The sequence below is a fragment of the Elaeis guineensis genome, chromosome 14, assembly GCF_000442705.2.
Source record: "Elaeis guineensis isolate ETL-2024a chromosome 14, EG11, whole genome shotgun sequence".
Lineage (NCBI taxonomy): Eukaryota > Viridiplantae > Streptophyta > Magnoliopsida > Arecales > Arecaceae > Elaeis > Elaeis guineensis.
Genome location: NC_026006.2, coordinates 61,660,675 through 61,722,987, shown reverse-complemented (window position 1 = coordinate 61,722,987; position 62,313 = coordinate 61,660,675). Strand labels below are relative to the sequence as shown.

At 38.9% G+C, this 62,313-nt stretch overlaps 4 protein-coding genes across 16 annotated transcripts in view; 2 read left to right on the top strand and 2 right to left on the bottom strand.

The window, feature by feature from the left end:
* Nucleotides 1–13,058: 13,058 nt before the first annotated feature.
* On the top strand, nucleotides 13,059–18,704 carry LOC105057298 (shaggy-related protein kinase alpha). The gene is made up of 13 exons (XM_010939874.3): nucleotides 13,059–13,348; nucleotides 14,820–15,010; nucleotides 15,136–15,228; nucleotides 15,522–15,581; nucleotides 15,841–16,113; nucleotides 16,534–16,608; nucleotides 16,914–16,970; nucleotides 17,054–17,194; nucleotides 17,296–17,346; nucleotides 17,509–17,604; nucleotides 17,704–17,787; nucleotides 17,878–17,980; nucleotides 18,092–18,704. The coding sequence occupies exons 2-13, from the start codon at nucleotides 14,897–14,899 to the stop codon at nucleotides 18,172–18,174; spliced, it is 1,230 nt and encodes a 409-aa protein (XP_010938176.1). The 5' UTR covers nucleotides 13,059–13,348; nucleotides 14,820–14,896; the 3' UTR covers nucleotides 18,175–18,704.
* A 6,110-nt stretch (nucleotides 18,705–24,814) lies between these two features.
* LOC105057299 (zinc finger CCCH domain-containing protein 3) lies at nucleotides 24,815–28,537 on the top strand. 3 transcript variants are annotated; one of them, XM_073248740.1, is made up of 5 exons: nucleotides 24,838–25,043; nucleotides 25,174–25,253; nucleotides 25,600–25,678; nucleotides 27,358–27,417; nucleotides 28,069–28,537. In XM_073248740.1, the coding sequence occupies exons 1-5, from the start codon at nucleotides 24,914–24,916 to the stop codon at nucleotides 28,161–28,163; spliced, it is 444 nt and encodes a 147-aa protein (XP_073104841.1). In that variant the 5' UTR covers nucleotides 24,838–24,913; the 3' UTR covers nucleotides 28,164–28,537. The 3 variants fall into 3 exon arrangements, with proteins under 3 accessions (XP_010938179.1, XP_073104841.1, XP_010938177.1); XM_010939875.3 differs by having other exon boundaries at nucleotides 24,844–25,043; nucleotides 28,054–28,537; XM_010939877.4 differs by lacking the exon at nucleotides 25,600–25,678 and having other exon boundaries at nucleotides 24,815–25,043; nucleotides 25,131–25,253; nucleotides 28,054–28,537.
* Nucleotides 28,538–31,290: 2,753 nt separating this feature from the next.
* On the bottom strand, nucleotides 31,291–38,572 carry LOC105057301 (uncharacterized). Of its 4 annotated transcripts, none has more exons than XM_029268189.2 (5): nucleotides 38,513–38,572; nucleotides 36,659–37,026; nucleotides 35,464–35,568; nucleotides 35,311–35,358; nucleotides 31,291–31,920 (listed from the first exon to the last, which is right to left on the bottom strand). In XM_029268189.2, exons 2-5 carry the CDS (start codon nucleotides 36,923–36,925, stop codon nucleotides 31,681–31,683), a joined length of 660 nt encoding a protein of 219 aa, XP_029124022.1. In that variant the 5' UTR covers nucleotides 36,926–37,026; nucleotides 38,513–38,572; the 3' UTR covers nucleotides 31,291–31,680. The 4 variants fall into 4 exon arrangements, with proteins under 4 accessions (XP_029124022.1, XP_029124023.1, XP_073104474.1 ...); XM_029268190.2 differs by lacking the exon at nucleotides 38,513–38,572 and adding an exon at nucleotides 37,853–38,501; XM_073248373.1 differs by lacking the exon at nucleotides 38,513–38,572 and adding an exon at nucleotides 38,260–38,501 and having other exon boundaries at nucleotides 36,659–37,029.
* Nucleotides 38,573–50,687: 12,115 nt separating this feature from the next.
* The window catches only part of LOC105057303 (YTH domain-containing protein ECT4), a 13,859-nt gene continuing 2,233 nt past the window's right edge, over nucleotides 50,688–62,313 (bottom strand). The window contains exons 2-9 of one of the 8 annotated variants that reach the window (XM_073248708.1): nucleotides 56,419–56,476; nucleotides 55,760–55,904; nucleotides 55,185–55,258; nucleotides 54,859–55,081; nucleotides 54,572–54,753; nucleotides 53,586–54,134; nucleotides 53,270–53,482; nucleotides 50,688–51,995 (exon numbers count right to left, since the gene is read on the bottom strand). In XM_073248708.1, the coding sequence (XP_073104809.1) occupies nucleotides 50,925–51,995; nucleotides 53,270–53,482; nucleotides 53,586–54,134; nucleotides 54,572–54,753; nucleotides 54,859–55,081; nucleotides 55,185–55,258; nucleotides 55,760–55,904; nucleotides 56,419–56,460 (2,499 nt within the window). In that variant the 5' untranslated portion in view covers nucleotides 56,461–56,476 and the 3' untranslated portion in view covers nucleotides 50,688–50,924. Of the gene's footprint in view, nucleotides 51,996–53,269; nucleotides 53,483–53,585; nucleotides 54,135–54,571; nucleotides 55,082–55,184; nucleotides 55,259–55,759; nucleotides 55,905–56,079; nucleotides 56,238–56,418; nucleotides 56,483–62,313 lie in introns of those variants that run through there. The other 7 variants (XM_019854635.3, XM_010939881.4, XM_073248707.1 and 4 more) reach the window with 7 other exon arrangements.

Sequence of the window (62,313 nt, the reverse complement as noted above, 5' to 3'; positions counted from 1 at the left end):
CGGCGATGAAGTCGGCCAAGACCTGGGCCTTCAGGGCAGGCCTTGGTCGGTACTGAATGTCGAACTCGCTAAGCTTCATCGCCCACTTAGCGAGTCGTCCGGATGTGTAGGGGTCGGCGCAGTACTGCCCTCAGGGGCTGGTTGGTGAGTACCACGATGGCGTGGGCCTGGAAGTACGGTCGAAGCCGTTGCGCGGAGACGGTCAGGGCGAAAATCATCTTTTCCGTCTCCGAGTATCTGGCTTCGGCGCCGTGGAGTACTTTGCTGGTGTAGTAGATGGGCTGGTGAGTTCGGCACTCGTTTTCCCGAACGAGCACCGAACTGATCGCCTCGGAAGATGTGGCCAAGTAGAGATACAAGATCTCCCCGACCTGCGGCTTTACGAGCAGCGGCGGGGAAGCCAGGTACCTTTTCAGGTCTTCGAAGGCCTGTCCGCACTCATCCGACCAAGAGAAACCGTTCACTTGACGCAGAATCTTGAAGAACGGGAGGCACCTTTCAGCCGACCGGGAAATGAATCGGCTAAGAGCGACGATTCTTTCGTTCAGCTGTTGGACCTCCTTCTTGGTGTTCGGATAACGCATGTCGAGGATTGCCTTTATCTTCTCAGGGTTGGCCTCGATCCCTCTCTGAGAAATGAGGAATCCGAGGAACTTCCCTGAGGTCACTCCGAAAGCACACTTGGTCGGGTTGAGCTTCATTCGGTGTCGTCGAAGGGTGCAAAAGGTCTCCTCGAGATCCTGAACATGGTCCGGGATCTGCGTGCTTTTACCAGCATGTCGTCCACGTACACCTCCATGTTACGCCCGATCTGGTCTTTAAAGACCTTATTGACGAGTCGCTGATAGGTGGCGCCGGCGTTCTTCAATCCGAAGGGCATCACCCGATAACAGTAGAGGCCCTTGGGAGTTACGAACGCGGTGTGCTCCTCGTCTTCAGGCACCATCTGGATCTGGTTGTACCCGATGAAGGCATCCATGAAGCTGAGCAGTCGAAATCCGGACGTCGCATCCACCAGCTGGTCGATCTTCGGAAGTGGGAAGCTATCCTTTGGGCAGGCTCTGTTGAGGTCGGTATAGTCGATGCAGATCCTCCACTTCCCGTTGGCTTTCTTGACCATGACACATTGGCGAGCCAATCGGATACGTGGATTCCCGAATGAAGCCTGCTTCGAGTAGCTTGTCCACTTCTTCGTCGATGGCCCTCTGCCTTTCTGGGGCGAAGGATCTTTTCTTCTGCCTCACCGGCTTCATCGTCGGGTCGATGTTGAGTCGGTGAGTTATGTTTCGGAGGGATGCCCGACATATCTGCTGCCGACCAAGCAAATATGTCGGTTGGCCGTCAGCAGCTCCGCCAGTCGGCGGTCGGGCAATTGAGACCCGACCCAAACTTTCCTGTCGGGATTTCTCCTATCGGGATCGCCTCGAGCTGCTCGGCGGCGAACCCCGTTCTTCCTCCTCCCTTTGGTCCAGTTGTCGATTGTCAGAGGATCCTTCGTCTCGTCGTTTGAGCGGAGATTTGGAAGCATCGCCGGGCGAGCTGTTGATCTCCGCGCATCTCTCCGACTCCGTTTTTGGTCGGAAACCGAACAAGGAGATGGTACGTCGAGACGATCGCCTTGAGGGCGTTCAGTCCGGGTCGTCCAGTATGGCGTTGTAGCCGAAGGAACTTGGACGACCGCGAAAGTGAGGAGACCGTGCTTTGCCGTGGTTCGGTCCGACCGTCACGGGCAGGGTATTTCTCCTCTGTCGTGACGGTGTCTCCGGCAAAGCCGATCAGGGGCACAGGGACCCTCCTAAGTCGGTCAGTTGACAGTCGCATTCGGGAGAAGGTCGAGTAAAACAAAACATTGTCGAACTTCCATTATCAACAAAAATTCGTTTTACATCATAATTGGCTATTGTCGCCGACACAACAACAGCATCGTCGTGAGGGGTTTCGATGCCCCGAACGTCGTCTTCTGTGAAGGTGATTACGTCGTCCGGGCGTGGCCTTTTCGTCGGCTCCCCTCCTGCAGACGTCCCCGGCCCAGCCGCTTGGAGATCATGTTGATGACTCCTGCCGTCGGCGGTTGGTCGCGCCTCTTCAGTCGGCTGGGGCGTCGATCGGCAACCGTTGGTCGGCGGACCCTTCCGAAATTTGCCGAGGTACCCCGGCGGATGAGATTTTCAATCTCGTCCTTCAACTGGATGCACCGCTCGGTGTCGTGGCCGTGGCTTGGTGGAACCGGCAGTACTTCCGACGGTCGAGGCCTTTTGCCTTCAGAGGCGGAGGCCGTCGCAGGTATTCTTCTCCCTCGATCTCCATCAGGATCTGCGCACGGGGAGCGGAGAGAGGAGTGTAGGAGTCGTACCTGGGACGCACCGGCCTCGGAGTCTGCCGTCGGGGCGATTTTTGGATCTGTCGGGGTGGAGAGAGCCGACTATCGGTCGGGGGCCTGCTTGGTTCGGTGGGCTCCCGACCTTTCTCTGCTTCTTCGGTCCTCTGGGCTCGGCCAAGCATCGGTCGGACGCTCCTTCATCCGCGTGCATATACTTGTATGCGCGCTCCAGTAGCTCGGCATACGTCCGGGGGAGGGTCTTGTCCAGAGAATAAGTGAATCGGGACGCCCTCAAGCCCCGCTTCATGGCTGAGACAGCCATGTCTTCGTTGAGGTCCCGGACCTCGAGCGTGGCTGCGTTGAATCGCGCCACGAAGTGTCGGAGCGTCTCGTTTTCCCCTGCTTGAGGAGAAAAGGCTGTCCGACGTTCGCGACGGCTTTCGGCTAGTGCTGAAATGGGCCACGAACGAGTGCTCGAGCTGTCCGAAGGAATGGATACTGCCCGATCGAAGATCGGAGTACCAAGCCCTGGCAGCCTTGCGGAGCGTGGCGGGGAAGCCGATGCAGAAAAGAGCGTCGGTTGTCCCTTGAATCGTCATGAGAGCTTTATAGCTCTCGAGGTGGTCGACTGGGTCTGTGGAGCCGTCGTATGGCTCCACGTGAGGCATCTTGAACCGACTGGAAATCGGTTCATCGAGGACCAATCGGGAGAGAGGTTGGGCGGTCTGGAAGTCGACGTCGTTCGAAGACTTCTGGCCGTCCGTTTGCAGTTGAGCGAGTCGGCGGTCGATTTCTTCGAACCACCGCTCGTAGTCGTCCGCTCGTCGATGCTGGGAGACCCCAGGAGTGGAGTCTCCGGAGGATTCTGAGAGGGAGGCCGACGGCGTGCGCGGCCGCTTCTCCTTCCTCGCCCGTTCCAACGGGGAGGGAGAGGGCCGCTGGGACCGTCGGTCGTCGCGCCGTGGTCGTCCCTCCTCCTCTCCGCGGGAGCGCTGTTGGGAGCGCTCGCGTGGAGGCGACAGGGATCGGCGCGGTCGTCGGCGGCTGCTCCTGGAGGGCATAGGTCGGGTCGCTGGTTGCTACTGGAGGCTTTTGATTGCGTCGGTCAGTACGGTCATCTGCCGTACGATGGTCGCAATCTGGGCCTCCGTGGTCACTGCAGGGCGCGGAGAGCTAGGCTCCGCCGTCGGTGGTGGCGGGGAGGCCTCTTCCCGACGGGAAGAGCGCCTGGCCGACCCAGTGACTCTCGATCGTTGAGCTCTTGTCTTTGTCTTACTGTCCCCCCTACCTGGCGCGCCAATCTGTTGCAGCCAATCGCCTCGTCGCCCGATCGCCGGGAAGCGTGCACCTGCAAAAGGAAGTCCGCACTGACCGGAGGCGGCTCCGGCGGGGACCCTCCGACGGTCAAGTTAGAGAGGTGACTGGACAACAGTGAAATGTAGACAGAGAGCTCTGAGAGAGAGAGAGAGAGAGAGAGAGGAGCGAGCCTGTGTTTTTGGGAGAGACGGGCGGATCGATCCCTCGCACTGTTGCATTCTCCTGTTTATATAGTGGAGCACGGTATGGCGCCGTCATTAATGGCGCGGACAAGTGAGGAACTGTCAACTCACTGTGGACTGTCAGAGTCGCCGTGAAAACGTCATGTCGCCGTGGGGGCTGTCAAATCATCAGGGTTGACAATGCCCCTGGCAGGACAATGCCCCAAAATGGCCGTGCCGCATGTTGCTGTCAGAGCTGACAAGGTCTGGCGGCTGTACGGCGGTTGGAGGAGGCCGCCGACCCTAGGTCGGCGAGTTTCATATGAGTCGGCCGTCAGACCTCTGGGTTCGGCCGGTCGGGAAAGGTACGCCCGACATATCCCCAGTCGGCGATAGATCATTGAAGGGCCGGTAGTGGCGTCCGTCAGTCGGGCGCCCCCGGCCGTCGATCGATCGGTCGGTCGGCCAGTCGGTCGGTCGGTCGGCCAGTCGGTCGGTCGGTATCCCCCAACAAATACTATAAATTTTTACACCATGGATATCAATTTTCATCTTTAAGCTATCATAACAAATTACATCAAACCAAGCTTTGTACAAGATAGAGTAATTTTAAAAAATGATAAATTAATGAAACTGAAGAAGGAAAAGTTAAAAAAAAAAAAAAAAAATTCACAGAACATGCCCTCTTTTGTTTTTCAACCATTTTTTCAGAGGTATGTAGAGGTTCATGCGCATGTAACGTGGTAGCAGTGGTCATCACCTACTTACTTTTCCCATTTGATTCCAGAGAGGGGACTAACGTGGATGCCAGCCGCAAACATTGGTGGAGGACCTCCTACGTCCCTAACAAAAGGGAAAAAAAATCCCAGCCTACTGCACCTCACTAGTCTCATGAGAAAGAGAGGATGGTGAAGATGAGCTGTATATATAATGTAATTAATCGTATTTTCATTGCTCTTCCCCAATTACAGTTCAACCCACGATAGCTTGTAGTTAAATCCTGTGACGTACATAATGTGCAAACAGTTGCCGAGCAGTTGAGATGCATGCCCATTCTATTCGATAACGGATACCAACCCCTTGCCTTGTTTAAAGTGAAAACAACACCTTAAGGACCTTCATCACGTATTGGATGATGCTGCTACCTGCGTTTTCTCAAATCTCCGCTATCTGTTTGAGGCATCGCCTCCATTTGACAAACTCTAGCAATCTTTTACCGTGGACTTTCTTTCTTGATTTCAGGCCAGAAAGCTGGTCAACTTCTTCATTTGAGCAAAATCATAATCAACTTCTCTCATATGTTTATCTCTTCAGTTCAGAACATGTCCGGCCTTTACTACTTGCTATCAGCTCCAATTTTGGTAGCAACATGCATTATTGCCGGGAGCTATGGTCTTATAGAAAATGGCAAGTTTTTTTTTTTTTTTTTGATAGAAGAAAATGGCAAGGTTCGGGCAGACAATTGTAGAATATAAAGAAATAATGCCGGAACAAAACAAGATGGGATTTCGTGGTAATTGAATGACGATTACATCTTGAAGAAGTCGTGCATTTCTTGCCATGTGTTAGAGCTATGATGTATGAGTCATCTGTAAGTCCATCCACAATATGTCGCGTGAATGCTGCATGACAAAAGATGCCATCCAATTAGTGGTGTCGTTCACCTCCCAAAAGACGTATATGATATCAAGAGAAGTAGTCCTCGTTAGTAGTCTCAATATATCCTATAGGAGGGAATGAGTGGCGTCTCCCCTCACGTGCCCTTGAATTTATCTTACCACCATAGACGAGTCTCTTTGAATGATGAGATGGTCAGCTCCCAGCATTAACCTCACATAGGCGATCCCAACCTAAGCAGTGTAACTCCACTCTCGAAATAGTGGGCTCAAATAGATGACTCCGCTTATGGCCATCAATTGGAATCTGGCCTACAGATCATATATCTAATGCTTCTTTTGCTGCCAATCACACTGCCATCGAAGTTGATTTTAAAGTAAGTTGAGGGTGGGGGCTCCCACGTGATGAAAATCCAATGAGTTGCTGTATGTACAGAGGATTCCTAGGTATTTGAGTTCTTCAAAATCATCTTTAACGAGAAGTGATGTCTAATTAATCTAGGCAAGGACAAACCTTGCCAGGCATCTCCTGGACCCAAACGCACGGCTGTTTATAGTGAACCAAATGTGGTAAATGATATAAGTCACTCGAAATAGTCTGGTAGCCTCAGACCCAACACTCGACCTGGAGAATTTTAGAAAGAATTGAATCAGTGCCTTTGACTAAGTAATCGCTGGGAAGGGGCCGGCCAACTATCAGATCTGCTCTATTCTTAGGCATAGGAATAGGACATGCTCGATTATCTTTTTTCTTGGCTTGCAACATGGATAGGTGAGCGGGAGATCCATACTTCTATCTCTCAGTATGAACCTAATGAGAAAGTGACCCTGGGCAGCCTTCCATAAAAATAAGCTCACCTTCAGCTGTATTTTAGTCCTTCAAATCTATGCAGTATTCATATGTTTGGTGGACTTCCTCTGGTACATATCATAGAGGTTAGCAGTCATTGCCCTTAAACTACAGGATGATCACTACACTCTCACATCGTGACTACTATGGATAGAAACCGTTAGGGATAATACCCTCTTCCGAGCTACTCACTAAAGAACAGGGGCACCTCTAAGGGTTCTAGTCCCTATCATTAGAATGGAATATATCACAAATTCTCCAGGATTGTCCTGACTCGATGCCAACAAAGGTCAGCCACTGGCTCAAAGAGAGGTTAGCAAGCCATGGATCCTTTAGGAGTAGTCTGCCCATCTCCCCACGTCATCTCATTTGAGCCATCGCATTAGGGCCACACATGCAAATCTCTCTCTACATAAAGGAGCTACTCCGACTCACTTGGATGTCGATGTTCGATGACCATCGATGATATTTGATCCTCAACATTGTGCTCTAAAGGATATCCAAATAAAAGAGGAATCTGACTATATATCTCACAATCAGGCCCCTCATCTCACAACCAAAAACTAGATGCCAAGCCTCCTATCCCTGATCAACTGACACAGTATATCTCAAGCCATCAAGTACACACCACCCATACTCCAGTGGAAACCCCATACGAACCTCCTAAAATGCTACCCAAGCTTCACTAGGTAGATTTTAGGTAGGATGCTGCTTGACAGTAGATAGATGAATATAGAGTCAAGAGCAGACCTCATCAAGATAGACCCTATCCATTATGGATAGTGCTCCAGCTTGCCAACTCTTCAATCAATCCTAGATCACTAGCTCCACACCAGAGCACTTTTTCCTCCTCAGATGTCTATCTAAGATGAAAATTCCCAACTAATGCCAAGTACCACTTTGTTTCATGATCTCCAGCCTGTCCTTAATCATATATCTCAATAGGCCTTCGACTTTAAAGAGGAGATTCATCTTCTCCCCAAAGGCAAGATAGTGCTCCTTTAAGATTTTTTTGAATCCGATAACATGTTAGACATATACTCGATCTATCAATAGATGGTCATTTGCAAATAGCAAATACGAGATCGAATGGATCCCCAGGGTCAGGACATAGGGGCCTAAGTTTGGCCTCTAGAAAGCAGCATATAAGGCTCGACAGAGAGCATTAGCATAGATAATAAAGAGACAGAAGGACAATCTAGACGAAGTTCGACTGTAGTCTAGAAGAAGTTTGACGAGTTCTATTGATCAAAATAGTAAAAGATAGGCCGCAATGCACGTCATAATCTAACTAATCCACCAACTATACATGAAATCCAAAGTCTATAAGAGTCTCCTTTAAGAATTATCAATTTATACGATCGTAAGCTCGCGTCATATCAAACTTAACCACTATGAGATTGCATTGAATCGGAAAGTAGCGATGATCATGCATAAACTCCCATGTAATTAAGATATTATCGGTGATGCCACAGGCGCTGACAAATGCCCCCTGCTCCGGGCCAATAAGACAAAATATCATGGACTTCATTCTCTCCACCATTAGCTCGGTACAAACCTTATACAAGGTCATGCACAAGCTAATTAGTCTGTAATGCCCAGAGTCAGATGCATCTTGTCGTTTCAGCAGCAGGGTGATGAAGATTCTCTTTTAGGCCTCAAGCATCCAATTAGTGGTGAAGAACTCCTGCACAGCCTCCACAATTTTGGATTGGATAATGGCTCAGTACCTCTCAAAGAACAAAGGAGGAAAGTCATCTGGATCCAGAGCTTTGTCCTCTATCGTGGACCAAACCACTCTCCTTATCTTGTTAGCCAACACTGTCCTGAGTAGATTATTGTTCTGCTCGATGATCAGACTAAGGGGAGGCAAGGGCTTAAAGGGGCCGCCCCCACCTAAGCTCATTATCCATCTTGATCTAAAGAAATGAACAATATTCTACCTGACATTCTCTTCTCCATCAACCAATCAGCTACTTCTATCCCTAACAGTCTCGATTTGGCTCCTGAGTCTCCTGATGATCGTAGGTTGTTGGAAGAACCTGGTGTTCCAATCACTCTCCATGATTTACTGGATCTTAAACTTCTGCCTCCATATAATCTTTTGCTATCTCAACAAAGAATGATACAAGGACATCTTCCCTCGAAGATCCGCCAAGTCACTATCACTGAATCCACCTTCCCGATCATCTATCTCCTGGAGCTAAGAGATGGCAATTAGAAAAGGAAAAAAAATTATTCATGGGAACTTAGTAGGGTGTCATATATGAAAGTTGAGGAAGGAAAGCATGAGATGATTATGTAATAGCTTTCAAACAGCTGCGAATTCTTCGATAAAACATTCGAGGCAAATTAGTAAGATTCTATTTATGAACATAACAAACAAAAACCCCATGTTTTTTGTAATTTTTATTTATTACTAGCCTATCATGGAAAGCCCAGAACCTAGTCGGTTTAGTCCAAGTCCAGTTTATCCTACTTAAAATTGTCGACGTGTAAATAATACCAGTCGAAGCCATGAATGGAGTGGGCCGAGAGGCTAGTTGATTTGGTCTAAGCAATGCATATTAATTACCGTGTTATGTTATTCCAAAAACGGTTAGAATTAAAGCCAAACTACATGAGCCTACATCAATTTTGTGTGAAGGACATGCATACCATATTTAGCTAGCTGGCCCTTTGGTAAACTAGTGTTGATCTATATTTTATGATTCCAGTAACTACAATGGAAAAATACTCATTAAAGGTTCTTCAACGTCAACGTTTTGCAAAAGGAGTTTAGTAAGATTGATAAGAAATTAAGTGGTACTCCGCTATTCAGTTGTGGCATATTGAGATGTTGGAGGACAACGGAATAATGGTATGTGATCAGTCAACTTGAGTGAGTTAAGCATGAGGTGTTATTTGGAACCTTGAACTTTGTGAGCTACACCTTCATGCGCAAGGTATTCCAACTATTTGAGTTTCGGATGTATCATACCGCCTTTCAAATTTGAAAAGTGAGATGAATATGGCTATAACTTGTAGCAGCAGCTAAATCTGTTTAGATTCAATCTGACCTTTCCCAAATGTATTCCAAAAACAAGAGAAAATATGTCAAATGATAATTTTTGCTTACAAAACTTGCAATAATCCCTTTATTCATTTTGCGAATTATTGATATGTTTTATGATTTTTATAAAATTATAGTTATGATATTCAAAAATAAAAAAATATTTAAATAGAATAAATATTTATTTTAATAATTTAATAATATTTTGTTATCATGACCATTAATTAAAATTAACAATATGAATCAATGATATTCTAAAAAATAGATAAGTACAAGTAAAAACTCTATTCTCTCAATTTTAAAATAAAATTATATTGCTTTGGCTCTTGGTTCAATGTGATCGATAAGAAATGATTATGATCTTGATTTTAATAAAATATTTTTAAAAGAATAAAAATTCATAAAATTTTATATTCTTTCTCTTTATTTTTTTCCTTGTCTCCACCGACGAAAAAATTTAGTGCATATCTTTGATTAAAAAGATTTTCAAAATTTCAAAATAGCTCACAAATTTGGCCCTGATTTTTATTTTGAAAGTGGGCAAAATTTTGGCTTGGTGTCTTCTACTCACGATCATTTTTTTTTTCCTCGAGTTTTTACATTTATACTCTTATTTTTATATAATATAATATTTGTCATGCGCTATATGGATGACTTATGTCTCTGTGGATCAATATTTCCTCTACACACATAAGTGGCATCATAAGATAATCAAGATCATGTTTTAGTTAGATTGGATGCTAATCTAGTAGAAGAAGTTCTTCTATTGCTGCCGGCATTGTATCATGTAGTATTATATATGCTAAGTTGGATTATTTTGTCTGCTTGCTCCAGCATCTTCGCCAGTGCATGCACAAAATTTAAAAACAAATTTTCCTCATTGTTTTTGTGTTGAGTAATAATAACTTGATTAATGTTGTGGTAACAGATAACCTTTTAAACAAGTTAGCTCAACCACCTGACACTTGGCAGATAGTTCAGGCTACTCAATCTGCTATGACTGCTTAGAGCAAAAAAGAGAGATGATTTGCCGATAGAGTGATTACTTTGATAATTCTTTTAATTATCAATGAGACTAAACTGATGATTGAGAAAATTTTGAAACCTTTTTTGTGACACAAGAACAAGTGATAAGGTTCAAGCTCTTGTCTAGAGACTGAAGAAAAACCAAATTCGGGTTGGATCTATTCAAAATCTGAATACAATCAAATAAACTAAATGTTTGGAATTTGGAATTAAGGTTTCTAATGATGTTCTCCATTAAGTAGTTGATTTGGATTATAATTATATCTCAAATTGAGTAATGCAATCCTTTCAAAAAATATATATAATTAACAGTCTACCATCCAATTTGATATAACTTTTTGGTTTCTATGATATTTATTAGTTTCTAAAAGTTGATAACAATTAGTTTGTGGACATGTATAGTTTGTTATTTTATGATCTTTTTAATCTAATGGGTTCATTGGGTTTTTCCAATGTTAATAGAAAAAGGCTCTCAATCCAATATTTAATGATATATTTGAAAGTATTATGGTGTATTACTTTCATTTAAAAAGCTTTAGTAATATAAAATCTTGCACTTGCAGTAGAGGGGGTAAAGCCCACAGATCAAGGAACTAAAATATGTATGCTGTTGGTGGCACATCAATTCTAATTTACTGAATCAGAAAAGTAGCATTAGTTTGAAAGTTCAATTGAGATAGACTCAACTACCATAAATCTTGCAGATCACTTCATTTCATTCAACAATGACAACTTGCAATATTTGACAAATATTTTCCATATGTTGTGTTTTAAGCTTCATACAAATAGTGAGCAGCTGATGCATGGGGTACGCGAGTTGTTGATATTCAAAATCAAAATTTAAAATATTTTTTTTTGAGATACTGTATCTTAAATGATAATCATCAATATATCTTGAGAAATTTGGCTGTCGGCGATCCCAAAAGTCATGGGCGACTAATCATTTTGAGTTTTATCAGGACTCATTTAGTTTGTGACTGAAATCATAATTATAATTGATTGAAGTAAAAATTGAAATAGCTATATTTCCAGATTTGTTTGATTCACGATCAAAATTAAAATAAAATTTGAATATTAAAAAATAGTAGAGATCGGAGTATTTTCATTTTTCGCTAGAATTAGAATAAAAATGAAACCTCCTTTAATTAAACAATAGTAGTGAAAATCAGTTTCATTTTTTTTTCAAACTCCAATCAGTTTCATTTCTATTCCAAACTCCAACTTCTCCCAACTCTGTCTTTAGGTTACACATTCCGTGCATCTATGATCCTTCTCTTCCATCCATAATTTTTTGAACAAAATACTCAGAAATGACCACCATAAAAACAGTAGGAGATGAACCACAAACATAAGCTATTGATTGATTCCCCTACCTTGAACCTTTCCACAGGAAACCTAACTTGCCGGCCCCGGAACCCTGACCCACCGACCAGTCTACCTCCGATTGCATGAAGAAAAATGTTGCAAGAAAAAAAACACCACACTTGCTTTGTTTTCGTTCATTTGGATAAGGGTCTACAAGTCTATCACTATGAGGCTGGCACCTAATGATTCCATCAGGAATCTAATAAAATATTAGCAACATGTTTAGCTAAAATTTAGGTTATTGTCCCCAAAATACCCACCAATCTCATGAACCAGATGGCCCCCACAAGCCCTCCTCGATCACGCGGTCCACGTCGGACCGACGGTCCTTTCGGCCTCCATCCTTGTGGGCCGGGTCAAACGGCACGTTAATCACAGGTTGACCGGGCCATTTTTATCCAGCAAACCCACTACCGTCCAGTCCAATTAAGCTACAGTCACGGCGGTTACTGTACCTCCAGGTCATGGGATCCAAAGCACATGGCCATAGGACAGAGGTGGCGGTCGGGGTGAGTCCACCACAAGATACTAGGCTTTGCGGAAGAGTTCCGACACATAGGGGCCCACATAATAGCCACTTATTGCCGGAAATAACCGCTTTAATTACGTGAAATACCATTCATGCCCCTGACCTCGACCGATGGCCGCAATAATTGCATGAGAAATTAGGGTACAGCAGGGGTCCACCGAGGCGACGGTCCATGATGTGTCGCAGTCTCAGCGGTGCGGCCGACTCCATCTCACATCGGTGGTCCCGATCAAAGGTCTTTGTGATCCAGAGCCCAGACACCACTCCTGAGCCGTCCGATCCTCGACAGCGACCGGTGATGACCAGAAAAGTTGTACTTCTGATGGCATAACTGCAATGAAGTACACCCATCTGGAGCAAAATCGTCACTTAACGTGCTTAAAAAATAAAACCACTGCCGCCTGGAGAACCTAAAGAGGGGACCAAAAATTCGAGCCATCTGATTTTGATCGGACGGCTAGCCATGTAGAATCAGTTGAGAGTACTTTGCTGAAGGACGGAGATATGATCACCATGGGTAAGTCACAAGGCTCATAACGGGTACGTGTCCCCGCGGGTTGGCTGCGAGAACATTCGTACAAGGGCTTTTACGTAATTCGGTGAAAACGAAGCTGCATTTAGTAGAGGCTTGTGGTGCGTCGGTGAGATTATTTGCATGTAAGTAAGTTGAAAAAGCGACGAAATATTGAATGGTTAATAATTGGGAAAAAGGCGTTTAGTTTAGCCGATTTACCAAAAAAGGAAAAAAAAAAACATTGGTAGAGGGTAGCACAGAAAATTAAAACGGAAACTAAAAATTTTAAAAAGCTTTTGGAGTTTGAACGGTCAACAGAGGGCGACCTAAAAAATCCAGGCTTCGTTCTCCATTCTTCTTTGCTAGTCTCCTGCAACTCGTCATCAGACCTCGCCATCAAATAAAAAAGAACCAAAAATTTGATCGAGAGAAAACGAGAGATATGAAGAATCCCACACGATCTTTGTCTGAATAGATAGTCGAAAGAGGATGATGCGGAGAGGAGTGTTGATTGCTTGTTATCTGCGTCGCCGTTTCGTTGTCTTGACGTGATTAGGCGGATCGGAGCGGCGATCTCGGAAGGCGTCGGCTGGATCTCGTAAGGATCTCCTTTTTGCCCGCATTTGTTTTATTTTCTGTGGTTTTTGGAAGAATTATCGGCTTCTTTGGACCGGTTTATGGTTTTTCTGAGCGGATCCGCGTTGCGTTATTCCCGGCTTCGGCCGATGTCTGATCTTTGTTGCGGTTTTTCGTTAGGGGTTTCGGATTTCTGTGATTCGATTTCCCTTGTGAAGTAATTTCTTTATCCTTGCTTTCCAGCGGATCCGCGGGGATATTCCAGTTGTCAAAGAAATTTATTTTTTGTTTTTTTTTTTTGATAAAATTCCATGCTAAACGCCTCTCTCTCTCTCTCCCTGTGTGTGTGTGTGTGTGTGTTTTCTGAGGAATAGAGGGATTTTTGGGTATTTTTCGGTCCTTTGATCTGAATGGTCTGCTATGGTTTTAGGTCTTTGTATCGTTTGAAGCTTTTTTCCCCTTTCCGGTCCTTCTCCGCATCCTGGGGAAGATTTCTTGTTCCTCGATTTTTTGTAGTTTTTCTTTCTGTCTTTATGATGTAGGGTGGTATCTAGGTTAGGTTCGTGGCAGCATGCGATCTGTACAGTATTCAAGCAATTTCAGGCGTTTTTTTCCTCATGCCGCTCTTCTGTTGTTTGTTTGGTTGATGTACACTATCTTTGTGGAGAATTGATTACTCCAGGACGAGAAGTAAAATTTATTTAAGTACTTTTGAGAAACTGATCGTGGACTGAATGAAAATTCGTTTTTGTGTCTCTGAAATTTGGAGGTGTAGTTGGACCTGGAATCGCCTTTTGGGATGACGATGTAGTGTGCTTCTGTTTGTCGTTATTCATGCATGAACCGATTGTGTCTTTTGGCTTGGATATTTACATGCGTTTACCATGACTGGATGATGTGATGGATGTGGAAAGTTGGGTCGAGTGGGGATGGATGATATCTTACACATTCCTATCTAAGTAGTATTTTTATGAACTGTAGATATTCTGGAATTCATTTTGAAGGATAATTTTTGAACATTTTTGATGCCGGTTAATTTCAAGCATATCCTATTGTCAATTTGAGAAATGCGGTTGCATGGTAAATAAGGATGCAATTTGTCAGGCTCTGCAAGTTTGACATCCGATGGCTTTTTTAGATGGCTATTTTTTTTTGCTACGTATGGTAATATGCAACTGAATTGCGAATTACTCTTGGTGTTACACATTAGCCATCAGAGTATCTTTGTCATTTCCTAGTCATGGGTGAGTATATTAATTTTAACTTACATTCTGTTTTGGTTTTTCTATAAAGCCTGATCGTGCTTTCAGCTTACTTTGTACATTAGATTGCTGTTAATGGTCCCTGCCTAATTTATTTTTCATCCTTCATTTGAATCTCTTGTGTATATTTTTATTCGTCGATTTACTTATTTTACATGAAGAGAAATGAATATGAATATCACATTGCAGCTTTTCTATGTTTGCTGATAAATACCATCATATATTTTACAGGTAAATGCATTGGTTCAGCGTGACAAAGTTGCTTGTGCGATACATTGAATTCAGATCCTTTTAGGTATTTGCAACAGATGGCTTCAGCGAGTGTGGTGACTGCATCGGGGATGAAAAATGCCGGTGGTACTAGTGTTGGTGTGGACAGGTTGCCAGATGAGATGAATGATATGAAGATAAGGGATGACAAGGTAGACCGGCATGCATTTTCACTTATATCTCTTTTCTATGACACTTGGTTGGAAATAGATATTATCTTGTGTTTAGAAATTGGTCTGTCGCATGTATTGATTTCTAATCTGCTGAACCTGCACAGGAGGTGGAAGCAACAGTTATTGATGGCAATGGGACAGAAACTGGTCATATAATTGTAACCACTATTGGTGGAAGAAATGGCCAGCCAAAACAGGTAAAAGCAGTAAGCATATTGGTTATGACATCCAACAGAGTACTGAATTTTTTGGTTTTTAAACTCTTAATCAGTTGAAATGCATTTTTGGTATGGTGGAGTAGAGCTACTGATACATCACAGAGCAATGTTTTTGCTTAAATTTGACGTCTTATATGTGGATTGGTACCATGCATAGCTATGATCTTTATGATCTTTGTTATCACTTCTTTTCCATGCTTTATTTCATTTATTGATCATCGTATTGACTGCAAATTTGGTCTTACTATAGAAGTTCTCCCTCTTAATGGCAGACTATAAGGTATATGGCTGAGCGTGTAGTAGGACATGGATCATTTGGAATTGTGTTCCAGGTTTGTTTGATCACCTTAGCACTTGACTGAAGTTATGTCATCATAGTTGTTAGAGGAATGTGCATATGCATCATTTTTGTCTATTTACTGATTAGATAAGTAGAACGTGCCTGCATAATGATGGCTTAATGTGACTATTCCACTCTGTTACTATATGCATCATTTACATTTTCTTTTTATTGATTTGACAAACTTATCTGTGTGCTAACGAGATTAATTTTACTAATTTTTTTACCTTTTGTTTTTTCCCCCTTAATAGGCAAAGTGTCTGGAGACGAGTGAAACAGTAGCAATAAAGAAGGTTCTTCAAGACAAGAGGTACAAGAACCGTGAGCTGCAAACCATGCGTCTTCTTGATCATCCAAATGTTGTTTCTCTGAAGCATTGCTTCTTTTCAACAACTGAGAAGGATGAGCTATATCTTAACTTAGTACTCGAATATGTGCCTGAGACTGTTCATCGTGTTGTCAAACACTACAACAAGATGAACCAACGTATGCCGCTAATATATGTGAAACTTTACATGTACCAGGTAAGAACGAGTCTTTGTTGTTATGTGGTCTTTGCATGTGATTTCCTTTTTAAAAACTCTGTTCATGTGCTTTTTTTCCCTATAAGTCATAGTTTATCAAGCAAAAATGATGCACAATTCTGTGGCTTTTACGCTGTTCCTGTTACATGTAATTTGGTATTAATATTGTTTGACACTTTAATACAGGCTAGACTTATTAAATAAATAATTATTTTAGGACTTGCAACAGGTATTGCAAGTATTTCAGTTGAATTACTTATTTCGTTATTTGTTCAGAGGAAAACCCATGTGCTCTTTAAAGTTAGATTTAGTCTGTTTAAAACATTGAATTGCAAGTGTTTCAGTTGATTGCTTTGGGGAAGTAATTCTGAAAATCTATGTAAGCTGGCTTTTTCTTATTCTGTTTTGATATTTTAACAGATTTGTAGAGCATTGGCTTATATTCATGGCAGCATTGGAGTATGCCACAGAGACATTAAGCCACAAAATCTTCTGGTATGCTTACTAAGCAAAATATCTATTTATTCCTCTTAGTTCATGTAAGTTCAGCATTTTCATATGAATGCCTTATTCCTATAGCTAAAAATGGAGGCTTAAAAGTGATAATTTAAATTTGATCAATCATATTGAGAGTTTCATTATCTAAGAGTGATCAGTAGTCAACTGAAAATCTAGTATATACTTGCTAGTGTCAAAATACATGTACAGATATCATGACATATTTCTATAAGTTGTTTCCTCACATTAACTCCCAATTTGCATAGAATAAGTAACTTGACCATGCATTTATTCTTCAACAGGTCAACCCACACACTCATCAGCTGAAACTCTGTGACTTTGGCAGTGCAAAAGTTCTGGTATGTGTTTTTGTACATGGAACTGAGATCAATGTTATTCTTATTGTAATTTTGGTCGATGTATTTATTTTTGGAGCTAACAGGTGAAGGGAGAACCAAATATATCTTATATCTGTTCAAGATACTACAGAGCTCCTGAGCTTATATTTGGTGCAACTGAGTACACCACAGCAATTGACATCTGGTCTGCTGGTTGTGTTCTTGCTGAACTCCTACTAGGACAGGTAGACAACCTCATCTACAATTACTTGCTAAAATGTCTTGGGTCTCTTTGTAATTTTAATTGCTAGAATTTGTCACTAAATATGACCATGTCTCTCAACAGCCTCTCTTTCCCGGTGACAGTGGAGTTGACCAGCTCGTTGAAATAATCAAGGTAATATCACTTGGGCCATGGTATTTTATTATTCACACCCACTCACATCCTCTGTGTGTGTGTGTGTGTGTGCATATGTATCTATGTATGTGGGGGTGTGCACATGCATTTATATCTTTTTGTATGTGTGTGTTTAACTCACACGACCTTTTTTTTTTGCAGGTCTTAGGCACCCCAACAAGGGAAGAAATCAAATGCATGAACCCAAATTATACAGAGTTTAAATTCCCACAAATTAAAGCTCACCCGTGGCACAAGGTATGAATTGTCTTCCCTTGTTTATTTCTTTAATTTGGAGCCATGTTCTGTCATGGCTATTTATTTCTTATAATCTAATATTTTCATGTGTCTGATCAGATCTTCCATAAAAGGATGCCGCCTGAGGCTGTGGATCTTGTGTCTAGACTTCTCCAATACTCCCCGAACCTGCGATGTACTGCTGTAAGTATTTTGAGGGAATGCCATGCATTTACCATGCACAGCAAAACTTGAATCCATATGCATACCTAATTATATTATTTTTCTTTGCAGCTGGATGCGTTGATTCATCCATTTTTTGATGAGCTTCGTGATCCAAGTACCCGCCTACCAAATGGCCGTTTTCTACCCCCTCTCTTTAATTTCAAGCCTCATGGTAAGTCTTGATAGAAATAATTGTTAGTTTTACTGTATCTTGGCTATCAGCATGAACTTGTTGGCCTGCAAGGACCTCAATGATTTATTTGTTTTCTGTGCTGATGATCAGAGTTGAAAGGTGTGCCAATGGAGATCTTATTGAAGTTGATTCCAGAGCATGCGAGAAAGCAATGTGCCTTCCTGGGATTATAAGCTTGTTGATAGGATTACCTAAAAATAGCCCATGTATGCGCTGTAGGAAGGAAATGCGTCTTGTGAGATTTGGGAGTTGGTGGCGGAGGTGGTTAGATGAGACTTTGTTGCTATCTTCTGTGTATTTCCATCACTGCCTTGTTCTGTGAAGCAGACTGAAGCTTCTGCTCCGCCCAGAACCTCTATGGTTCTCTGTTAACCCGTGGTTTCTGTCGTCCATACAATAGATTTATAACATTATATAAAGTAGAGAGAGTGCCGTTGTTTCGTTGATTTATTCAAAATATGGATCCAAATGCTGTTTCCAGATTTCTATGTGATATTGTTGTGTCATTCCTGTCAGGGAAAACATCATCGCCCCTTGGCTGCTCCTGTCTTGCATCATTAGGATCTCAAGGTTTCTCAGATTGATTTGATTTATCAGGATTATGGGTTATCATCATTGAACAGCTCCCTCTAGGGCTTTTGTTGTTCCATCAACTTTGTGCGAGGATATATTTATGAACAATACTTGAAGTATGCTTTGGCCATGTGCAGTGTTCTGCCATGTCTTGTATTGTTCGAGTCTTTGCCAATGTTGGTTAATCTCTTTATTTCTTCTGGAGTTTCAGATTTTTTTTTTTCTATATAATAAAAGCTATATTTGGATCTTAATGCTGAAATTTTGTGAACTGCAATGAGTGGAGTATAACACCAAAGTGCTGGTTAATTACCTGGTCCTGTTGTAACCCTCGAGAGAATGCGTGGTCCCCAGAATATCATCGCAGTGTTCCGCAAGGAACGTCGTGATCCAATTAGCAGCACTATTAGCAATTTTTCATCTAGTGATCTGGCACGAGCTTCTGACGTATTGCTCCCATTTGGGATCAGGCGTGAATCGTTCCATGCGTGATGTCGTTGGCTCCATTCTGGGCTAGTATTTGATGTTCTTTTCCACCGTTTGATTTGCTTTCGCACGCAATCGTTAGCTTTGCGTGAGAGGCTGAATGATAATAAACCTGTAAGTTAATTTTGCTTGCATGCATGATAAATTTCGTGGATGACCGTTGGTCCAACCTTGTTGATATGAGTAGCCCCAAATCCAGCAACAATGTGCTTTCTTCGCATGATTGAGGTCTATGTTGCTTGAAATCAACAGGTTTGACGTGCATGTGCATTACAACATACTTCTAGGCCCGAATCTTGGTCTATTTGAATCCTTATGTTGGCACAAGTCACAATCTCTGCTGTAAGAGAGAGCGAGAGAGAGAGAGAGGAATAAAGGGATTCATTCTAAGTATTCGATGATTCTTGAATTATGATTTGTTATTAGAAGGATTCGCGCTTTTTCTCAAGAGATCCCATCAATCATAATAAAAAGGATGATTCAAAGAACAAGATGGTGGATGTCGTGCCTGTTAGTTCATCTACTTGCCCAGATCTTGAAATAACCATAGTACAATCTAATAGTAGATTCGCATGAAGGTGAATCCTTCTTCCCTGCAAAAGATACAACACCCGGCCTTATAACTCTTTAGATTGAAGGCCTTTGGTTGTTTCTCTTATGGTATCCTGATTTTTTTTTTTTTTTTTTTATCATATAAATCTCAAAGTAGCTTAAAAAAAAAAAAAGAAAAAAAAAAAAAGGAAGAAAAAAAGAAGGCTCCAGCGGGAGCCTTTTTTTCATCCAAAATCATCGGAGGAGAAGTCGAATTTGAAAAGGATTCGGCCTCCCCTCCAATCTATAAATCCCCTCTCCTCTCTTTTAAAGCTGGCCACGACGAGCACCGGATCTCCTCTTTTATTTTCCTCGGTTTTTCTCGTTGAAGCCATGGACACCCTTATCATATTCGTTTCAAATCCTTACCAGGTACCTCACCGATGATGGAGGTAAGCCTCGGCCCTCTTTCCTCTCTTCCTTCCCCTCCTTTCCACGGTGTCGTGCACCCCTGCCGACCATCGGATTTGCCAGAAAATCTACAAAAAGAAGAACTCCTATTTTTCTCTATTTTGAACGAGTCTTCTCCCTCCCTTTTCTGGCCACCAGCGCTGTGATAGCCCAACCAAATCAAGCCCACAAAAGCCCAAAACGAAAAAAAAAAAAAAAAAAAAAACAGAGCAAACCGGGAAGAAGACTCCCGATAGGAGTCTTCTTCTCCGGCGAAACCCATGGAAATTAGGACTCCTAGGACCCCTCGGAGTCCTAGGGTTCTCTATAAGAAGACCCATTCCCCTTGAGACCGAAGATCGACCTCCTCCCTCTCTCTTTCTCTCCGTTTTTCTCGATCGAAGGCCGCGGACACCCTTTGATTTCTCGCCGTGATTGCCGCCGACGAGGTCTCCGGAGGCTGAGGTAAGTTTCCCTCTTTCTCCCCTCTTTCTTCTCCTTCCTCCCCGTGCATTGTGCGCGCTGCCGGCGACGAGAGTCGCCAATTTTCGGTCGGGGAAAGAGACCTCTGTTTTGGTCTCTTTCCTGTGGATTTTTCCAGCACCGGCGATCGAAATCGATCGCCGGCCCCGCCCCTCCGTGACCGGGGGAATGGCCCCCGTCGGCCGCCGACCTCCGCCGCGGTGGCCGTGGCCCGAACGGCCGGTCAAGGTCGGAGGACGCCGGTCCTCTGTTCCGGCACGGGAAGAACTAAGAAAAAGAAGAAAAAGAAAAAGAAGAAAAAGAGAAAAAGAAAAGGAAAGAAAAAGAAGAAAAAGAAGAAAAAGAAAAGAAAAAAAAAGAAAAGAAAAGAAAAGAAAAGAAAAGAAAATAATAATAATAATAATAATAATAATAAAATATATATATATATATATATTTATATATATATATATATGAACAAATAAGTAAGTAAATAAATAAATAAATAAATAAATAAATAATTTAAAATTGATGAGAGAGAGTTTCTCTCTCTTCTCTCTCTTCTTTCAGTCTGAACCCTGACTTTCTCTCTCTGAAATTGGACTTTCTCTCTCTACTTTCTCTCTCTAGAATTTTCTCTCTCTAAGATATTTCTTTCTCTTGATGGATTCCTCTCTCTCTAAAGTTATTCCTCTAGGATTAGCGTAGTGGGAGGTCTCATCTGATGATTTTGATCGAGTTTAGGAAAGAGTCGATTTTAAGTGAGGTTTTGAGTTGGGATTTGTTTAGATTTAATTTTGAATTAAAATTAATGTAAAAATATAATTTTGGATAATAGGCACGGAAGAATCTCCTAGAAGTTAGTCGATCCGTTCATTCAGTGCTCCGTGAAAGGTAAGTAATGAATCATCTTTTCAAGATATTTCATATTTATTCTGAAAATAAATAATTATTCTCTGAAATTATGCATGATTTATGGAATTATGTTTTGAAAGAAAAATGCTTTTGAAATGTTATGGTATATCGATTTATGCACATGTTTAGTGAAAGATTATGATATATATTGTGGTACTAAGTGTTTTGATATAGATCGGATTTATGCTCTCAGCCTAACTATGTTTCAGTGGGCCCCGCCAATGGAGATTATACGTTGGTACTTTGTGGACCCTGCCAGTGGGGGTTGTGCGCTGGTATTTGTGGACCCTGCCAGTGGGGGTTGTGCGCTGGTATTTCTGGACCCTGCCAGTGGGGGTTGTGCGCTGGTATTCTGTGGACCCCGCCAATGGGGGTTAAACGTTGGTCATAGTCAAGACTGTTGAGTTTCGAGTGTTTTGAATCGGATCGAATTTATGATTATAATTATATGTGAATATTAAGAAATATTGGATCTGCATTAAATCAGCATGAAATATATTTTTATGTTTATTTGCAGCATTATTCTTGAAAATTATATAATATTTGAAATATCTGGTAGAGATGCTTGTTACTTACTGGGCTGTCTAGCTCATTACTTTTCTTTCTATTTTTCAGATTCAGATAATTAATTTCGAGCGTGGGAAGAAATATTGGGGCAAAGCTTTTAGAGGCGAGATTAGCATTGTCAACACTTCATTGAACTTAGATTTATTATTTTAGTAAAAATTTTATTGGATGTAAGACAATTTGATATGATTACTTGAATTACAGTTGAATAATAATTATTTGAATTTATTCCGCTGCGATGCATTTGATATCGTGATGAGATGCCTTGCATGCTTATGGAGAGAGTTCTTCATGAGTATGCGGCGGTTGCCGCGACCCTCGATTCGCAAATCTCGGGTCGGGGGCGTGACAAGCGCCGTCGCCCATGGTGTCGCACCCATGGGTCATGACCCCCACCTCCCTAGCTTCCTTCTTTAGAGGTTTGGCCATCGATGATCGGAAAAATCAAAGAAAAGGGAGACGATCTCTTATTTTTTTGAATTTTTTTTTATTTTTTTTGTTGGCCGGTCACTTGCCATCAGCCATCCCTTGCCCCACTGCTGTCAACCATCATTGTCGGACCTTCACCTGTGCCGCCGCTACCCATCGCCGATCTTCCGGTCAAGAGCCACAAACCACCAGTTCCCTCTGTTCAGCCAAAGAAAAAAAAGAAGAAAAGAAGAAGGAAAGAAAAGAAAAGAAAAGAAAAAGAGAAATTTTTTTCTCTCTCTCTTATCTCTCTCCTCCAAGATTTTCTCTCTCTTTTCTCTTTTTTTCTCTCTCTATCTAACTCATGGATCCTACTATGAATCTGATATGATCTTTTCAGAGAAATCTGGATTCGCTTTAATATTTATGTTGTAGGTTGGATCTCAGTCCGATCCTTATCCGAAATTTATAGCATCTGATCACAGTTAACCCATATGAATTACCTTGATATGATCTCTGATGATTTCGATCATGATTGCCTCTTCTAAAGTATACGAAGATTCCCTCTCTACTTTTTCTCTCTATTTTCTTTCTCATGATCGACTTTCTCTCTCTAAGAAGGTCTATGAATCCTGTACTGAGTTTTGCCTTCATCTTCTAAGAACATATGTTGACTTTGACCTGAAATTGCTTTGATATTTGTACATATGTCAAACCCATGTCGTGCCCATCTAGTACTTTTGAAATTTATTATTGATGAACTCTGTTGATCAATCTTGATCTTGATCCAATCCACGCTCCATGATTCTTTGATTAGAGTTACTTAGATCGAATCCTCAGCTAGGAGGCTATGAATTATTTCATTGTCCGGACAGTCTATCAGATCGACCATTCGATTAAAGAACTCTTTCATTATTTAATTTTATTGAACTCATTGAACGAAAATTGATTATAATTTAATATTTTAAATAGGATTATCTGATTCATTTAAGAAAGACTTAAGATCTAGGATGATCGAGGTAAGTGGATCTTATGCTCCTTATTTATTTTTAAAATTATCATATTTTCTATATAAATAATTTGTTATTGATGAAATTATATTTTTCATAAAATAAAGATCAATATATGTGATATAAAAAAATATATTTTATTATAAACATCGATTTCATAAATATATTTTATGAAAATAGCATGATTATGAAGCATAAATTTTATGATTTTTCTATCTATGTATATGTATATTTTAAGAAAAAGATGTAAAGATTTCAAAGGCTCTCAGATAGCTTTGAACAAATCTTTTCGGAAAGATCGACATTCGGAGCTAGCATCCACATGAAACATGGTTCCACTAATGGGTATAAAGTTGGCACACGAAATAAGAACTCTGTCGATTAAGAAATATGGCCCTGTCATGGGTATAATAGTGCCTTAGCATAAATATCTGTGAGCAATATTTTGAAACATTATATGAATACATGACAAGAATGATTTATGATTCATGATTATGTAATATATATATTTATGCATGCATGATGGGTTTATAACTTATTTTATTATATGCTCTATGAAATATTTATTTTTATAATATCTATTATTTTTTAAATATTATATTATCATAAAAAATAAAACTTATGCTTGATCTGGTAAGGAAACGCAAGTTCTACTTACTAGGCTAGTATAGCTCATATTCTTTTTATTTTTTTTTTCTTGTATAGAAGAATAAGGTTAGGACCGACGAACGGAATTCAGACTTGGAAATCTGTGAAGCAAGCTTGAAAATTTTGTACTAGAAGTTTAATTTATTTTATGATCATGGACTTATAGTTATTTATTTATAAATCTTGAGACTTGAGTTGATATTTGCTTTTGGATTTATATGCTCTAAATCCGTTTCAGTTTAATTAAGAATTTGAATTGAATTTTATTATCACTTTTATTTATGATGCATCTGTTATTATATTTAAAAAGATGAATGTTGGTTTATTGTTATCATAAACTATTTTTCTTGATAGCATGATCATGTTATGTCCGAAATTTGGAGCGTGACATCTCTAACTCTATTGGAGGTGATAATCAAGTTGAGCCCGACAAAATACAAATCAAATCAGATATAGGATAGATAAAAAAAATCCATCAACCCACATCCAACCTATTTACGCAATAGATCAAAAATCCAAGAACATAAGTAATCTAATCCAATTTACAATGGGTTAAAATAAGTTAAATGATTAAGCACCGCAACTTCTACTATATTTCACTTCGTTTCTTATCAACTCTCACTATTACGAAAGGTAATATTATGGCCACAAAAGTTGGGATTCTAACATGTCGTGGGTTAAACCCAACTGCACCCATTTCAGTGTCTTGCACAAGTCATTGAAAGTTAGTCAAGCCCAAAAATATGAGCATTCAACCTCAAGTAGCCCTCCTTGCGGCCAATTGCCCTCCATACACATTGACACCCATATAAAAGGAGCGAGGAAGTGAGAGAAGGGCGGGCGAGCGAGCGAGAGAGAGAGGATGCCATTGGGGAAGTACTACTGCGACTACTGCGACAAGCAATTCCAGGACACGCCCTCCGCCCGGAAGCGCCACCTCCAGGGCATCCAGCACCAGCGTGCCCGCGCCCTCTGGTACGACTCCCTCAAAGGTACCAGAATAATATTAGCTTTTATCTCGAATACCACGCTCTCTTTCTTTCTTTCTTTCTTTCTTTCTGACGCATATCCACAAACAGTCCTCGTGCGATCTGTGGATTTAACTTCTTTTCTTTCTATCAGCGGAGCCACATGGTGGCGGGCCTCTTCTTCAACCCGATGGGAGCTTGGCGAAAGGAGTCTGCCATCATTTCGTTCGCACGGTAAAATAATACCCATGTTCTGTTCTTTTCCACTTTTCTCGCTTCTTCTCGCGAAAAAAGACGGAAAATTGAAGAAAGCCCGAATTCAATGACCGCACATCATGCAAGATGAAAACTTTAATACAAAAGTTTGCATCTTTATTGGATAATCGTTATAATTTTAGTAGAAATTCGAGAGAAATTAAAAAAATGAAAAGAAAAGAATAAATAAGACGTAACTTCGATCCCTGTCTCAATAAAAAAAGGAAAGCAGATTTGAAAGGATTTAGGGCTATACTGAGGGGATTTTCTTCAAATATCAAATTCTGGAATTATGTTACCAATATGTGTGTAATTGGTGCGGTAGGGAACCTGCAAGTATGGAGATGCATGTAAATATTTTCATCCAAAGCAAGATGTTGCAAGTCCAACTCCAGCGGTATCCGGTGAGTTGCTTATGATAGAGTTTTGATCCTTTTTATTGTTTAACCGTATGTGCTATCTGCTGATTCCTTCAAGGAATGATGACAAGTAGAGAAATTGTTTTGTATGTTCATTGGTGAGGTTAGCACTATTAACTGCTCCTATGGCTGGCTGGCTGGCTGGCTGGCAGTACATAGGTGAGTTCTTTCACATGTTGCTGTGGAAAAAAAATGACTTTAATGATGGTTTAGAAAGTGATTGTGCTTCTGATTGTAGGTAAAAAACACATGTCTAGGTTCTAGCAAAGTCATACTTGTGGCAGGAAAAGCAACCATATTGGTCATGATATTACTCTGAGAACACTTTATTTGTAGTATCGGTCATATGTTCTATCTTTTTGTACAAAGTGATTGACTTTGCGGTGCCAGTATATTATGTATATAAATGACATGATCGTTGCTTGAAGCAGCGTCTAAAGGATTTGAGTCTTGAAGTAATGATATAATCATGACTTGAGGCCATGACTGTTCACTAACCTGTTGGTTACTTGATGTGTCCGTGATTAACTGAACTTAGGTAAGCAGAATACCTACAGGTAAGACTCATGAATAATTATATGAATAGCTGCCTTCCGATGACAACTAGGAGTACAAGGATTTAATCAAATACTGAAAAATGTTTGTGCTTGTTGTAATTAAAAGAAATACAAAGTGAGGGTACCTGATATCCATGTTACATGTCGGTCTACAAGGATGTGGATCGGATGTAAGCTTGGGGAAGTTCGAAAGGTGAGAGAACAGGAAAAGGATGTTGTTAGATGGCCATTATCAAATCCAAACTGGATGGGCAAATAAATAGGTCTATAGCTATGTAAACATGAATTATGGACTTCTTATCAGAATGGTAGGTACATGCATACGTTAAGATTATACAGTATCCGTATATAAATATGGATTATCCTTCTTATATCTATATCCAAGAAAGAGTTGTATAATTATGTATCCAGATCTCTAGCTGTATCTGGTTCATATCTGAAGCAGATATGGATTAGATATAGATTGGATATATCCGACTGCACCCTCAGCAAGTTTACATCACCTGGCATCCAGGTAGTTGATGTCGCTTGGTTTATTAGTAGGTTGTCACTGGGGGGTCTGACAGCACCTACCAGTCATCTACTGAAAACAAGTGACCGAATCCGAATACTGCTTTGTCATTGGGGTTCTGGTGCTGTATTATACCGGAGGATTCATGATTTTGATGGATGCTCAAAGCCATATTCTGTTCTCTGCATTGAGTTCCCTTCTAACACTTGATATTACTAGATTTACCTATATGTTACTCAAATTCATATAACAGCTCGAGTTCCTACTGGCTAGCTCAAGTGGACATTGAATTAAAATCTATCCCTTTATCAATGGGCATCAGAAGTGCTCTTCCAAAGTTAACAATTACTTGAAATCACAACAGTATATACAGATAGATTTAGGGAAAAAAAAAATCTTGTTTTTGGCATGTCATGGTCAACATCTAAAGAAATCTGAATATTTTTAAACTTCAATGAAAAGAATGAGGGTACTCATAACTTATGCAGCATTTATTAAATTACTTTATTGAATTATCCATGTCCCACTTCTGTATATGTTCTAGCAAAGGTTTCTTCTTTAACTTTTGACAATTGATTTTTTTTTTCTTTTCGCAGGGTTGAATTTTGTTGAGACAGTACAATCACCTAATTTTTTGGGTAATCAAATTCTGTCAGGTAAATCAACAGCCACTAGGTTTTACATACATGTATAAAGAATAAAGAATACCAAAAAGAGATAGCTAGAAACAAAATGTAAATGGTGTGAGGCAAACGTAAATTAAATTAAAAATTTATGATTTTGGATTCTATCTAGGCTATCATATTTGATTAGTTTGAGTATCTGCTTTGAAGCTAAATCTTGCTATCATTTTCTACTATTTCAGAAATAGGTGCATGACATTTGCAAAGCTATACTAATTTAGATATATCACTACATGATACCTGATTACTAATATCGGTACGATGGATTGTAGTAATGACATCGTAATTCTCACAGATAGAAGATTTGACCTTTTTGTGGAACAAATGTGGTAGGATTCCTCATGCTGATATATAGATATGATTATAGCTTGTTTCCTGTTCCATATGATTCCTCCCTATCCAATTACTTGGTCGCAATGCTCTTCTCTTCCCCATGAGCCCTCTAGTTGCTATAGCTCCAATAAACATTTCCCAGCGGCTATGGGTAATATTAGCCTTGAAATCCTCTTTCTGTGTATGACTGGCTCACGTCAATACTCACAAGTACATTTTTCCCATAACTAATACACGTGCATTACTTTTTTTCTTTTCTTTTGTGGTTATGCACAGGGGGCATGGTCTTAGATCACACAGGAGTTTCATGGGGCAACATACCTCCATCATTGAGACCACCTCCAGAGGGGGGTTATCCACCTCTTCCCCTCGTGGACTGGGGATAAATCTTGCTGAAATCTCAAGAAGCTTCTGGCGCACTATATAGCGTACATGTACACGAAGAATTGAATCTGTGACAAGGGAACCCTTATACCAAAGGGCATATGCTCAAAGCATCTTAGCATTCATGAAGTTTATCAACTCGTAATTTTAAGCGATCTTATCATGACTTGCTGTAATTCCATAATGATACTATTAGCAACATGGTTATGTCAATATTTGTGCTTATTTTTGATGGCACTTACTCTTGTTCAGAACTCCAGAAAAAAAAGATATTTGAGGGATGAGGCAAGCAACAATTATTAGAAGTATGGAGGTCTTGGGGCATTTAAAAAAAATGATGATGAGAGTTGATGAAAATTTCGTTATTCATCTCGTACGATGTTTTTTTAGCAAATGATCTCCTACAATGTTAATGAAGGCTTTGTTATCTGTTCTTTTGTTTTTTTGAGTATGGTGATCCCTTTTCAGTGGGGCACGGAACAGAGCTATGTATACAGTTAAAAATTTGACCAGGAAGAAAGAGTGATTGAGGAAATAGAAAGCAAATGTCAGTAAAAACAAGCATGAAGTTTTATGCTTCCATTTCATGTCATGGGGAAAAGGGTTGATCTTAAGAAGCTTATTATTGATTTAAGAGGGTGTTTGATTGGAGAGAGTGGAGGTTTGGAATCAGAATCAGAATGGATGATTCTTATTCTAACTGTTTGGTTGGGAGGAGATTTATTTCGATTCTGATTTCAATGTGGAATGAGAATGGCTCAATCTATATAGAACTTAGGGGGTGTTTAGTTCGTAACCGAAATCGGAATGGGAATGAGAATCGGAATGACTTGGAATCGAAATCAGAACCGGAACGGTTAAATCTTTTGAAGTGTTTGTTTTGTGATCGGAATCGAAATTGGAATGAAAATTTGAATCCATAAAGGAGAGTAGGGATTGAGAGACTATTTGATTGGAGGGAGTGGGAGTCTGGAATCGGAATGGATGACTCCATTCCAACCGGTTGGTTGGGAAGAGTCTCATTCCGATTTCGATTTCAGAGTTAAATGGGAATGGCTCAATCTATATAGAACTCAATCCCTACTATCCTTTATGGATTGAAATTTTGATTTCGATTTCGGTGACGAATCAAACGCTTTGGAGGATTTGGTCATTCCGATTCCGATTTCAAGCCATTCTGATTCTCATTCTCTTTCTGATTCCGGTTGCGAACCAAACACTCCTTGAGTTCTATAGAGATTGAGCCATTTTCATTCTACTCTGGAATCGAAATTGGAATGAGACTTCTTCCAACCAAATGTTTGAAATGAGAGTCATCCATTTCGATTCCGATTTCAGATCCTCACTCCCCCCAACCAAACATCCCTTTAATCCTTATTCTCTTCTATAGATTCAAATGTTCATTTCAATTTCGATTCCGATCCCGGTCACGAACCAAATACTTCAGGAGATTTGATCATTCCGATTCTGATTCTAAATCATTTCGATTTTTATTCTGATTGTGAATCAAACATCCCCTAAAAAGAGGCCGGATTAATTGAACATCATCAAGGTACAGCATATCAAGAGTTGTGCTGGAGTCTTCACAAGATTTATGGTGAGTTTGTTAAATTGGATGCTGAGTACTTCTATATATTATAGGCCTCTCAATGATGAGTCTGAACTGTCACATGAAAGATGTAAACATGGCAAAATTTTCTACTGGAGAAAAAGTTTGATTACCAGAGGTGAAGCTCGATGGTGGAAGCACTTGTTATATGGACTTCACGAAACTAGTACTGATTTGAAAAATCATTCCAGCGTACACGACTTATCTTGTACTACATTACCTGAAATTGTCGTTTTTCTTGCTTGGATCTCAATTCATGTCTTAGCTAGGAACAAGCTTGTATTTATGGATCTTGCATATAGGAAATAGATAGACATAAATGCTTATCATTATAAGGTATCAGGATTGGTTCATGGAATGGTAGCACCACCATCCTGTTATAGTCGACAAGTATCCTTATTAACCAACTGATAAAGGGTAGCAGCAATTAATTTAGATGGTGCGTCTTACTATGAATAAAATCCCGTGGGATGGATGCTATTAAAAGTCTGAATCTGATGACACCAAGGTTGTTACTTTTTAGCATTCAAGCTAGTCTGTGAGATAATGAAGAGTGAGTAGCTAATATTCTCCTTGCAGACCAAAGTGTTTGTATGTATAATAATCATGCCTTCAATTTGGAAGATTATATGACCTCCATCAAGTCTTGATGTCTTGCAAACAGGAGCTCAGAAAACTTGATAACTATGATCAAAAGTGAATGTCATGGTTAATCAGCAATGCACATTATGATGTTTCTAAAATAAAAAAAATGCAGCAAGTCTTGAACCCTTGGAGCCATTAGGAGCTTTAGAGAATCTCATGCAAGGTCTGTCCTTGTGTCCTGAGCTTCACACTCCCCTGCAGATTTAATAGCCAATATCAAAACTAGCAATCAGTTCCTATAATACTGAGCTTCCTCATCTTAAAACAAATGATGCCAGCATTCATGAATCAAGTTCACTACACTCTCAAGTTCACATTATATCCGAAGTGATTGAAACACCAGCTGTGGCAAAATAGATGTTACCATAATCTGAAAATACTAGAAGATTTTATGTGAAATTTGCATATGGACAACAGGATAAATAAATGAATTTGATGACATTTCAGTGTAAACAAGGCGGGGAGCTGGAATATTAATTAGGGTAGGCAAGGTGGATTAGTGTTTCCAGAATTTGAGAATAGCAGGCTTGCTGTTATCAAAGCATAGGCCAGGCAGACCAGTAGTTCTATATATTACAATGTGGACCATTTCATCGATAAAACAATATGGCATGTTCAAATGCATTCACCGACAATTTTTTTCACAAAAAAGGGAATCCAGAGTGATAAGTACTACTCAATTTGTCATGCTATTATAAGAAAAAAATAGTATCCAATCCCCGCAAAGCATTAATATAAATCAAAATAGATGAAACCAGACAAGGTGGGCATGAATGATGGCAGAGAACTTCATGCCAACCATAATTACACCCACTGAAAACACTGGAAAAATATAAAATAAACTACTGGTAAATTTACATGGGAAACAGAGTAAATGAGATAAATGGCAACAATTTTCTCGAAATTTATTAGAGCAATATATAGACTTCTTTACAAGATTCATGTCTTGCAAGAAAGATCTAACCAAAATACACACAAGCATTGCTTTGCATTCCATGAAGCATACAGGAATTTCATCAGCCATCTTTCTGCACATACATGGATGGAACAGACACGAGCATATGAACTTCTCCAGTGGATTTCATCAGCCATCATTGTGCACATACCTTCACGACATACAAAGATTTGGACTACCAAACAAATAAGCTTTTTTTTTTTTTCTCCTTTTAGCCTATGATCGATATCTGACCACTTGAAATGTCAAAGGTCCGAATGGAAAAGACGTTTCCGCAGGGGGACCTTTTTTCATAGAACTGGGAGAAGTACTAGTGCAAGGAAGCTAGTACCTCCAAAAGAGAAGCAGCAAACTGCATCTGGGAATCTTCATCAATGGTCAAGAAAAGAGGAACATGTACAAAGAGAGAATTGATTCTGCGTTGCTCTGCAAACCGGAGAGAATGATAGTAGACATAATTGCACACAAACCGACCAGCATCATCTGAAGGCATTACATCATACCCCATCTTGGCTAAGCCATTGACAATTTCATTAACAGGAAGAGAAGTCTGTGGAATTATCAAGAAAAAGGAACCTTTCTTAAAGCTAGAAAAATATGTGAAACTGAAAAGGCAAGATTTTCTATGATAAAAGTTTGAAATCACAATGATAAAGATAATGAGAGCGAAAATTATCAAAATAAATGTATGTGATCATACATATTTATAAATAAGATGATATATGCTGAGGTAAAGTCCAATGAGATGGGGAAACAGAATTTGCAGACTACACATCTTCAGTAACATGACCAGCCTTATTGTTGGCAAAACACATTTTATTGGCATTATATTTTTGTATGCCCCATAAGAAAGGGGGGAAAGAAAATTCGAAAACCATAATGTGAAAGGGACCAATCTTTTCTTTAAATGAATCATTCAGTTTTTTTAAATGAATATTACTGTGAATGTGAAAATTAATGGACAAGTTGTTTAGTCGTGAAGTAAACATGTGACTTTAAGTACATCTGGACTCAAATTCAGAGATGCAGATGAAAGGCCAATATGTTCAGCTTCTAGAAGCCAAGCACCCCAGATAAAATAGAAACAACAGAATTAGGAACAACATGACCAGCCTTATGTTGGCAAAACACATTTTATCAGCATTATATATTTGTATGTGCCATAAGAAACGGGGAAAAAGAAAGAAAATTCTAAAACCATAATGTGAAAGGGACCAATCTTTTCTTTAAATGAATCATTTAGTTTTTATAAATGAATATTGCTGTGAATGTGAAAATTAATGGACAAGTTGATTAGTCGTGAAGTAAACATATGACTTAAAATACATCTGGACTCAAATTCAGAAATGCAGGTGAAAGGCCAATATGTTCAGCTTCTAGAACCTAAGCACCCCAGATAATATAGAAACAATGGAATTAGGAACTATCTCACATTATAGTTGATATTCCATCTCTTACATGATTAAAACTCATTAATTATGTAGAATCATGAGGTAGGATGGAAGCTATGCACATAGGGAAAATGTCTTCTTAACAACTGGAATTAAGTGAAACTATATTACAATGATGTGACTTTACATTACACTTGTTGATGCATGATCAATTTGCACCAATATAGTAAACCTTATAGTTATACTAACCTTAACATTGAATGCTTATGCTGCAAAGTATGAGCCTTCATAATAATCCAAGACTTTGTTAACACTCTTTTCATAAACTGACGATGCAGTTGTACACAAAACTTTATAGTCCAACCCTTTTGAATGATCTTCTGAACAATTTTCTTCTGATGAATTATGACTTTTATTCTACCAGTATCAGCTAAATGCCTAAACCCAGTGTTCCATATATGTCTGACAGTAATTGTTGATATTACATATGTTGACTCTTAGAAAAATGTCCTTAAAATCAAGAAGAAACATGGATATCTTTTAAAAAGGAAACTTAGGGAAATCATATCACAAACATGGTATTCAATCCATATATCTTCATGATGGTGCATAGACATGGACAAGGACTTGGAGTTCAAGACAGGTTGGACAATTTGGCTAATAAAAGCAAGATATCAAGATTTGGGAACAAGACCTTCCAGTGCATATTTAGCTAATCAACTAATACTGATTAAGATTATAAAATATTCTAAAATAAAGAAAGGAATAACTTCCCTAATTAATTTTCTCTTCATGGAGATAATGTTTACATCTTCTAGCTTGCTTCAGAAGTACATTGTTTTCTGTACATATCTATTTTTGACTTATTTACGTTTATAACGTTTGACATCGCGGATTTCCAAAAGTCAAATATTAACAAGTTGCAACCAGGGACACATGCTGACTTGGATAGTTCCAGATAATAAGCTTATTCATTATCACAAACTAAGTTGATGGGAGTGCTGTTAGTAAGCCCCAAGTACTCAGGCATGAAAGATGGCTAGTTTGGAGCAGTATCACCATGGTACAATATTCCGTCTTAACACACAAAAACTAAATAATATTCAGCTTCATAACTTCTCAAGAGAGAAAAGAATATCCAAATAGAGTTAAGGACATCACCAACCCGACCACACAATAACATAATACACCAGAATATGAAGTCGAAAACAGATGGAAAAAAGAGGCACAAGTGAAAATATCAAGCTTCAGGACATAATGAATGCAATGCAGAACAATGATTACATGTCACGGTACCAGTCATATCTAACCAAGAGATGGTAAGACACACTAAGTGACAAACAAATTTATATTTTGAGTAGGATCATAAGCAACTCACCCCATCCTATCGAAGTTTTAGATCTGAGTGACTAATATAAAAGCATGTGACAAAGGATCAGCTATAGACCTTGCATAACGACAGTAAGAAATAAGTAATCAAAAGGCCTAGACATATATACAGTTAAGTTAGGCTCTAGCTTCTTGAATAATGATCTTGCTATAAAAAGAATAAAAAGGTGCGAAAAAGGATATGAGTTCTTGGTATCCTATCCTCGTTATGCACAAAACCAATTTGCCAGAATTAGATGTTTTTACTTGTAAAGAAGGAACAAGTAGTCCGTATGAGACTTAAAATAATCCTATAAAGTTGACAACATGATAAAAGAGACAAGTGACACTGTGATAGGCTATTTTGTAATTTCAATGTTTTCATAAAAAAAATAAGTAATCCTTTGTTTCAGCCTTAAAGCCAATAAAAATGAATGTTGGTCATGCAACAACTTGGTGAACAATAGTTATCTCAGCAAGTGGGGCAAAGGTCCTCATAAATTCCTAGATATAGACCCATTACATCATTTGAAGCTTTTAACTACTCAATTAAACCATCCAACAGAACCATTAATTTTGTATACCCGTTGAGATAAAGACTTGCTAATATGAAGTGTGACGTGAGGATGCCAACTGGCTGAGTTCGTAAAGTCACTGGTTGTTGACACCAGTGACATGGGTACGAATCATGGGTTCGAATCCCACCCTCATCCAATTTCAGCAGGCATTCTAGTTCTCAAGAATATGGGCAACAAAGAACTGCAGGCTCTTCAGACACAAGCTCATGTTGCTACAACAAATGGGAAGGCTAAATGAATGAGTTTGTGACTCCTAATAATAATGGGCGTTCCAAGAAAATAATAAAGCTTTGCGACAAAGTATGCCTTGGCAAGCAAGATTGATAAATGTTTGCGGTAGAACTTCTGGAAAAGGAATTAAACGACCATATGTCTAACAGAACATTTTTTCATCTGTTTCCCATTAATGCCCACAAATTAATCTATCATGATAGAATATGATAGAATCTGGAAGCCTCTTCAATGGCCGTATATATGTCAAAAAAAGATCATTAGAAAATTATTTTGAACAGATATTATCTATTACCTGACAGTCCCAACTAGTCTCCACCAAAAGTTGTCAACATAAAAGAATTAATATAAGTGCCATCAAAGCAAGCATACCTGCCGTGTTCGTGAGATGCTTCCATCAGAAGTTACAATTGGAAGCCTCTGCAATACAAACAACAAAGAAAAATTGATACCAAAGAATTTAAATGTATAAAATTAACATAGAAACTAATGATAAGAAAAACAACATTGTTAAGCAGATTCAACCTGAGGTTTCCATCCTAGCTCATCTGGACAACGAAAAGTAGCCTCATTGAATGCTTGATTCTCAATGGCAAACCTTGTTGCACCACTATTGACTCCAAAATGTATCTGGTCAAACATCAAAAGATAGGGAAAACATGAATGAAAAAAATAAACTGGAATTGAAAGTAAGAAACCATGTTAAAATAATTCATAATCAAGTCTGCAAAGATAGCTGAGGATGAAGCAGAAAAACCATGACTAAGTGAAAGCGAAAGAAATAGTGTACATTATGAGATATGAATGGATACTGACTGATTAGATACAGTATGTGACTGATATCACATAAATAAAGAATAATATTGCATTATTAACTATCAAGTGACCTATTTAGAATAATATTGCAGATTCAACTAAACTCATCAATTAGAGTGGGAGTCATACATTCCAAGGGGGTGCTCCAGTTATCTCATCATCTTGATAAGAACAACTGATAGCTTCAAGGGTCAGATACCAAACTGCTAATAAAGAAACTAGCACCTTCTTTCTTACTGATATAATGGCAGTCAACATATGAAGTTTGAGAATCAGGCTAACCGAGCATTTACCGTAAAATTCAGGAATCTTATAGAAGCTATCTGGCCATGAAATCTAGATGGAATGCATTATATAGATCTTTTTGAAATAGAACTAAAATTAAGCTTTTCTGAGTTCTGACGGCTCTGAACTGTAACAATGCCATATCCAAGCTAAGTTGTCATGTTTGCCAATGTTATTTGGTTGCAAAATCACAGTTCATAAGAACAAGATAAGGAGGACTAACAGGATTTGTTCCCCATGAATAATAGCACTTGAAAGATGTTGATAGATTACTTGATACCATCCTGGTACTAGACTATAATGATGCATAATTTTCATAGCACCTTGTTTTGTCATCTAAAGTATCATTCAATATATTAATATGGATCCTTACCAAGAACACTGATGTCCAACATATTAAATGCATACTGCTGCAGAATGAGGTATTGGGAAAGTTAAAAATCCTTCTTAGGCTAATTTTAGACAAAATGTCTATTTCCTGCACAATTTCCTCTAATAGTCACTAAATCACATGAAAATTGATCCTAAAAGGAAGTGTGCGTGTGTGCGCGCGCGCGCGCGTGTGTGTGTGTGAGTGAGTGAGAGAGAGTGAGAGAGAGAGATCAGTTTAGCAACTAACCCAAATGATTTGCCCCATATTTGAAGATTCATTGTCCCGTCCAGTCACAGAAGACTCCAATAGTTCATAAAGTGGACCAAGTGCTCCCTGTCCGGCAGTCTCAAGAACCTTGCATTTCCCAAGAACAAGGCCTTTTGGCAATCCTTTCTTTTCCATGAATTTCTTCAGATTGCTGACAATTGTTTCTGTTGGATTCTCAGAAACTCCATGAAATTTCTTGAATCCAGTAACATGAACAGTTATCACTGAAGGCCCTTCCGAACCCATTTATTGTAATTCCAGGTATATTAAGCCAATGAATCCCTAATTTGTTCAATTATATATGCTCTCCTTGACCCAGCAACCAAATGTAGTTGATTGTCTACAACCTGCTTCAGATAAGAACATAATAGAAAATAAATTCAAGTTAAAAAATGAAGAAACAAATCAAGTCAGATATAGTACTGATTATGAATATTAGATGCATTCCACTGTACTTGGAAAAAAAAAAAAAAAAAAGAAATTCTTGCTACCAGTTCAGTTGACTTGGAACCAATAATACATCCTGAGATCAAGCAAACAAGTTACAAGGAGCTCAGAACAGGCCAGTTAGAACAAATCTTCATAAAGAAACCCAATACAGTGGGCGCTTTAAAGCCAAATAAGTAGAATTTAGATGGAAAAGATATCAAGAATGAGAAATTAGTCACCACCCAATCCTGTGAATGATGAGATACTCTTACAGGAATAACTGCAGCTCCTTATTGCAACTAAAGAGCAGTTGCCAAAAAAAAGAAATTCACCAAAATAGAAGTGAAGAAGTGGCATCTCAGCAAATGCTTGTGGCAATTATAAGAAAAAAAAGTAGTATTCTTGCAGAAATTTTGAGACAGGTCGTAGCATAGAGATAGAAGCCTAAAAACTTGAAACAGGAAATACAGAGCAGCTCACTGAGAGGGAAATTCTTCCAAAAAGGAAAATAAAATAACATAAAATAGCACAGCGCTCACTCAATTAAGTGAAATTAAAGGGCAAGCAAAGAAGACGATCAGCACAGAACTGGGCATCAGAGATAGTTCAATAAATTGGGCCATCGAAAGGCTCCATTTGATCACAGGATTCATAGCAGAAGACTAAAATCCATGAAATGGACTAACAACTAGTCTTCCTTTGATGGTTTAACAACCAGTTAGGTATAAGTGGGGATCGACTAACCTTGACAGTTAACTCCCTCAATTATCGAAAGCCCCAGCAACGTGATGGGAAGTTTCAAGAAAAATACTCGCACACCATTGGCATCAAAGGAAATTAAACGCGGGGAGCCAAAGAAACTAACCCGAGATTAGAAAACAATATAAAGAACCATGAAAGTTCCCGGCTTTTACTTACGATACTTGGCAGGAATCTGCTCCAGTTATAAGGATAGGCACGGGAACTGATTCATGGAAACAGAGACAATTCGATAAAACCAAAGATTTTAAACGCATCAAAGGAGATCAGACACGAATAAACCTAGGAAATCCAATCGAAGATCGAAAAACGCAAGAAACATGACAGAAAAATAAAGGTATTTAGACAATTTTTCAGCTCCAGTTAATCAACCAACCCTTCAAAGTTCTCACCTTTTACCGTTCAAAAGACGGAGAAAACGAAAAATGATTCGAAAAAAGGATTTTTTTTTTTCCAGAAAAAAATGGCCGTCGTCGGCGACGATGAGCGAGATCAGAACTCGTCCTGATAGACGAAAGGGGAGGATATAAAATGGAAGTAGATGGAAGATGGTGTTGGGTCTCTTTCAAACAGCATAGCGATTGCAGAATAGATCAGGACTGGAGATTAGATAGAGATGAAGGAAGAGGAAGAGTACAAACAAACCTGCGAATCGCATTTGTAATGCCGATTCCTTGCTTTCTCGTCTTCCTCTTTTTTTTTTTTATTCTCCTTATATATATATATATATATATTATTTATATATATATATATATATATATATATATATATATATATATATATATATATATATATATATATATATTATTTATTTATTTATATATGATGCATGGGCCTCCGATAATATAGTGAATCGCATTCCCTCAGAATTTTTTTCTTAGCTACCATTGATATATTACGTTATTGTTGATTAAAATAATTCTATATAAAAGAATTATTATGTGATGTTGGGTTAGAAATTAGTTCTACGAGACCAAGTATACCAAGATATCCAAGGATATTAAAAAATAATTAAAGTTGGTGAGCCCGTAGATTCAATATTTGACTATTTGTTGCGATGTTTCTTTAGTTTTCTCTTTATTTTTTTTGTATATAATTTTTTTATGATTTTCTTTTAGATATCATTTTAGGAACACACCAAATGTCTTATAGATATATATTTATAAGTTAAAGACACACATAGCGTGCACCATGTCGTATCCCTTGCTATATATATATATTTACCGCAGGGTGCCTACAGAATAATTGACACCCACTCTATGGTTTGCTATAGGCTTTCTACAGGGCATTCTGTTTGTTTAGCAGTAGTTTTTGGAGGCTTTTTTTTTCCCTCCTCGACTACAACCTGCCCCAAAGGAAAGGATCTGAAGTACCCCACTAAATGGAGACCTTAAAAATTGATTCAAAAATTCAGGCAAAATTTTTGAAATTTGTATTCGATATAAGTGTAATTGATCCAAATGATTAAATAACAAGAAATGGATCTATTGGAATAGAAAAAAAAAAAGTAAAAAGGTTCGTGCACATGAAAATTGTGGTCATCAAAAAACACTAATTGTTGTAACGGTGGGCTTGATTTGGACACGTTGATGGGATAATCAATGAGGGAGGGTCATAATAAAATTTATAAGTCATTTTCAAATGTAACCAAAGGCCAAAAAGAAGATTCCGTGAAGCTCTACTTTAGTATTATTGGACTTTCTTATTTCCAAATGAATGCCTCAAAAGAATAACAAATGTTTATATTGATCTAATTTGATGGCATTAAAAGTCCTGCTTAACTTGCATTCTTGAGATTTATAAAAAAGTTTAATCCACAAAAAAATTTTAGTTCAATTAGAAATATATCATATACGAGAAAAAAAATGGAGCAACCTCTTTGTCTTTTCTAGAACATTCAATAAGATCATGAAATATTTTAATTTATTTATTAATTTATTTATTTTAATAATAGATTTATCCAGATAAATATATAATATTGTTATAATATTTTTTGGATTGATTCTTGTATTAGGAAGTCTAGAATAGTATTACTTACCAATCCTATTTTTTCTACATTGTGTCAAGATCACAAATAGCAATGCAAGAAAAAAACAACTTTCCTGATATTCTTAGAAAAGCATTCCCTGCATTCGATGTGATATAATTAGAAGTCACTTTTTTTCAAGATACTCTATAGATTTTCAAAAATAATGTAGTAATTAAAATATTGCTCAATAATTAGTATAATTCATCAATATTTTTATATATTACAACCTTTGTACTGGCAATAAATTAGCCACATTTTCATGATAATAATCACTCAACTATAATTTTTCAACTACGAAATCTAAGTTATGCTGGTGCTACTCATTGCTCCTTAAGTTAAAAGAGATTGAGATGATTTACTAAATTAAGATTGGTTCACTTAGGATAAATTGCTATCGAATTAAGAAAGCCACAAAACGATGACTGCTTACATGAGATGGAAGATAATATGTAACACAAAACACCTATGAGTGAGAGGATGCTGTGTCTAGTTGGGAGATTGTTGCACTTCGTTGGCTTTTGAGTGTGCAACCTGGACTTACAGGGCCATGGATGAGTTACAGCTTTCTTAACCAAGCTGACTTTTTTTCACTTTAGGTTAGCCTAGTCTCAGTTTCATGCCTTGAAGCTAGAATGTCTGAAGCTATATAATACTTTTGTTTGCAATGCTACTTTATTTCAAATGACTATAACATTTGAAAGTGACAAATAATCATGAAAACACTCGGTTTACTTCCTTTTTAGATGTTAATTATTCCCATCGATGTACTTGTGAACTTTATTTGTGCATAAGACATCTAAGCCAGAAATATTTGCATTATGGAAATGATTTATGTCATCATTTATCTGTGTGCAGTATATTCTTGAGTAGGAAAACAAGAAATGAATTACACCAAAAAAAAAAAAAAAAAAAAACAAGACATGAAGACTACTGGAGAGGGTTAATTAATTATTAGCCTTTCTCTATGTGATCAATTTTAGCTAGACGTTTAAATTAAAAAAACAAAAAAACTAAAAACTATTGTTGTGCATGCTGATAAGCCTCGTTTCTTTCTCTTCTCACCATCCTACTTTCCTCCTTGGAAGCCCCGTGGATCCTACGTAACCCTCTTGCTAGCGTCTGCCCCCTCAAATCCTAGCCGTCCATCGGCCACGATCCTCATGCTCGACACGAGTTGGTGGTCCCACGGTGACGTATCTAGATCAGAAGGTCAAAATTTCCATGAAACGTCCGCAGATAACGTCATAATCCGTGGGCGCCCAAACCTGCAGTCCCACCGAAGTCCCCGGTTTCTCCCGGGGTTGCCAATCTGGTGATCATGACCGTCGAATCGATGGATTTTTTTTTTTTTTTAATTTTGTTGGGTAGACCCGCCCCAAGAAATAGCAATCTGCGGCAGACCGGCCGTAGTCTGCGAATCAGGGAAGGAATCTGACCCCAAAGATGTCATCGCTACCATTCACTGCGGCCGCGCCCGCGCCCGCCCGAATCTCGGCGAGATCACCAACGTGCCGCCCTCCTCGCTCCCCACTACCGCCGGCAAGCTTGTCGGCCTCTGGCTCTCTTCTTACCGACTTCCTAAGCTATTCTTCTAATCTAGCAGCTAGATAATTTTCTCATTTCCTGAATTTTTTTTTTCTAGAGCTTTCTTGCATCATTTCTTAAAATAATTATATCCTACACCATCATGCACCATATAGCCATATACACTATCAATCATGGTAACTCGTTTTTATAGCACCGCTCACTCCAATAATAATGCACTGGTGATGAATGAGGTCTATTGAAATAAGTAATTGTGATTAACAGTATATACAACCATATGGCACATATGACATGCTTTCTCAGTTTATTATTTGAGAGTTTTCTTGCTTAATAACATTCAATCCTATTTCGGCCGTGTAATACCCCCGGCTCAAATCAGCCCAAAAAGCCCAAAGCATTAAAAAAAAAAAAAAAGAATGAAGAAGACTCCCAGCGGGAGTCTTCTTCCACCCAAATCACCGGTGGAGAGGTGGAATCCGAGGCGGATTCGACCTTCCCTACATCCTATAAAATCCCCTCTCCTTCCCTCTAAGGTTGGTCACGACGAGCATCGGATTTTTCTTTTATTTTTCTCGAATTTTTCCGTTGAAGCCGCGGATGTCCTCATCGTGTTCATCTCAAATACTCGTCGGAGACCTCACCGGAGTCGGAGATAAACCCGTTTTCTCCTTCCTCTCTTCTTTCCTCTCTTTTCCACGACTTCGTGCACCCTCGCCGGCCGTCAGGATCGTCGAAAAATCCATGAATAAGATGACCCCTGTTTTTGCTCTGTTTCGGCCGGACTCTTCCCTCCCTTTTTCAGCCACCAGCGCCGCTATCCATGGTGCCGCACCCCTAGGTTTGGACCCCCCACCTCTCTGCCTATGTTTCCCGAAGGTCATGGCCGCCGGTGATCGGCCAATGATCAGAGAAATTCAAGAAAAAAGGGACGGTCCCCTGTTTTTCAATTTTTCTAATTTTTCCCACCGGCCGAACCTCATCGCCGGCCATCTCTGGCTCCACCGCCGTTGGTTGCTGCTGGCCGACCACCAGCCATGCCACCGTAGTCCGTCGGACCATGGACAAACGTCCCTCTAATTCTTCCCTTGTTTCGGCCCAAAGAAATCCACGGGAAAAGAAAAGAAGAAGGAAGAAGAAGAAGAAAAGAAAGAAAAAAAGAAAAAAAAAAGAAAAAAAAAGAAAAAAAAAGAGAAAGAGAAAAATAAAATAAAATAAAATAAGAAGAAGAAGAAAAGAGAGAATTTTTCTCTCTCTCTTTTTTCCCTCCTTTCTCTCTCTTTTCTCTCTCTACCTTCTTTCTACATTTTCTCTCTCTAGATTCTCTCTCTAAACTTTTCTCTCTCTTTACGGATTTTGTCTCTCTAGGATCTTTTCTTCCTCTCTGATTGCATCATGAACCCTAGAATAAATTTGAAGATGAAAATAAGATGATTTGAGATTGCTCCGAAATTCATGCGATAGATCTGATCCCAGCTGATCCTATTCGAAATTTGTAACAGTTGATTCATATTGAGTCACTCTGATAGGACCTCTGATGATCTCGATCATGAGTGCCTCATCGGAAGGATACGAAGATTTCTCTCTCCACTTTCTCTCTCTACTTTTTCTCTCTAGAATTTCTCTCTCTTCATGAATTTTCTCTCTCTAGAAGTCTTATGGATCACTGGAGGATCCAGATACATAGACAAATCCTAATTTTGGTTAATCCTAAGAGAGATCCTTGATCTGTGTATTAGGATCAATTATCGATAATTTCTCTATATGTGATTTTTAATTAATCAGGGATATGAAGAGATGATTGTCTGCATATGATATCGAGTGAAATATTTTGTTAAAGAAATTCATAAGTTAAAAAAAAAAAGAACATTGATTTCTGTGCTTGGATCAGTCACCGGTAAAGATAAGAATCCCTATACATGATCATTATTATATATATGCTATTTTACTGTTGGTCTTGCATTATTGGTTTTGCGTTGTCGGATTTGAGATCGATGAATTTATTATATCTGAGATACTGTTATTTGATTTTGAGCATGAGTATGTTATGTCAATATATATGTATCAGAAATTGATGGCATGATTATATGGATATGACATATCTGAATTGATTATAATGCAAGACAGAATTGATTTGATGAAATCAACACATAATGATTAAATGAAAAGAAAGAGATATATGGTATGGACTAGCCTTGTCATGTGGAACAGCCGGTCAGGAGCTTATGCTTGGGACAGCCCGCCAGGAGCTTATGCCTGGGACAGCCCCCACTGGCTTACAGGTGGATCAGCCGGCCAGGAGCTCATGCCTGGGACAGCCCGCCAGGAGCTTATGCCTGGGACAGCCTCTCACGGGCTTTGGTACGTGGGACAGCCGGCCAGGAGCTCATCCTGGGACAGTTTTGAAAGACTTTTTAAATGGATTCGATCCGGATGATGACTGAGGTATAGAATTGGATAGTCCAGAACCAGAAAGAAAAGGTTAAAAATTATGTGATTATGAAAGGAGAAATGAAAGATAAGACATGAAATAATTGTTGAATAAAATGGGTTTCACCTGCTAACATATGATGATGCATCTATTTTGACAAGATAGAAAATTTATGAATGTTTGCATTATTCTGGACATTGAACATGAGATTTTATATTTTATTGCTTATCCTTATTTTCAGACTATATTACTATATCAGTGTGAAATGGAAATTTTTACTGGGCTGTAAAGCTCACACCCCTTCATCTTTCTTTTTCTTCTCAGAGTTACAGGATGACTTATGATTGGCTATGATCTGGATTTATGGGTGAGCAGAAGGATAAATAGAGTGTCATAGTATCTTATCAGAAAATTGAAAAAATTTGAATTGTAATTATGCAAGGTTTTATGAATTATTGTTGAAATAAATTATTATGGTTGATAAGGTTGTAATGATTTATTTTGACCTTGCATATTCTTTAGGGCTTGCTCTAAAGAGTATGCGGCCATCACGTATCCGACCCGGGTGTTGGGTTCGGGGCATGACAGAATGGTATCGGAGCATAAGTTATGATCATTAGGGATTATGATATAAGTGATTAGAATATTACAGAGTGATATTAGAGCTTAGGTTATGATCATTGGAGATTACGATATAAATGAATAGGATGAGATAGAATAATATTAGAGCTTAAGTTTAAGATCACTAGAGATTATAAAGAGATATTAAAACTTTATGTAAGATCAGTAGGATGTGACAGAGTGACATCTGAGCTTAGAGCTTAGGTTATGTTCATTTGGAGACAATGATACAAGTGATTAGGATATGATAGAACAGTACTAGGGCCCAAGTCTAAGGTCACTAGGGATTGTCATATAAGTGATATCAAAACTTTGAGATTATAATCAATAGAGTATGATAGATAATATTAGAGTCTGAGGTTATAATCATTAAGGATGTGATAGAATGATATTACAATTTAGGTTATGATCATTAGAGAATATGATTTAAGCGGTATTTAAGCTTAAGATTATAATTATTTGAAATTATGACTTTAGTGATATTTAAACCTAGGTTATGATCATAAGGATATGATTGACATAAAAGAAATGAATCAATATTTGGAATTTGAATCAATAAATACTATGATGAAACTTTATGTATAAGTGGTATATGATGTCTATAATAAAATTGACAAGTTATATCTTAGATTTCAATTAGTAAGGTTGACCTAAGTATGAAAGAGTTGATCTTGAAATGAAGTGGGAGGTATTGATAAGTTATGTTGAGTATACTAGATGATTTTGGAATATAAAACTTATATGATCGAAGATAATGATACTTTTTCTAATTTCGATGATAATTGACTGAGCATTATGAATTTTGGACTTATCAAAAGAAAGTTAATTAGGGTATGGTCTAAGAAGAAATTACATCATATGAGAGAGAAATATTTTTGAACACTGAACCTATAAAAGGTCATATATGAAACTCAATCTTAGATGAAAAATATACTTAAATTTTATTATGAGAATATGAGATACACATTTTGGTGAAATCTTTGGTTACTCAAAATATCATATTCTGAATATGATTCCTTGATCTTTCAAGTTGCATTGAATTTCAAGTCAAAAGCTTACTTTTCTAAGTGGTTCAAAAGTATTTTGATATTATTGTTAAATTAAAGAAAAAAATTTATTGTGTCAGAGAATGATATACAGGTTATGATGAAATTTTTTAATAATTCATATTACTATCTTTGGATTAGATTTTTTTTTTTTTTGTGATTATTGAAGATAGTGAAGTGTATTAATTATTCAAGTCGAAGTTCGGATTTTTAAATTAAATTAAGACATCTTGCTAATGTTAAATTTTGAATGACTTATACAAGGGACAAGATTTTGTATAGATTTATTGATTAATATTAAGGATTGTAATGAAGGGAGTTCTATAAGAAATAATCAAGTTGATTCTACTTAAGGATGCTGGCTTGAGTTCTTCTAGTTTGTCAAGTTAGAATTAATTCTTTTAAAAAGGAAGATTAATTTAGAAATTATCTAAATGATTGTAAGATAAATCTAAGGTTAACTCCAATTGATTCTAGATATGTTAGATTCTTGAAGAGTGATGAAACTTATGCAATGATTTCAAACATAGAAAGTGGATCAAGATTTAATTTTTATATGCTATACCCAAAGGTAGTAAAGATAAAGAAATTTAAAATTTTGCCCTAAGTCTTATATGAAATTTGAAGGTTAGATGTATCCTGGATTGATCTAACATATGAGGATATTTTTATCTTTGATAGACTTATATAATTGATAAATTAAGATCAGAGTGTGCAGCAAAAGCGTGATGGATTAAATTGATTAGAAATATTAATCTTTAAAATCAAAAGATATTATGATGAAATATATTAGTTGCAAATAAGGAAGGATTTTATTGATAATGAAAGGATACTATAAATTTTGATCTAATCTGATCATAGCCGGATAATCTTGTCAGTAGGTTGCTTCATTGTAGATAATGCCAAGAAATTCTAGATATCTCAAGTTTATTAATAGCTTGATAGTTCTGATATTAGTTCAAACTTAGAATGTCCTGACATAGATCTCATATTTTATTTATCTAATATTGTTACTTGGACTGATATAGAAGATTGAGGTTTCCTTAAGATGAGATTTCCTATATATAAAATTTGTTGGAAGGTCAAGAGAAGAAAGAAATCGATGATTGTGAAGAGTGACCGATGTTTGACCTTTAGTTATTTTCTATCAAGGGTAGCCTGAGATAATTATGAATTTGAGTGGAATGTATTAGACAAATAACGGTGGTATATTAATACAAGTCCAAAATGTTATAGTTCTTCAAAAAGTTGAGAAATCAATAAGAGGAGATGAATTTGAAGTTTCAAATAATTTTTGTTATAACAAGATCATGAGAAATAAATAATATATAAGACATTATTGTAAGCTTGAGAATGACATAAAGAATGTATACTTTGAAATAGGTATCTAGAACAGCATAACTTAATTTCGAGGATGAAATTATTTGAAGGGGGGATAATGTAATACCCCGGCCCAAATCAGCCTAAAAAGCCCAAAGCATTACAAAAAAAAAAAAAAAGAGAATGAAGAAGACTCCCGCTGGGAGTCTTCTTCCACCCAAATCACCGGTGGAGAGGTTGAATCCGCCTCGGATTCAACCTCCCCTACACCCTATAAAACCCCCTCTCCTTCCCTCTAAGGTTGGTCACGACGAGCACCGGATTTTTCTTTTATTTTTCTCGAATTTTTTCGTTGAAGCCGCGGATGTCCTCATCGTGTTCATCTCAAATACTCGTCGGAGACCTCACCGGAGTCGGAGGTAAACCCATCTTCTCCTTCCTCTCTTCTTTCCTCTCTTTTCCACGGCTTCGTGCACCCTCGCCGGCCGTCAGGATCGCCGGAAAATCCATGAATAAGATGACCCCTATTTTTGCTCTATTTCGGCCGGACTCTTCCCTCCCTTTTCCGGCCACCAGCGCCGCTATCCATGGTGCCGCACCCCTAGGTTTGGACCCCCACCTCTCTGCCTATGTTTCCCGAAGGTCATGGCCGCCGGTGATCGGCCAATGACCGGAGAAATTCAAGAAAAAAGGGGCGGTCCCCTGTTTTTCAATTTTTCTAATTTTTCCCACCGGCCGAACCTCATCGCCGGCCATCTCTAGCTCCACCGCCGTTGGTTGCTGCTGGCCGACCACCAGCCATGCCACCGCAGTCCGTCGGACCATGGACAAACATCCCTCTAATTCTTCCCCTGTTTCGGCCCAAAGAAATCCACGGGAAAAGAAAAGAAGAAGGAAGAAGAAGAAGAAAAGAAAGAAAAAAAAGGAAAAAGAAAAAGAAAAAAAAAAGAAAAAGAGAAAGAGAAAAATAAAATAAAATAAAATAAGAAGAAGAAGAAGAGAGAGAATTTTCCTCTCTCTCCTTTTTCCCTCCTTTCTCTCTCTTTTCTCTCTCCTCTCTCTACCTTCTCTCTCTATATTTTCTCTCTCTAGATTCTCTCTCTAGACTTTTCTCTCTCTTTACGGATTTTGTCTCTCTAGGATCTTTTCTTCCTCTCTGATTGCATCATGAACCCTAGAATAAACTTGAAGATGAAAATAAGATGATTTGAGATTGCTCCGAAATTCGTGCGATAGATCTGATCCCAGCTGATCCTATTCGAAATTTGTAACACTTGATTCATATTGAGTCACTCTGATAGGACCTCTGATGATCTCGATCATGAGTGCCTCATCGGAAGGATACGAAGATTTCTCTCTTCACTTTCTCTCTCTACTTTCTCTCTCTAAAATTTTTTCTCTCTTCATGAATTTTCTCTCTCTAGAAGTCTTATGGATCACTGGAGGATCCAGCTACATAGATAAGTCCTAATTTTGGTTAATCCTAAGAGAGATCCTCGATTTGTGTATTAGGATCAATTATCGATAATTTCTCTATATGTGATTTTTATTTAATCAGGGTTACGAAGAGATGATTGTCTGCATATGATATCGAGTGAAATATTTTGTTAAAAAAATTCATAAGTTAAAAAAAAAAAATATTGATTTCTGTGCTTGGATCAGTCACCGGTAAAGATAAGAATTCCTATACATGATCACTATTATATATATGCTATTTTACTGTTGGTCTTGCATTATTGGTTTTGCGTTGTCGGATTTGAGATCGATGAATTTATTATATCTGAGATACTGTTATTTGATTTTGAGCATGAGTATGTTATGTCAATATATATGTATCAGAAATTGATGGCATGATTATATGGATATGACATATCTGAATTGATCATAATGCAAGACAGAATTGATTTGATGAAATCAACACATAATGATTAAATGAAAAGAAAGAGATATATGGTATGGACTAGCCTTGTCATGTGGAACAGCCCGCCAGGAGCTTATGCCTGGGACAGCCCGCCAGGAGCTTATGCCTGGGACAGCCCCCACTGGCTTACAGGTGGATCAGCCGGTAAGGAGCTCATGCCTGGGACAGCCCGCCAGGAGCTTATGCCTGGGACAGCCTCTCACGGGCTTTGGTACGTGGGACAGCCAGCCAAGAGCTCATCCTGGGACAGTCTTGAAAGACTTTTTAAATGGATTCGATCCGGATGATGACTGAGGTATAGAATTGGATAGTCCAGAACCAGAAAGAAAAGGTTAAAAATTATGTGATTATGAAAGGAGAAATGAAAGATAAGACATGAAATAATTGTTGAATAAAAGGGGTTTCACCTTCTAACATATGATGATGCATCTATTTTGACAAGACAGAAAATTTATGAATATTTACATTATTCTGGACATTGAACATGAGATTTTATATTTTATTGCTTATCCTTATTTTCAGACTATATTACTATATCAGTGTGATATGAGAATTCTTACTGGGCTGTAAAGCTCACATCCCTTCATCTTTCTTTTTCTTCTCAGAGTTACAGGATGACTTATGATTGGCTATGATCTGGATTTACGGGTGAGCAGAAGGATAAATAGAGTGTCATAGTATCTTATCAGAAAATTGAAGAAATTTAAATTATAATTATGCAAGATTTTATGAATTATTGTTGAAATAAATTATTATGGTTGATAAGGTTGTAATGATTTATTTTGGCCTTGCATATTCTTTAGGGCTTGCTCTAAAGAGTATGCGGCCATCACGTATCCGACCCGGGTGTTGGGTTCGGGGCGTGACAGGCCGTGCACCGAAAAGATTAGGATGCTCAAACATCATAGAAATCTTAATTAATAATTCATGATTATAATTTTTTTATAGATAATAATATTTTTGATGAAATCACAGTACAATTAATAGGAAAAAAATAAGTAAATAAAAGCTCCCATAAATTTATTTCTGAAATTTAAAAATAAAATAGAGAAACAAAGTTCAAGGGCTATCAGCTTGCTGCTATCTTTTCCACGAATATTAGTAATTGCTGCCATTTGATCACCATTCCATCATAATGTTGAAATTCAAAATTTTTATGAGCATCATAAAATTTTCATCATCGATCATTCTTTTCTGCTGATAAAAGGCTGTTGTAAGCCAGGCTAGTTTGAGAAAATAACAGCCATTATGATGATTATTAATGATTTTGTTGAGATTTATCACATTTATATAGCATCATTCTTTGGAAACATTGGCTTCTATATCACTCTTCTCAAAGCTGTTTTTTTATAGCTTGTTAATTGTTATGCAACTCTACCCTTCGCCTTGATGCACTCAAAATCCTGTATCATTCGCAGCTTACTAGACTAGCTTTGTAATTATTCAACATGAAGCAAGGAGCACAAGAAATTAAAAAAAATAATAGATAGATATTACTGTCAATGAAAATAATCATTTGATGGCAATGGACCGCAGGATTAAAAATCAAAAGATTTAACCATTAATCATAAAAGCAAGCATGGGCTTGTGCCACTAACCGGCCATCACAAAAAGACCCATCGCCATCAAAAAATATTTACAAGCATACCACCCCAACATCATATTTATGGCTTTAATTCTTGGTTGGTGGTTCCTTCTCCGGAAGGAAATCCACAAACTCGTTCAAACAAGTGCCTGATGACCAGATTCACTGTTGCATCAAAGTTGTTTAAAGACCATAGCAGGAGAAAGAAAATGCCAGGTAGACTAAAAATAACTCAGCAATTTAGTATCAATATTCACCTAGTGATAGCTGAAAAAGAGAAAATATCACATCCTGTAAGCTTCCAAAATAAAATTTCAGCTCTGGCTGAAAACAATTGCCTAATACTCTATTCCATTTTCCCGAAACACCAATCACCCAGGGCAATTAGCAAACCAGTAAACAAACAGCAAATAATCTCCACAAAAGTTTTAGGATTTAGTGGGGTGAATAGGACCAACAAAGAAAGACAAGCTTCTGCAAGTTGACTAACAACCCTGTTAAATGACCCACTGAGACGATATAAAAGCAGACAACAATTAGCCTGCTGCTGCAATCCTTAATTTCATTTGTTTGGCGGATGACCGTCAGCTATGGATACCTGCATATTAACTTTTAGTCCTTTAGGTTCAATAGGAACAGTCCCTACGCTTGTAAGCCTGGACGACAATTCACCAAAACCCTTCACCTTGATTTGCACTGAACCAACTTTGACGACATCGGTTAGAGTGGCCTCGGCTGCCACCACCCTAGAGCTTCTAGAATCACCTTTACTTGGATCAGTAGAGAGGAACCCAATCTTCAATACAGGATTCACACCCTTTGTATCTCCTGCTTCATCAGGCTTAGCACCGGTGATGTCATGAGATGATTTGGAGGAACGCAGCTTTGCTGCTAACCATCCGCTACCAGGACCTAACTTACCTGAACTCTTAGCATCCTTGGTCTTTGTAGAACCATCTGCTGGTGAAAGCTGATCAACTTCTCTCCTTGCCGCATCTTCCTTGGGAGGCAGACGAACTGTACAGCTTTTCTTTCTTCTATCAGCTTTTGGAGGTTGATCAGCTGCAACACTTAATTGCCTTCCATCTACATTCGCATGTTGATCATCAGTAGTATTCAATCGTTCTTCATCAGATTTTGAAGGCTGACCAACAGCACTGCATGGTTGTGTTCTGCCTGCCTCCAGATGTTGATTGGAGGCATCGCTCAGACATCTTCCATTGGCTTTCGAAGACTGTTTTCCAACTGCTTGACGAAGCTGATCGATTCCAATACCTAGCTGTTTTCCATTTGGAGGACGATTAACTACACCATCAGTTTGTCTCTCATTAGCTGTTGAAGGCTGACCAGCTGCGCTGCCAGGGTCTTCATCGACTACTTTTGAAGACTGATCTGTAACTGATTGCTTTTCACCTGCTTTCAGGAAGTGCTCACCCGTACCAGCTGCTTTGCTTGCAGGAACAAATAGAGGCACATAAGGAGAACCACTGAAGCTTCTTCCAAGATGCCTGTGTTTTTTCTCATGCATCACCTTCTGTTGCTCCTCATAAAACATAAAGTCATCAAGTATCGACATCTTTAGAGGGCTACTATTAAATATATTTAGCATATTCATGCCTGAGTTATATGGTACCTGAACATAAATGAGGCAAAATAATGAGTGCAAATTGGAGTAACTAGGAATTCCACTTTAAACATAATCATAACAGATGCATCAGAAATGAGCGAACAGAAAGTAGTAGCAAACCATTCACTTCTGATTATCATTTTACAGTTAATGACTTAATGTAGTAGCTGAGTTACCACAGTTTAGGTGATGTGCTACAAGTTAATTGTTGATAATAAAGCAAAAAGGAAGAAGCAAAAACAAAAAAGAGAGAGAAATGAACAGAATATTATAACAAAAATATACAATTCACTGCAAGCTCTCTCCATGTAATAGAACCAACAAGGAACTTGAAACGAAAATCTAGATGGAAACTCAAGCACCAAACAAAGACCACCTGTCCAATAATCTTTCAACAACTAAACAGAAGCAACAAGAACGTCATCATTCCACCATCCAAAAATGGAAGAAGGATGCTTAACTCTTTCTGATGAAAGTTTAAATTATAAGAAGACCAGGTTGATCAATAAAGAAAGCGCTAATTAAATCCTGCACATGAGAAACTCTATGCACAATACCCTGATAAGACGAAGTATAAAAGTGTAATAAAAGCTATACTTGGTAAATGTGACTTCTGGTTCGTCACTTGGCTAAAATGCAAGAGTAGGGACAATCATCAAAATATTTGTGCGCTAATGCTCACAGTCTTGTCAAAGAATTCAAAATTCGACAAACCAAATCATAAATAACTTAGGTCTTCCTCATTCATTTGTCACCTCTAGGCCCCTATCTAATTATTTTTAGAAAAAAATAATAAACAAAAAACACTTGCAAAAAACTTAGAACACATAATGGAACCTGAAGTCTCAACATAGGTCCACATGCATTTCAACATACTGACAAATTAGTTTCACCAATAAGCCATGTCCACTCATTTACAAACTCAGCCATGTTCTTGGTTAACCAGTAATACACGACATGGATTATAGTCTATTTATCTCTGCTAGTATAATAGAAAACAATATAGCATTTAACTACATCCAAATATTTGCACGAAATTAACCATTTACATATGTAATGCACGTCCAGAATCCTTAATTATTGAGTTTGGAGAATTCAATGGCCGTAAACTATCCAAGTGTCTGGCATCTACTATCATACTCTATAACTGGTTAACATTGCAATAGAATGGAACACTTCAATATGCAAAAATAATTTTCACATGCATACGCTAGGCCAACATGAACTTAATGCTGGAAAAAAGGCAGCAAACAGTAAAGCAAGAAGGTTTTGTCACAGACCTCCTGGGTATCTCTGCTATTAGTTACAGGCTTGTTTTCATTGTTCTCTAGAAGAATGTGACGAAAGCTAGTGTTTGGCACATCCTTTATGATGTGCCATCTCACAGGCAGGCTCCCAGACCACTTATCTTGCTGCCAGAAATCCATGTCCCTCTTGAAATCAACAGGTCCAATCATCTCAGCAACACCACAAAACTGTCCACTTGCATTAACCTGCATGCAGTAGAATTCTTTTCAGTTAAGGATCACCATATAACTCATCAACAGAAATAAGTGCCTCAAACAGGGCATCCAACTGGAAATGTGGATCACTCACAGAAAAGAAGAGAAAGACAGGACATTTTCCTGGCTTTCCGACAGATATTCTCTGTGCATCTTCATATGCACCATCCAACCTCTTGTTTCCATTAGGAGTGCTTGACCACACATTATACTTGATGCTCTTGTGCACGTCATCTTCACTATAAGATTTTATGACAAAAAACTTGGCATCGGGAGGATCAACTGTGAAGTCATTCCTATTATATTGGTCAGCATTAATCATGATGTTTCCTTGTGCAGTACTGCTACTTACTTTACTTGGTTCAGCTCCATCAGAACCGGCTGACATCCACTGACCTTTTGACCTGTTTATCCTAGGACCCTTATTTTGCTCAACCGATACATTTGGGCTTCCACTTTCATAGTTTGCAACCCCATTAAAATGGAACCTTGGTCCATATGTATCCACAGAGGCACATCCACGAACAGTGGGTCCAGCATTTGTGAAGTCATTAGATGCAGTAACTTTGATGGGACCAGTAACAAGAGCAACTCCATGTGAGAAGCGATCTGTTCCTTGCATCAAACCAGAAGAAGGACCACCCTGTGAACAATAATATTCAAACACAAGCCCCAGTATAGTAAAAACAATGTGCAGCAACTAATGAAAATAGTAAAAATGGTTTAGCAATATAATCCAAGGGGACCTATAATGTGGAAATGCACAAAGAAGAAAGAGGAAAACAAAACAATGACCCCAGTATAGTAAAAACAATGTGCAGCAACTAATGAAAATAGTAAAAATGGTTTAGCAATATAATCCAAGGGGACCTATAATGTGGAAATGCACAAAGAAGAAAGAGGAAAACAAAACAATGACACCGTAATGACAAGGGCACAGTAAAATATAGTAATTGAATCCCTTGATTAATCATTTAAAATGGCCAAAGAGGTTCCTTGAAAAATCAACTGCACAAAGGACCTTCAATGGAATTCTGCCCCAACTAAAACCAGAACTATCTTAAATTGTAGTAATAATACCTGATTTGTAGTACAGGCAATACCGCGCATCATGGAGTCCTGCCATAAAGGCTGATTACTTTGTGGTATATTAAGTTGTGGCCCTTCCAATGGTTTCTTTGTTGTTCGATTCCAATGCGACAGCTGGTAAGGCTCAGATGCTGGTGCTAGACTCCCTGAGGCAGCTGTTTGAGAAGAGACAGCTGCACTGATAGATGCTTGCAGAGGTGAAGATTTTGCGCCGGCATTAACAGGTCTGCTAGCAATTGATGCACCAGTGCTGAATAACAAAGGGTCTGCAGACCTACCAGGCACAAAATATGAAGTAGGGTGAACAAGGACCGGAACATAAGCAGGTGAAGAAACAGGAATCTGGCATGGACTGCTGAAATACTGCTGGCTTCCCACAAATGGGCCATCAATTCCTACGACAGATCCAGGCATGTAAGGATTGTCTTGATTGTGAGGTGTCTGTGCATATCCATAGCGAGGTGGATTATCTACAGATGGCAAACTGTCAGTTTGCATACCCTGTAAGATCAAAGAGCAGAGACATTACAAGATAATTGGTGCTAAATAAAAAAAAAGCATATATCAGTTATTCTAATCAGAGTTTACTTAAACTAAACCTTACCGAGTAATGGAGATCCTGACCATCTAATGCAAAAATCCTATGGTGGTCACCCCATTCACCAGGCAGCTCAAATCCTGTTTTATGAAGTAAACTGGTCAAGCAACTGAGACACCCAATCCTTTTCAAAATTATTTAGGTCGATGACATAAAAAAATCACAGAATGTTGTAGCAAGATGCCAATAAAGGAGAAATCGAAAAAAACAAAAATCAATGCAAACACAGAATTTATGTGGAAAACCCTTTAAATCAAAGGAAAAAAATCACGGGCGGAGAAAGATGGAGATTTTTCACTATCTTCAAGATTGGAGATTACAAAGTACAAAACAAAAAATTCTAGAAAAGCATTCATGCCTCAAAGGCAACATATCTCGCCAAAACAGGTACATCGAGATATAAACAAAATTGAATCGAGTCCGTACCGCGGGGGCTCCACCCCCGCACCCCTACATTCCTATCGAAGCACCACATCAGAATGGTACACCTCCACTTAACAAGCTGGAAAGACCCCTATTAACTCTGTGAATAGTGTTAATCTAAATGCAGGACATCTTTACACAGAAGTTAAAAATTTTACCTGTACAATAATATCCATAATTGTTGGCAGCTGGATAGTTTAAACCCTGATCAAAAATATATTCTGGTGCCACTTCATTACCCAAATAATCAACCCCACCAGCTGGAACAAATGCTATATGGGGGTTCTGACCAACACCAGGCATCTGTAAGCCAGAGGACAGGAACAAGTCTTACTAATAGATGGAAAGCTAATGACCAAACATACTTGTTAAAATTATAATATGATCCAGTGAGCATAGAAAAGCAACTAAGATGTCATGCAAAAAAAAAAAAAAAAAGATGCATGCTTCGATTTCCTGCTCGTCACAGGATCTCAACCTCTCGTGGTCTGTATCAACCCATGCCATTTTGGCATAGATAAATATGATTTGATGCTGCTCACCACCAAGGCAAAAAGTCCTTGAAAAAATCAGCACACATTATGCTGGCAGCACTTGAATCCTTGACCTGAAGCAGCTTTCATTTGGCTGGAGATCCTTGTTTTCAATCAATTACGTAAATATTTCATTAATTTGTAAAGTTTAACCATTCCATGACTAATAAACTAATAAGGAACACTGACTCATTCAAGACTCACTAAAATTGTGGATGTCAAGATCATTTTTCTGAATATTATAAGGTATAATGGAACTAAATGCTGTTGAGAGGCAAGAGTACCATATATGTCTCTGTAGGTTCAGGTTCAGAACCAGACTGCATCTATGCACCAGAAAGGCTGCCCCTTGGAGGAAACAATAGAAAGTATGAGGAAGTATGCATTTATAAATAGCCATGTCCACAAACCATAATATAGAAGAATTAATCAAACAAAATGTATTCATAAGAAATCCAATTATTGGAGAAGTCATTGAAAAAAAAAAAATCAAACATGACACAAGTCTTAAATGAACCTTGTTTACACAAACAATTATGAAAATACATTCAACTACCTACAAGAATTTCATCATTCAAACCTAACAAAAATAAAGGGCAATAGGGCCCTCAAAGTTGCATCATTTAAATATTGCGCAACAATGGAAATGTTGAGATGAATTTTTAGTGCAGCAAAGGAGAGTGCTACAAGTACATGACAAGGGATTGGAATTGCACGAGTTGCAGACAAAGTGATGTGCACCATCATGAAGAAAGAGATGATCACATGCCATATATGGATCCAAGAGCCAAATTGATGATTTTGCTCACGTGCGTAGAAGCATGATGTGGTGCGAATCAGATTTGGCAGGAATTTAAAAGAAATTATTGCTTGAAAAAAGGATCGAGTTTAGAAGCTTGTTTTGTTCTTCCTAATTTACCATGATCTCCAGCCACCATCATTTCCATAATAGCAAGACACAATCAAGATTGTTTTGTTCTTCCTAATTCACCATGATCTTCAGCCACCATCATTTCCATAGTAGCAAGATGCAGCCAAAGTTATTCTGTTCTTCCTAATTCACCATGATCTCCAGCCACCATCATTTCCATAGTAGCAAGATACGGCCACTATTATTTCCTTTGTAACAAGATATAGCCACCATCATTTCTATGATAGTCAAATTCTGTTATTTTCTTCCATTTACTGAATGTCTTATGTTCCCTCTCTTATCTATATAAAGCGAGGCGACCTATGTATTCAATTCAGATTTCAATGAGTGAAAATGAGCGTTGCTGATTTCTCTTATCTAACCCCTGTGTGTTAGTGACGAGTTATAAACCTTAGAACTTATCACTCACATTCTTCTTTTCTTGAGTGTGGCGTTCTACCCCTTTGTGATCTGATTGTGGCGATTTTCTTATCAATCAGATTTCAAAGGTTTCTTTTTTCTTTCTCTCTCTTTTTCTGTGCTCCAACATTTATTCTTACCTATACAAGATAGTTATTTAGGCCTGAATACATTAGTTTGATATCAGAGCCTGAGGGAGTGTTTGACATCCAAATCATGTCTGGAGGAGACGAGGCCCCTGTCATTCCTAGAGGCATGAGTCTGGAACAAGCTCAGATTATGGGGCTCCAGCGACGTCAAGAAAAGATGATGGAGCAACTCAATCGCCTAACACAAGCGTTTGAGCGGTTGGCAACACTTCCCCCACCATCACAGCGGCATGGCCATCCAGCACCACGACGAATTGATCGTAATGATGAAGAGGAGTATGACGAACCCGGAGATGATGATGGTGTGGAGGAACACCCATGGCAAAGGCGGCAGCAAAGGAGTTTGGGAGACAATATTAAGATGAGGATCCCATCCTTTAAAAGAACCAGCTCACCCGAAGAATATCTGGAATGGGTGCAACGTGTGGAGAAAGTCTTTAAATGTCAAGACTATTCTGAGGTAAAAAAATATAAACTTGCTGCCCTTGAATTCACTGATTATGCTAATCTTTGGTGGGAGAATGTAAAAGCTCAGCGTAGGAGGGATGGAGAAGAAGAGATCCGGAACTGGAGGCTTATGAAGCGGATCATGGAGAAGCGATTTGTCCCTCAATATTATAAGCAGGAGCTGTACATCAAGTTACAAAGCTTGAGACAAGAGGGGATGTGTGTTGAGGATTATGTCAAAGAATTTGAGATGCTGATGATGAGATGCGATTTGCGAGAATCTCAAGAACAGACCATTGCAAGGTTCTTAGGAGGCTTGAATAAGGAAATTGCTGATACGGTGGAGTTGCAATCTTATGTATTCCTTGACGATGTGATCAAACTTGCTGTTACGGTGGAGAGACAGCGCAAGCGTGGTGCAAGTAAGCCAAGTAAGACTACCAACTCATCTTCCTTATCACCATGGTCCGTCCCTAAGGCGGTGCCAAAACAAGTAGAAAAAGATGATTCTTGCAAGCAAGTCACAGATGCGGCCAAAGAAAAAGAGGTGGGAAATTCACAACCTCCCAGACGAAGTCGAGATATCAAGTGTTTCAAGTGTCTTGGTTACGGTCATATAGCCTCTGAATGTCCAAACAAGAGGGTGATATTTATTTGGGAGTCACAAGAAGAAATTGAAAGTGAAGATGAGGCTATTTTGGAAGAGGTAAAAGAAGATTATGTGGAGTTTGCAGATGAAGGAGAGCTGTTGGTTATTCGTTGCAACCTGAACCTACAAGCCAAAGTGGATGATGAGCAGCGCGAAAATATCTTCCATACCAGGTGCACTATCCATGATAACGTATGTGGTGTTATCATTGATGGAGGTAGCTGTACCAATGTGGCTTCTACTATTTTGGTAGAAAACTTAATTTGGTGACTATAAAGCATCTCCGTCCCTATAGATTGCAATGGCTTACTGACGATGGTGATGTGAAGGTCACAAAGCAGGTTGTAGTACCTTTCTCTATTGGCAAGTCCTACAAAGATGAGGTTGTTTGTGATGTGGTTCCTATGAAAGCCAGCCATCTTCTTTTGGGAAGGCCTTGGCAGTACGATCGAAGGGCTATTCATGACGGCTTCAAAAATACCTATTCATTTGCCAAGAATGGGAAGAACATAGTGTTGGCACCACTTAGCCCGCAACAGGTCCAGAAGGATCAGCTTGTGATTGAAAAGGGCAAGAAAGAGAACCTATTTGCCAACAAGGGGGAAGTGAAGCGAGTTTTGACTAACCATGAAATTATTTTTGTTCTTGTAGCTAAGCAGGTTCCCAGTGAAGAAGTCTCCCTTCCACCGCAAATGAAGGAGATCTTGGAGGAATTTACAGATGTGTTCCCGGAAGAATTACCAAAAGGATTGCCACCAATCAGAGGGATCGAGCATCAGATTGATCTCATTCCAGGGTTTGCCCTACCAAATAGACCAGCCTATAGATGCAATCCCGAGGAGGCCAAGGAGTTGCAGCGGCAAGTTACGGATCTTTTGGAGAAGGGTTATGTGAGGGAGTCTATGAGCCCATGTTCAGTACCAGCTCTGTTGGTACCAAAGAAGGATGGATCTATGCGGATGTGCGTGGATAGTAGGGCGATAAACAAGATCACAATAAAATATCGCTATCCAATCCCGCGACTGGATGATATGCTTGATGAGTTGCATGGAGCTAAGGTCTTCTCAAAAATAGATCTTAGGAGCGGATACCATCAGATTCGCATGAAGGAAGGTGATGAATGGAAGACCGCATTCAAGACCAAGTTCGGATTGTATGAATGGACGGTCATGCCATTTGGCTTGTCCAACGCACCTAGCACATTCATGAGATTGATGAATCATGTGCTGCGTAAGTTTATTGGTGATTTTGTGGTTGTATATTTTGATGATATTCTAATTTTTAGCAGAAATCAGGAGAGCATATGGAGCACCTCAGGGGTGTTTTTGAGGTTCTGCGACAAGAGAAGCTATATGGCAACCTCAAAAAGTGTCATTTTTGTCAGGATCGCATAGTCTTTCTTGGCTATGTTGTGTCACAACATGGAGTGGAAGTTGATGAGGAAAAGATGAAAGCGATCAAGGAGTGGCCTGTTCCTACTAATGTATCTGAAGTGAGGAGTTTTCATGGCCTAACATCCTTTTATCGGAGGTTTGTGAGGAACTTCAGCACTATTCTTGCTCCTATCACTGAATGCATCAAGAAAGGAGGAGAATTCAAATGGACTAAAGCAGCCCAAAGGAGCTTCGAGTTGATCAAGGAGAAGTTGAGTTCAGCACCCATTCTAGCTCTACCCGACTTTTTCAAGACTTTTGAGGTAGAATGTGATGCCTCCGGTGTGGGCATTGGAGCTGTTCTGATGCAAGAAGGGCGTCCCATAGTATATTTCAGTGAGAAGTTGAATGGTGCAAGCTTGAGCCACTCTGTCTATGACAAGGAGTTCTACGCTCTGATTCGGGCTTTGGAGACTTGGCAACATTATTTATTGCCAAAAGAGTTCGTCATCCATACTGATCATGAGTCCTTGAAGCACTTGAAAGGACAAAGCAAACTGAATCGTAGACATGCCAAGTGGATGGAATTCTTGGAAACCTTTCCTTATGTGATCAAATACAAAAAAAGAAATGTCAATATCGTGGCTGATGCACTTTCCAGGAGGTATGCTTTGATTTCATTGCTTAATGTTAAACTAATGAAATTTGAGTTGATTATAGATCGATACAAGGACGATCCAAAATTTGCAAATATTTATGAAGAGTGCGAGAAAGGATCTGTAAATGGCTATTACAGGCATGACGGATACTTGTTTAAGTCAGGTCGGCTGTGCATTCCTAACAGTTCTATTCGAGAGCTTTTGGTGAGAGAAGCTCATGGTGGCGGATTGGCGGGTCATTTTGGAGAGAAGAAAACATTGGAGATGGTGAAAGAGCACTTTTGTTGGCCAGCTATGATTCGTGATGTGCATCACGTCATTGAGAGGTGCGTTACCTGTAAGAAGGCGAAGAGCAAAGAGACTTCACAAGGGTTGTATATGTCGCTACCTGTACCAGATCAACCATGGGTAGATTTGAGTATGGATTTTGTGCTTGGGCTGCCAAGAACACAAAGGGGGAAGGATTTGATTTTGGTGGTTGTGGATCGATTCTCAAAAATGTCTCATTTCGTGCCATGCCACAGAACCGATGATGATTCACATATTGCAGAATTATTTTTCAAAGAAATAGTACGTCTGCATGGTGTACCAAAGAGCATTGTGTCTAATCGAGATGTTAAGTTCTTGAGTTACTTTTGGAAGACCTTGTGGAAGAAGCTTGGTACTAGATTGCTCTTCAGCACGACTTGCCACCCGCAAACCGATGGTCAGACCGAAGTGGTAAATCGTACCCTCTCTTCTTTGCTTCGCACTGTTGTTAACAAGAATATGAAGAATTGGGATGAGTGTTTGGCTTATGTTGAGTTTGCTTACAATCGTAGTATTCATAGCACTACTAAGCATTCTCCTTTTGAAGTGGTTTATGGGTTTAATCCTATCACTCCATTTGATTTGGCACCACTTCCAATCAGCGAAAGAGTTTGTATGGATGGGAAGAAGAAAGCTGAGTTGGTTAAGTCCATGCATAAGAGCATCAAGGAGCAGATTGAGAGGAAGAATGCGGCTTATAAGAAGGCAGCCAACAGAGGAAGAAAACAAGTTCGCTTGGCTCCAGGTGATCTTGTTTGGATACATCTTCGCAAAGAACGATTTTCAAACCAAAGAAAATCTAAGCTCATGCCGCGTGCTGATAGTCCATTCTGAGTTGTTGAGAAAGTGAATGACAATGCTTACAAGATTGAATTGCCTGGTGACTACAATGTGTCCGCTACATTCAATGTTCGAGATCTTTCTCCTTACTTGGAGGATAGTTTGGATGATGAGGAAGACTTGGATTTGAGGGCAAATCCTACTCAACAAGGGAGAAATGATGTGCACCATTATGAAGAAAGAGATGATCACATGCCATATATGGATCCAAGAGCCAAATTGATGATTTTGCTCACGTGCATAGAAGCATGATGTGGTGCGAATCAGATTTGGCAGAAATTTAAAAGAAATTATTGCTTGAAAAAAAGACCGAGTTTAGAAGCTTGTTTTGTTCTTTCTAATTTACCATGATCTCCAGCCACCATCATTTCCATAATAGCAAGACGCAATCAAGGTTGTTTTGTTCTTCCTAATTCACCATGA

Excerpts from the sequence above, each read along its gene's own strand:
- LOC105057298 (XM_010939874.3), top strand. The coding sequence starts at position 14,897 with ATGGCTTCAGCGAGTGTGGTGACTGCATCGGGGATGAAAAATGCCGGT. Across the intron at positions 15,229-15,521 it reads GAAATGGCCAGCCAAAACAG|ACTATAAGGTATATGGCTGA; the intron begins GTAAAAGCAGTA and ends TCTTAATGGCAG. Across the intron at positions 16,114-16,533 it reads TGAAACTTTACATGTACCAG|ATTTGTAGAGCATTGGCTTA; the intron begins GTAAGAACGAGT and ends ATATTTTAACAG.
- LOC105057299 (XM_010939875.3), top strand. The coding sequence starts at position 24,914 with ATGCCATTGGGGAAGTACTACTGCGACTACTGCGACAAGCAATTCCAG. Across the intron at positions 25,044-25,173 it reads CTGGTACGACTCCCTCAAAG|CGGAGCCACATGGTGGCGGG; the intron begins GTACCAGAATAA and ends TCTTTCTATCAG. Across the intron at positions 27,418-28,053 it reads GGGTAATCAAATTCTGTCAG|GGGGCATGGTCTTAGATCAC; the intron begins GTAAATCAACAG and ends GGTTATGCACAG.
- LOC105057301 (XM_029268189.2), bottom strand. The coding sequence starts at position 36,925 with ATGGGTTCGGAAGGGCCTTCAGTGATAACTGTTCATGTTACTGGATTC. Across the intron at positions 35,569-36,658 it reads ATATGGGGCAAATCATTTGG|ATACATTTTGGAGTCAATAG; the intron begins GTTAGTTGCTAA and ends ATGTTTGACCAG. Across the intron at positions 31,921-35,310 it reads GCATCTCACGAACACGGCAG|ACTTCTCTTCCTGTTAATGA; the intron begins GTATGCTTGCTT and ends ATAATTCCACAG.